Below are 55,936 nucleotides of genomic sequence, written 5' to 3' on the forward strand. Positions count from 1 at the left end.
CCCGTTTTGGTGGCAGGAAGAGGTTGCTTCCCTTTTGCCTCCTGGTGTCTGAATTGTTGCCTTGTGCTCAGATCACATTTTTTGAGGACGTGGCTGGTTCTCATGTTGGCAGTGGGATTTCAAGAAGTTTGGCTCTTAAAAAAAACCCAAACCTAAAACCCACCACTCTGAGCCCAGAGTGCGGCCCCCGGCTGCACTGGGGCAGGACAGAGCTCTCTGCTGCTGGTCTGCTGGTCCTTTCCCCTGTCCCCTTGAGACAGCCAGTAACAAAACCTCTGCAAAACCCTCTTTGGGACCTGGCTCCAGTCCCCCAGCAGCCTCTGGGGAAGGGGCAGGCAGCTGTGCTGGATGGAAGGAGCAGATTTATGGGTAAAATGAGCCTCGAGCAGGTCCAGGGCAGCCACTGGACCCGGGTTTGGCTTTAGAGGCAAAACCAGGGCACCTTTTTCGGCCGCTTTCAGCTGCGAGAGAGCGTAGGGACAGACCACCGCCCTCCCGTCCCCGCGGCCGAGCACCGCTCTGCTCTCCTTCTCCCCTCCAGGTACTACTTTCGGAATTGGCATGGGATGAACGACAAGGAACCGGCGGTTTATCGCAATGTGCCCCGACAGAGCGATTCCCCCGATGAGAAGCTGCAAGGAGGAGCCTTGCTCGACAAATCGTCCTTCGAGTATCTGTTTGAGCAGGTAACGAATCAGGCTGACAGGCTGGAGGCTCGGTCGCACCTGGAGTTGGGGAAACCTGGGTGATTTTCTTGATCCGGCTGGATTCGGCTCAGCCCTGTTGTCAAGATCTGTTTTTCTATCTGCGAGGGCTTTGTTTAGAGGACAAACACAGCTGTAGTTTTGCCCTCAGAAAGCTTTTGTCCTGCTTGAAGCCTCCCTGGGAGGCTGGGAGCCGAGCTGAGGGGGATCCCATTAACCTTTAAAATAAAAAAAGACAAGAAAAAGCACTCTGGAAGTCAGTGCAGGGTTTTTTTCCCCCCCTTTATTCAACTTTTTCTCTTTAATAGGGGAAATTTGAATTCATCAATGACATCGCGTCTTTGAAAGACCTCCAGACTGAACAGGAGATCCAGAGGTTCAAGAACGAAAGCTTGGGCATGGCCGTGCTTCACCTCTCGCACATCGCCATCAAAAAAGGCATCTCCCTTGAGGAAGTGGCCAGAAAATACAGGTGATTGCTTGGCTTCGCAGCCTCGGGGCTGGGGAGTTTCTGCTCTGGGGTTGTTTGAAGGGTTTCTTCTGGTTCCTCACCCTCTTTCCTCTCTGTCCTCCTCACCAGGAGTGAGTCTGGGGCTGTTTTAGGTGATGGAGAGATTGGCTGCGTGCTTTGCTGTAGGCACCCGTGAGGTCTTGCTGACCGGTTGTTCCTTCCCTCCACAGCTTCAAGGACTGCATCCCACGTTCCTTCTACCGCCAGATCCAGCAGAACAACTACCTGACCAAATTCCGCATGAAGAACGTCTTCAAGAAGTTTGTGCAGCGTTTCCAGCGACACACGGTCAGCACCGGCAAGCTGACAGTGCAGGACATCATGTACAAATACCTGGCTACCTTGGAGCACCTCGCACCTCGCTTTGGGAGCGAGCTCTTCCCTGTGCTCTCCTTGGAGACCTCCTCCGAGGGTGAAAAGGTGCAGCTGTACGTTAACGGGGGACATTCGCAGCTGGAGCACGGGCAGGCGCTGCTCCCCAAGGACCGACCTGTCACCCACGAAGTCCTCGTCACCGGCACAACCGGGATCCAGTGGCGGCCCATGCCTGTAGAGGTAGGTTGGTGCTCGCATTCCCCGCCACCGGGTGGGAAGAGCCGTTTCCATCCAAGTCCCATCCCACACTGGCTCCTTTTCCTTAGCTCGTGCTCCTGGGCTTTTCCTCAGGCTCTCCGGGCACCCCAAGTTCCTTTTTCAGTTTGTCCCAGTTTGGCCAGTAGCCACCGCGACCTAGTGGTGCCATTTCCCAGCAGCAGGAAGGGTTGGAACTGATGCCCTTCTGTCTCCGCCTCTGCAGAGCATTGAGAACTTCTCCCATCGTGGGTATTTTGGGAGGAAGAGCAGAAACAAAGAGCTGGAGCCCAAGGGGCCAACTCAGCCAGCAGAGCGGAGCGAGCCAAAATGGGTCCATTTCTGTGATTTCCGGGAGATCACACACATTGTCGTCAAGGACTGTAGGGTCAGCATCAACCGGCAGGACAACAAGTGCCTGGTGAGTGGGACTTGTTCTCTCCCAGCTGCCCCCGCTGACCGTCTCGACGTATGTGGGAATCCGTAGTTGCGCTTCAGAGACTGGGAGGAGGCAGCACTGGAAAGAACAAGGATCTTTTCCAGGGTTAATGCCAACAAGCGAGAGTTTTACGCTCTCCTCCTTGGGCTGGCAGAGGGATAGGTGGATTTTGGGCTGCTCACCCTCTAGCTCGGTGGCTTCTCACGCTCGGTTCCCCTCCCTTTTCCCAGGAAGTGGTTCTGCCATCCCCTGAGAGCGCGCTTTCCTTGGTTTCACTGGTGGATGGTTATTTCCGACTCACGGCTGACTCCAGCCACTACCTGTGTCACGAAGTGGCACCGCCGCGACTCGTGATGAGCATCTTGAACGGCATCCACGGGCCCATGCAGTAAGTGGCCTCTTCCTGACGGAGGGCCTGGGGATATGAAGGAGGATGTGCCGTGTCCTTGGGGCTTATCCGAAGCTGTTCCCCTTTCTCCTTGCTGCCAGGGAGGAGTTTGTTTTTGCCAAGCTACGACGGGAGGAGCAGGAAGAAGGGCTCTACATCATCCGCTGGAGTGTCCTTGACTTCAACAGGATGATTCTCTCCGTGGTGAAAAGGGGCCACCAGCAGGTAAGATGCAATTCCCAGTGCAGCATTCCCGGGAATGGCGAGGTCCGGGAGGTGCTCGTCTCATTAGGAACGAGCTGGGCTGCGCCCGGTCTGAGCTGCTAGCTTTCTGGGTGACGGGCAGCTGTGACGCCTGTCCTGACGCTGTCTTTCCTAGGCTCCTGGGGTGCAGGGAGCCCTCAAGTACAGGCAATTCCGGATCCAAAAAAAAGGAAACTCCTTTGTGCTGGAAGGGTGGGACCGGGAGTTTTCCACTTTGCGGGAGCTCTTGGATGTACTCAAGGGCTGCACGCTCAAATCTGGCGATGAAAGCTTCACGGTGAAGAGATGCTGTCCGCCCAAACCAGGAGGTATGAGGATGGATGATCTTCCCTCCGTTGGACTCGAGGAAAAAGGGCATCCAGTAGTTTCAGGGGCTTTAGCGTATGTCTGTTCCCTCCTCTTGCAGAGATCTCGGACCTGCTGATCACGCGGAAGGTGAAGGATAGCACGAAGCAGATCCTTAACCTGACCCAGCTCAGCTTCCACCAGATCCGCAAGAACGAGATCACTCAGGTTGTGCTCTGCCCTCCTGGGCAGCGGGGTTTACGGGAGGCTGCGGGTAAATACGTTGGCCGGAGGAAGCTGCTTCTCTGATCGGGGGGATGCTACCCCTGGTGCAAAGAGGAGAGAGAGGTGGAGCAGTTTGGTTTGGCGCTTTATTCCTTCCCTCTTCAATGAGAGGGGGAGGAGAGCTGTTCAGAGGCAGCATGGTTCGGGCAGGAGGCAATTTCTTACCCGCCATCCACAGCGGTGTGCGGAGGTGACACGGAGGGAAGCGGGGAGAGTCAGCTCGCACGTGCGAGGCTGAAAATCCCCCCCCCTCCCCATGCACGCTGCCTGGAGGTCTGACACCCGTGTGCCTTCTCCATCTGCCTGCAGCGAGCCCACCTGGGGCAGGGCACCCGCACAAACATCTACGATGGGGTGCTGAACATCTGCGGGACCACCGGGGCCGACGACGAAGCCGAGTATTTCTCCACCGAGCAGAATAACAACAGCCGGGAGATGCACGTGGTCCTCAAAGTCCTGGATCCCAGCCACAGAGACATCGCCCTGGTGAGCCCCCACCCGGGCTGGGGAAGGGGAGCTGGGACAGGGGGAAAAATGGCTCTAAGCCACTCTCGAGATGCTCCGAGAGACCCGCCGCCTTCGTGACGCTCTCTCTCCTCTCCCCGCAGGCGTTTTTTGAGACAGCCAGCCTGATGAGCCAAGTGTCGCACGTCCACTTGGCTTTCGTGCACGGAGTCTGCGTGCGAGGTTCCGAGAGTAAGCGTGGGGCTCTCCCCCAACCCTTTGCCGCAGCCGGCCTCGCCTTGTGCCGGTGCCTTTCCCTTGGCCGCTGCCAGCCGGGCCGATCGGCTCCTGTGCGGTGCCAAGGGCTGGGCTGAGGAAAATATCTTCGTCTTCCGCAGATATCATGGTGGAGGAGTTTGTGGAACATGGACCTCTGGATGTGCTGCTGCGGAAAGAGAAAGGCCGGGTCACCGTGGGCTGGAAAATCACCGTGGCCAAGCAGTTGGCCAGTGCCTTGAGCTACCTGGTAATGGGGCTGGGAGCTGGGGTTTTTCCGGCAGGGAACCGTGCCGGAGATCACCTCCGAGCACCTTTTGCTCCAGCTGCGCCCCTGGGTCTTGCCGGCAGCGTGGCAGGGAGGATCTGCCACGCTTTCCTCTGCCCTCCAAGCAGATAAACAGATTTTTAGCATTAACATGCCCTGCCTGCACCTCACAAAACCTGTCCTCGCTCTCTCTTTCCTGGAGGTGAGCGGCTGAGGTAGCGCACGTGAACTTCAAATGCTGAATCCCGGTTCTCGTGGCTTCGTTTTGGGGCCATGTGAGCCGAGAAGAGCCGCTGATGAGGACGCTGCCTTCTCTGCTCGCTGGGCTTCTGGCCAGCAGCTTAGGAAAGCTCACTAGCTGCTTGTGAGGGCATGCACCCCAGCGCTGGGTAATCCTCGCGTTCCTTTTATTCCCCCCCCGGGTTTAGCTTTGTGCAAAGGGATAATGAGACAGGGAGGTGACACAGGTAATTAGAGCCAGGAGCCCTGCCTTTTTATTTTCTTGTGTCATCCATAGACTTGACCTTGTTCTGAGGCATCGGCGGGAGTTTCTCACAAGATTCCGTATCCCCTCGTTTTCACAGGAGGACAAAAACCTGGTGCACGGCAACGTGTGCGCAAAAAACATCCTGCTGGCCAGGAAGGGGCTGGAAGATGGATCCGTGCCTTTCGTGAAGCTCAGTGACCCCGGAGTCAGCTTTACGGTGCTCTCTCGAGAAGGTATACGCTCATCCCATGCTCGAACTGAGCGGGGCTGGACCTGGGCTCGTTCTGAGCCAAAAATCCAGGTGCTTTTTTTCCCCTCCTGCAGCCCAGGTAGCTAATAAATAGTGTGGATTGCGCCTGAGCTGTTTTGACAAGGTCTTGCCTGCCTATCAGACCTTAATTTTTGCGATATATGGCATTTTGAATGTGTGGATGTGCAAATTCTGTGACGGTGGCTGGTTTTGGCCTCAAAGCTGCTGTTGGAGACAATCCCATCACAGCTCCTCGATGGCTGGGATCCTGCAGGGAGCTCCCCCCCCCAGCGTGTTCATGGGGTCTTTCCAGCTGTATTCTCAGCAACGCCTCACTTTGCCTTCCCTCTCCCAAAGAGCGCGTGGACCGGATCCCCTGGATCGCCCCGGAATGTGTCCGGGATGTGGGAAACCTCAGCACTGCGGCTGACAAATGGAGCTTTGGCACCACGTTGCTGGAAATCTGCTTTGACGCCGATGTCCCACTCAAGGAGCGCACTCCTTCGGAGGTGACTTGCCTTCTGCTCTCCCTCCATCCCCCATTCCAGGATGGATCCGGCCCCGTTTGAGACCTGTTTTTCTTTCCTCTCTCTTAGAAAGAACGTTTCTACGAGAAGAGGCATCGCCTGCCTGAGCCGTCCTGCAAGGAGCTGGCCACCCTCATCTGTCAGTGCCTGAACTACACCCCCGTCGAGCGGGCCGTCCTTCCGGACCATCCTGCGGGATCTCACCCAGCTCCAGCCGCACAGTGAGGCTCCACAGCCGGGGTCATGCTGGTTTCTCGGGGGTGTGGGGTGGGGGGGTGGTGTTTACGGCCCCGTTGTTCCCTCCGCACCCTGAATCGGTCGGGGCCTCGGCAGTGGCGGGGTGGGGGTGGCTGCGGAGACTCTTTTGTCCTGGATGAGGGGGGAAAGGGGAAAAAAAGGGCAAAAAAGAAAGAAAAAGGTTAAAAAGGGGCAAAAAAGTTAAAAAAAAATGTTTAAAAGAAGGTCGAAAAAGGAAAAAGAGGGGGGGAAGGGGAAAATAAAAGGCAAAGATAGGCAGAAAGGGGAAAAAAAGGAAAAAGAAAAGGCCAAAAAAGGCAAAGAGGGAAACAGAAAGAAGTAAAAAAAGGGGAAAAAAAAAAAAGGAAAAAAAGGGAAGAGGAGGGGGAAAAGGTAAAAAAGGGAAAAGAAAAGGCACAAAAAGGGGAAAAAAGGGAAAAGAAAAGGCACTCTTCGGGGCGCAGGGGTTGGGAGAGAAAACGTGCAAAGCATCTCTGCGGCAGGGCGACCTCCGCTCTCCCCTCAACACCCTTTCATTTCCAGACCTCGTAGACGTCACCTCGGTGAACCCCGACTTCCCGGTGTCGGACCCCACCGTCTTTCAGAAGCGTTACCTGAAAAAGATTCGGGAGCTGGGGGAGGTAAGTGGCATCTCGACACCCACCACCCCCCTCTGGAATTCTGCTGCCAGCTCTGGGGTGCTCAGCAGAGGAAGGAGAGGGACCCGCGGGAGCGGGTCCGGAGGAGCCCACGGAGCTGATCCGAGGGCTGGAAGAGTTGGGGGCGTTCAGCCCGGAGGGGAGAAGGCTCCGGGGAGACCTTCTTGCACCTCGCGGCGCTGCCCGGAAAGACGGGGACAGACTCTTTCGGCGGGCCGGCAGCGCTGGGACAAGGGGGAAGGGTTTTCGGCTAAAAGAGGGGCGATTCGGCCCGGCTCTAGGGAGGAAATTCTTCCCGCCGAGGGGGGTGAGGCCCTGGCAGAGGCTGCCCAGAGAGGGGGCCGATGCCCCGTCCGTCCCTGGGACCCTTCGGGGCCGGGCTGGCCGGGGCTCTGAGCACCCTGATCTCGGTGAAGACGGCCCCGCTCGTGGCGGGGGGGGTTGGACGGGCTGAGCTCCAAGCGTCCCTTCCCACCCAAACCGTCCCGGGATTCCACGATCTCCTGCCCCGGCTCTAAGGGCTCTGCAGGGTCTGAGGTGGGATTGCACGTCCGAAGAAGAGCAACGAAGCTGGTGAAGGGTCTGGAGGACAAGAGAAGGGGCTGAGGGAACCGGGGTGCTTTAGCCTGGAGGAAAGGAGGCCGAGGGGAGACCTCCTCGCTCTCTACAGCTACCTGAAAGGAGGTTGTGGCGAGGTGGGGGTCGGGCTCTTCTCCCAAGCGACGGGACGAGAGGAAACAGCCTCAAGTTGCGCCCGGGGAGGTTTAGGTGGGATATTGGGGACAATTCCTTCACCCAAAGGGTTGTCAAGCACTGGAACAGGCTGCCCAGGGAAGGGGTTGAGTCACCATCCCTGGAGGGATTTAAAAGACGCGTAGACGTGGCACTTGGGGACACGGTTAGTGGAGGAGTTGGCAGTGCCAGGGTAACGATGGCACTCGATCATCTTAAGGGTCTTTTCCAACCTAAACGATTCTATGATTCTAAATCCCCGAAGGAACTGATACGATATATCCCCAACAGACCACGGAGCTGATAACGATACCGAGGGCGACTTAAGACCTTTTGGGTGGGTCGGGGAGCGCGGAGGGGCTCGGAGCTGGTCAGGAGGACGTTTCCCTCGTAGCAGGTTATCACGGTGCCTTGCGCTGCTGCGTGATTCATATGCTCCGGTCACCTCTGGGTGAACCAGCCTCTTTCCGGCCTGATTTCCAAAGAATCTGCATTTGGATGAGGGTCAAAAGTCTTTATATTTTAAATCTGTTTTCACTGAGGACTTCCCCTCTGTCTGAGAAGTTTATTGACCCCTGTAGAGGGCTTCCAAAGAGGCTGTTCTTGGTGTGGGGAAGCTGGGAAAGCTTCTCCTGGCAGGATCTCAAATTCTGTGCTTGCTCCTTGCCAGGGTCACTTTGGCAAGGTGAGCCTGTATTGCTATGACCCCACGAACGACGGGACGGGGGAAATGGTGGCCGTCAAATCACTCAAATCCGGCTGCAGCCAGCAGCTGCTGACCAGTTGGAAGAGGGAAATCGAGATCCTCAAGACGCTTTATCATGAAAACATCGTCAAGTACAAGGGTTGCTGCAGCGAGCAGGGTAAGGTGACCGGGGGGATGCGTGGTGACTTCGGTGGCAGCCGCGGGGCGGTCGCTGTCTCTCTCCCCGTCCGAGTTTTTCCCTCGGTGTCATAGTTGAATGCCAACGGCGGAGCCCAAGCTTGCATTGTCCAACCCCCGGTGCCGGCACAGAGACGCTCAAAACCCAATTCCTCAAGTTTTTTGGTGGCTGGTAGTGGGGGGGGATCCCCTTCCTGGCAGAGGGCTGGGGTTTGGGATGTCTCTGGGTTGTTCCCCTCTCCCCGTGAGGTTCACACGCTGCCTTCCTCCTCCTCCTCCTCCTCCAGGAGAGAAGATCGTGCAGCTGATCATGGAGTATGTGCCGCTCGGCAGCCTGCGCGACTACTTGCCCAAGCACAACGTCAGCCTGGCCCACATCCTGCTCTTCGCCCAGCAGATATGCGAGGTAAAGCCTAAACCTTCCCGGCTTCTCTTGGGGGCACCTCTGCTTCCCAAAATGGCTCTGACCCCCCTAAAGTGGCTCTGACCCCCCTCTTTTCCCTTCTCCAGGGCATGGCCTGTCTGCACTCCGGGCTCTGACCCCCCCAAAATGGCTCTGACTCCCCTCTTTTCCCCCTTCTCCAGGGCATGGCCTATCTGCACTCCCTCCACTACATCCACAGGGACCTCGCCGCTCGCAACGTGCTGCTGGAGAATGAAAACGTGGTGAAAATCGGGGATTTCGGTTTAGCCAAAGCCATCCCCGAGGGCCACGAGTATTACCGCGTCTGCGAGGACGGGGACAGCCCCGTCTTTTGGTGAGCGCGGCTCCCCTCACCGTGGGGGGGTGGTGGTTTGGGGCGAGCGGAGGACGGCGTCAGGATTGGGTACGGTGAGCAGAGGCGCGTGCCGAGCTGTGCCGGCGCTCACCGGCGGCCTTGACCGCGCAGGTACGCCGTGGAGTGCCTCAAGGAGTGTAAGTTTTACTACGCGTCCGACGTCTGGTCCTTCGGGGTGACTCTCTACGAGCTCCTGACCCGCTGCGACTCCAGCCAGAGCCCTCCCGTGGTGAGTCCCGCGATGCCGGCTTTACCGCAGCGGCGCTTGCCGAGCCGGTGGTTGAGGTTGACTTTTTCCCTCTTTCCCCACAGAAATTCATCGAGATGATCGGGGCGACGCAGGGGCAGATGACGGTGCTGCGGCTGATCGAGCTGCTGGACAGGGGGAAGAGGCTGCCGAGTCCCAAGGACTGTCCTTGCGAGGTGAGGCTCTGCGTCCCGCTGGCTGTCCGTCCGTCTGTCCATCCACTCTGCTGGGCTGCGCCGGCCCCTGGGGAAGGGGGAAAATGGGGAAGGGAAGGGGAAAAAGTAGGGAGGGGAAAAGTGGGGGAGGGAAGGGGAAAATGGGGAAGGAGGAAAATGAGGAAGGGGAGAAGATGGGGAAGGGGAAGGGGAGAAGATGGGGAAGGGGAAGGGGAGAAGATGGGGAAGGGGAAGGGGAGAAGATGGGGAAGGGGAAGGGGAGAAGATGGGGAAGGGGAAGGGGAGAAGATGGGGAAGGGGAAGGGGAGAAGATGGGGAAGGGGAAGGGGAGAAGATGGGGAAAGGGAAAAGTGGGGAAGGGGAAGGAGGAAAAAGATGGGGAAGGGGAAAAGATTGGAGAAGGAGGAAAACAGGGGAGGGGAAAAGGTGGGGAAGGAGGAAAATGGGGAAGGGGAAAGATGGGGAAGGAGGAACATGGGTAAAGATGGGAAAGCCTTCATACTGCTGCGGGGAAGAGGAGGGACAGGTGAAGTCGGGGGGCCCGAGCACCGTGGGCAGAATTCTGGAAGTGGAGTCCCCCCCTGCTTATTCCCCATGAAATCCTGGTGGCCGTGCTGCTTCTGGACATTTCCCTGTCTCCCTTCCCTCCCTCCCCTCCCCAGATTTACCGGCTGATGAAGAATTGCTGGGAAGCAGAGGCTTCCTTCCGCCCGGCCTTCCACAATCTCGTCCCCATCCTCAAGAACTTCCACGAGAAATACCGGGCTCAGGCTCCCTCTGTCTTCAGCCTCTGCTGAGCCGGATTGCTGCCGGGATTGGGGTGGGGGGGACACCCCCAAAACGCCATGACCGGATGCCGACGCCACTTTCTGGTTTTCCCGACGGCTTTTTGGCACGGGATGAGGAAACGTCGGCCTGTTGAGGTGAGCGTCTGGCAGAGCAGCACCTGGGGTGGGGGGGGGATCCCCCCTTCTCCGTGGGACACCCCCCAGCCACGCCGTGTCCATCCCGCTCCGGATCCCCGGCCATCCTGTGCCTATCCTCGCTGCGCGGCACGGCACGCTGCGGCACGCCTCTCCCGCCGAACACTGTGAATGAGACTGTGGGGAAGGCGGCGGGGGGGCAGATTTACAGCCTTACACCCCCCCCCCTCCTCGCTCCCTCCTCTTCCTCGGGGAGCTGCCAAAACCCGGCTGGGGGCGCACCTTTGGGGAGCGTGGGGTGCTGGATCTCCTTCCTGCTGCCGTTTGGGGCGCCCCCCCGCCCCCAAAGGACGGGGGTTCAGCAAAAGAGCTTGGCACTTTATTGGGGTTTGGGGTCTCTGCTGTGTTTCTGCCCCCCCTGCCCCGAGTGGGAGTTGGGGGGGGGGGAGGTCCCACCTCACCCTGTTCCCCCCCCTCGCCTTGCCCCGGCTCTCACCCCAGGACTGTTATTGGGGTGCTGGAGGAGGGGAGGCTGGAGGAAGAAGGGGCTGGGTGCCCCCCCAAAACTGTCTGCAGCGGGGGGGGGCGTTTCCCCCCCTCTTCCCTGTTATTTATTGCCTGCTGTCTGACCCCCCCAGGGAGCGGGGCAGGGGGGGATGGGGGGGGCCCTCCTTGCCCCCTGCAGGGGTCATCTCCCAATAAAGGATGTAACATTCCCCCCCCCCTCCTCTCTGGCCTGGTGGGGGGGAGCGGGGCTGTGGGGACCCCCCCTTGGAATGGGGGGGGGGGGGGTCCTGTGCTGGGAGGGTGTTGCTGTGGGGCTGGGGTCCCTATAGGCTACAGGGGGTGTGTCATGAGTCCCTATAGGGGCTGGGGAGGGGTCAGGGGTCTCTATAGAGTGAGGGGGGGGTGGTCAGGGACCCCTATGGGGGGGTGGGGGGGGTCTCAGGGTCCCTATAGAGTGGGGGGGGTAGGGCAGGGCTCCCTATAGGGTAGTGGTGGGGGGTGTCTTGGGGTCCCTATAGGGGCTGGGTGGAGGGTCAGGGGTCCCTATAGAGTCAGAGGGGGGTGTCTCAGGGTCCCTACAGGGTGGGGGGGGTCAGGGGCCCCCTATAGGGTGGGGTGGGGTCTCTCGGGGTCCCTATAGGGTGGGTTGGGGGGTGTCTCGGGGGTCCCTATAGAGTGTGTGGGGGGTCAGGGGTCCCTATAGAGTGAGGGGGGGGTGTCTCAGGGTCCCTATAGGGTGTGGGGGGGTCAGGGACCCCTATAGGGTGGGTCGGGGGGTGTCTCGGGGTCCCCATGGGCCTGGGGGGGGGGTGAGGGGTCCCTACAGAGGGAGGGGGGGCCCCAAGGGTCGGTTCGGTGAGGGGCGTGGCCCCCGAGAGGCAGCCAGTAGAGTGCGGTAACCGCAGGGCTCGTCCGCTTGTGTCCAATCCGGAGGCGGAGTGCTAATAAGGGGCGTCCCCGCCCAATCGGGAGCGGCGGTGCTGCCGGCTTGTTTGTTTCGCCCTGCCCAATAAGCGCCCGGGATGCTCCCGCGTGGGCGCGGCGGCGGGCGAACCAATGACGCGGCGGCGTATTGACGCCGTTCTACCCGCCCGCCCGCCCGCCTCTCGATGGTCCCAGGAGGCGGCGGGTGCCCAAAATGGCGGCGGCGGCGCTTTCGCTGTCGGGCGCCGTAACGTCCCCGAGCCCGGAGCTCCCGGGACCGGCACCGGGCCTGGGCCGGGCCCCCGAGGAGGAGCTGCCGGTGCTGGATCCGGCCGAGGTGCGGAGCCGCCTGGAGCGCAGCGCCCGCCAGTTCCGGAACCGGCGGAAGGTGCTGATCCGCGGGCTGCCGCCCGACGTCAGCAACCAGGTACCGGCCGCCGGGGCTGAGGCTGAGCCCCGGTACCGGCGATAACGGGCAGCACCGGGCGGGGGCAGCCGGGCCGGGCCTGGGATGAGGCGGAGGGGAGGGGAGGGGGGGTCCCAAACTGCGCCGGCTCCTGCCCCCCCCAAATCTTCCTGCCCCCAAACTACTTCCTTCCCCCCCCAAATCCTTCCTCCTTCCCCCGCAATCCTTCTTCTTCCTCCCCCCCCAAATCCTTCTTCCTTCCCTCTGCCAAATCCTCTTTCCTCCTCCTTTCCCCCCCCCCAAATCCTTCCTCCTCCTCCTCCTCCTCCTTTTCCCCCCCCCAAATGCTTCCTCCTCCTCCTCCTTTCCCCCCCCCCCCAAATGCTTCCTCCTCCTCCTCCTCCTTTCCCCCTCCCCAAATGCTTCCTCCTTTTCCCCCCTCCCAATTTTTCTCTCCTCTCCAAAATTCTCTATCCCCCCCCCCCCCAAACCCTTTCTGCCTTATCACTTTAAGAGCTCCTGGGGGGGTCACAGACACCCCCATCACCCCCCAAACCCAGCTCTGAGGAAGAGCCGGTGCCGCTTAATGAACCCCAACTACCCCCCCCCCCCAAAGGACCCCCCCCCCGCCACTGCAGCCCCCCTCCCCCTGCTCTTTTTTTTTGGTCTTTTTTCGGTTTTGTTTTCTTTTTTTTGTTGTTTGTTTTGGTTTTTAATTTCCCTTTCCCCTTCCCGGTAAATCTGAGTTAATTATCGCCCAGGGGGGGTGTGTCGGGGAGGCCGAAGGTCTGGAAAATCATTTCGGGGAGGGCAAAGTCTTGACCTGGCGGCAACGCACTGATGTCCCCCGGCGTGACCTTAAGGGGTAAAACACCCTGGGGGGGGTGCCAAATTGGGGGGGGGGACAACAGCGGGGCCGAAGGGGCGGTTTTAGTGCCTGGTCCCCGGCGTCTTCGCTTTTGAATTGAGCCCCTTCCCTTTCCGCTTCCTCCTCTGAGCTCGAGGAGAGGGGAAATATTTGGGGGTGCTGCATGGGGTAGGAATTAGGGGAGAAGCCAGCGCTTTTCCCTAAAACCTGACTCCCGTTTTTATTTTTTTCTTAAAAATTATTATTCTTATTGAAAATCCCGCTGTTTATCCAGGAAGTCCACGATCTGCTGAGCGACTACGAGCTGAAATACTGCTTTGTGGACAAATACAAAGGGACTGGTGAGTAAGCTGCTCTCGCAGCGCCAGCGTCTCCGACGCCGAATCCATCACCACGGCCGGCCTCGGGTCCCCGCCTCCTCCTTCCCGGTGCTTTTCCGCTGCCGGGTGGTCCGTCCCCGACGCCTTGTTCTGCATTGCTTCTCCACCTGTCCCCCCCCTTCTCCGACTGGTCTCGGCCATGCTCACTGGACTCCTTTTTATGCGGCGATTAGCTATCGGCAGGCAGAAAATTAACGGCTGTGGGGTTTAGAATCAATCCAGCTCCTCCTGGGGGGCTGCGCCTGCCGGCATTATCCCCCTCAAAAAACAACTAGTTCTTGGTGATGGAGAAATTTGTGGGAGCTGCGTGAGGGTGCTCCTCCGGCCGGGGGGATTGGTGAGGGTGGCTGGGACCCAGCGGCACTGTCCCTGTCCCCGGCGTCTCCCCGGAGCTCGGGGACGGAGCCGCCTCGCACGAGGCTTCACCGAGGACAGTGTGAGTTCACCAGCCGGCGCTTGCCGAGACCTTCCCTCCGACTCCCCGCCTCGCCGGGGCTTTGGGCACTAACGGCAGCCGGGGGGGTGTGAATTTTACCCCTGAGCGCTCGGGATTTAACCCTGTGCCTCGCCAGCACCCCGCCCTGTGCCGCGGCTTCGCGTTTTGGTGTGAAACAGGCGCCGCGGCTTCGCGTTTTGGTGTGAAACAGGCGCCGCGTAGCCTCACCCTTCCTTCCCGGCTCTGCTCCCGCAGCGTTTGTCACCTTGCTCAACGGGGAACAGGCAGAATCAGCCATCAAAAAATTCCACCTGAGCAAACTCCGGGAGAAGGAGATTTCGGTGCAGCTGCAGCCCACCGATGCCCTCCTGTGTATCGCCAACCTCCCCCAGCTCTACACCCAACAACAATTCGAGGAGCTGGTCCGACCTTTCGGCAACCTGGAACGGTGTTTCCTGGTCTACAGCGAGAAAACGGGACACTCCAAAGGTTATGGATTTGTGGAATATATGAAAAAGGATTCGGCCGCCAGAGCCAAGTCGGATCTGCTGGGGAAACAGCTGGGCACGCGGACTCTCTACGTCCACTGGACGGACGTCAACCAGTTGACGTTAGACCTTCTCCATTCCAAGTGCTTGTGTGTCGACAAGCTGCCCCACAACTACGCCGACCTTGAGGAGCTGCGGCAGGTCTTCTCCGCTGCCTGCGCCCCGGCTTTTTGCCAGGTGAGGGGGGGGGGGATTTTGGGGGGCACTGGGAGCGCTTTTCCTGGGGTGCGGCATTCTTTGAGCTCACGGGGAGGTCGACGGCCCGAAGAAAGCGGCACCCCCGGGGTGCAGCAACCTCGTATTGGCGCCTGAGGATCTGCCGGCTCTCGCCGGTGCTCCTGTTGTGCTCACCGTTTTTTTGGCATCCCTCTCTTCTCCTAGCTGGCCTACGGTCAGGACGGGCAGCTGAAAGGCTTCGCGGTCCTGGAGTACGAGTCAGCGGAGATGGCAGAGATGGTTCAGCAGGCTACAGATGGTTTGCTGCTCGCCGGGAATCACGTCCGAGTCTCCTTCTGTGCTCCTGGCCCTCCCGGCCGCAGCATGTTGGCCGCCCTGATAGCTGCGCAGGCGACGGTGAGGCTTGCGTGCGCGCTGCTTTCTCCTCCTCCTCTTCCCCTCGCAGCTTGCCGTCACCGTGACAGGTGCTGCCGGTGTTCCCAAGGTTGGGTATCCCGCCTGGAGCAGGCTGTCGTGGAGCAGCCGGCATATTTCCCATCGGATCCCCTACAGAGTGGCCGTCTGTTGCCTGTAGCTCCTGCTTCTGGGCATTTCGGGCATGCCGGTGCTCCCAGGCTCCGGTCACACGGCACAAATTCCCCCGTTGCTCTCTTGTTCCTGTGCGCGGCTGCAAAATTCAGAGCAGGAACACTGCTTGTCGCCAAAATCCAGCGGCTGCTCGGTGTGGAAAGTTTTGCCGGGCAGGTGCCGCACCGGTAGGATAGCAGACGGCGTAGCTGCCGACAGCAATGGCAAACTGTGCGGCTGCCGCTATGCCTTGGCTTTCGTCGGCTGTAGAGATGGGTTGGTTGTTTTTTCCCTGCCCTACAACAAGGCTTTTGGGAACCGGGATCTTGCTGGGAACCGGGATCTTGCTGGTTTGGGGAGCGTAAGGGCAAATTCAGGGTGGCCCGTCATGGGGGAAGCCTCAAAGCCGGTTATCTCACTTTTAACATGGCTGTTTTTTGGTTTTATTAAGGCGTTAAATCGTGGGAAAGGGCTCCTCCCCGAGCCGAATATCCTCCAAATTCTCAACAGCCTGGGAAATCCTGCTTCCCTCCAGCTGTTGCTCAACCCCCTGCTCCACGGGGCGGTCGGAGGAAAACAAGGTAAGGCCGAACGCAGAGGAGAGGCCGGGACAGGGTGGGGTTTGTCCTCCCTGTGGCAGGCGATTCCTTCGGCTTCTCTTCCTTCCAGGAATCCTCGGCGCCGCGCCCTCCGTGCCGCTGGTGACCAACCCGGCCCTCTCCACGGCTCTCCTCCAACTCGCGCTGCAGAACCAAACCCAAGCGCAGCAGGTACGCAGGAATTGCGCCGACGACGCCTTCCCTTTGTGCCGCGGATGCCGATGTCGCTGTTGCGCCGGAGCCCTTGTGCTCCTGCTCGCCTCTTTTCCGCGAGAAACAAATCTGCTCTTAGATCAGGGTCCTGCCGGGGCCGCCGCGGATGGGCAGGGGTCTCCCAAACCCGACGGTGGGCTCGTGCTGCTGCCATTTTGCATGGCTGCCTTGCCTCGTACCTCCGCTCCAGCTCGTGCATCTCCGCGTCTCCTGAAACTCTCGTTGCCGCTCGAGGAGTAAAGAGAGAGGAGCAAATTGAGGATTAAAGCTCCCTGCCGCTCTTCTCGCTCTCCCTGTGCCTCTCGAACCACCCCATGCTTGGGTTTTTTCCTCTTTTTGAGTGTTTTTCTGTCTTTTCTGGTCTTTTTTGCTGTGCTTTCTGCCCCAGAAGGCATTGCTTGGGAACTCCCTGTTACTGCAGAACCAGGTCTGGACACGGCTGCTGCAGAACAAGGAGAACCAAACCCTCTTCCATGTGAGCGGTAGGAGGCAGCCGGCGCGGGTGACGTGCTGTGTGTGTGGTGGTGCCGAGCCGCAGCGCCGGGACCCCCCCCCGGCGCCTTCCCCGCGTCCTCCTTCCCGTCCTTAAGGCCAGGCAATGACCGCGACGAGGGGTCTGGCGGTGACACCGGTCACCCCAGTGACTCCGGTAACGTTGGAGCTGCTCTCCTCGTGCGGAGAAATGCGTCGTTGCTCTGACTCGGAGCCTGGAGGGCTCGGCCTCCGTGAGCAGCTCCCCTCCAGGCCTCCGGCGAGTTGGCTCATCGGCTCTCTGCCTCTGTGCCGCGTTTGTTGAGCCGGTCCCCGTGCCGAGCTCGGGCTCGCTGAGGCGGGGTGAGAAAAGGGGAGCCCCCATCCCTCCTGGGCTCCTCTTCAATTTACCGGCTCAGCAAACGATTTCTGCGCAGGGCCGGGTGGGTTGGCTCCTTCGTTCCGGCATAAATGGACCAGTTTGAACAAAAATGGGTGCTGAACCGTAGTAGGGAGTGTCTCCCCAATGTTATTTCTGGTATTTGCTGCTTAAGGAGCTGTGAAATTGCAGCCAGCTTGCTCTCAGTGCCTGTGGCGTGTTTCTCTCCATGCCTGTGCCGAGCTTTTAGCCGACGGCCACGATCCCGGGGGCCCTCGCGCCGCCTCCGCTCCCCTCCATCCCACTAGCGCCAGGGTTTCTGCCGCCTCCGGAGCCACGGATCTGCCACAGATGGGCCGGTTTCGCTCGGCATTAACCTCCCGCTGTCCTTCGCAGAAGCCGGGGATCCTGGGCGACTCGCCGCTGAGCTCCTTGCCCCACCACGGTGCCCTGGGTTTGGCCAACGCGCCGGCGCAGCCCCCCAGCCAGCTCTTGGGAGAGCTCTCCTCAGGTAACAGCCGGCGTCGCGGCACACCGCCAACCGGGGCATCGCTTTCCGGTGGAAAAGGGACCCCTGCGGAGCTCGCCGTGCTTCGAGGCGCAGCGCCAGTCTCAGGGCATGTCCCCCTGCTCTGTTTTTTAGGGGAGGGGAAGCCACACGGGAGACCCCCCCCACCTCCGGGCAGGTTGGGAGGAGTGGAGGGTGCCGGGGTTGGGTTTTTCTGGTGGGAGACGGATGCTGGGGCGAGGCAGCTTGCGTGGAGCGGGGAGAAGGGCTGAAACCAAGCCGGGGGGCGGGGGGCGGCTGGATGCCGGTGCCATCCCTCTCCTTCTGTCTCCCCAGGTGGCCCCTTGCCCGGTGACATGGCACAGGGACATGTAAAATCACCAATTTTGCCTTCTGGAAACGTACCCCTGGCTTCTTTCCTGGGACCGGTGGGAGTAGATCGGGAAAATTCGGTGTTGGGGACGCAGGTGCCTCAGCTCACCCCTCCCGCCGTCACCCCCCCAGCTCTTCAGGGTCTCACCACCTCCATTTTGGGATCCGTCATCAGCGGTCTCCAGAAACCAAAGCAGAGCGAGAACGGACCTCCCGCCTCCGGGGTAAGGTCCCCTTGCTCCGGAACGAGCCCGTCCCACCTCGGGGGGCTCCGTGCCGACACCAAACAACCCTCCCAACGTTGTTTTGGGGGCTGGTTTCTGTGCCGGAGCTCCCCCCCTGAGCCCTCCAAGTGCTTTTCCCACAGGTCTCGCTCCTGGGGGAGCCCCCCAAAGATTTCAAGATTCCTCTCAACCCCTACCTGAACCTGCACAGCCTCTTGCCGGCAAACAGCCTGGGAGGTGAGCGTCCTCCGCTCCCCTTTTTCCCCCACCCTGCTTGGGGAACGGAGAAGGAAAATTCCCCCCCCACCCCCCTCCAGGAAGGAACGGGTGATTTGGGGTGGATTTCTTTCCCCCCAACAACAACTCTCTGCCTTTTCAGGTGCCGCCAACAAAGGGTTTAATCTGAAAGCCGGTGTTTTGGGGAGCGTCTCCAATCCCCGGATCTCCCAGCCCTCCCTGGCCGACCCGCTCCTACCCTCGCCCGGGCTGGCTGCAGACGGCTACGCCTTCGATTACCAGCCGGTGGGTTTTTTGGGGGGGGTTTAGAAGGGTTTTGGGGGGGTTTAGAAGGGATTTTTGGGGGGGGTTTACAAGGGGGTTTTTTAGGGGGGTTTACAAGGGTTGTTTTGGGGGTTTAGAAGGGTTTTTTGCAGCAGTTAGAAGGGTTTTTGCAGGGGTTAGAAAGGTTTGGGGGGGGTTAGAAGGTGTTTTTGGGGGCGTAGAAGGTTTTTTGGGGGGGTTTAGAAGATTTTGGGTGGGGGGTAGAAGGTTTTGGGGGGCTTTAGAAGGGTTTTTTGGGGGGGGGGAAGAGGTGGGACAGTCCCTTTAACCCGTCATCTTTCCGGGGAAGGATTTGGGCTCCCGGATTTACCCCCAGACGAGAGACCACGCTGGACCCATCCTGGGGGGCTTTGGGCACAGCAGACACAAGGTAAAAAAAAAAAAAAAAAAAGCTCCCCCAGCACCTGGGGGTGGGGGGCCCATCCTGTTTTGGGGGTCCCCCCACCCTGTTTTGGGTGTCCCCGATTGTCAGCCATAGCCCTTCCCCTTCCAGCTCTCCTCGTCCCCGGGGTTCGAGCGAGGGGGTTTGGGCCCCCCCCTGCCCCCCTTTTACTCAGGATCCCCCAGTTCCTACTTCACCAGTGGCCTTCAAGCTGGGCTCAAGCAGAGTCACCTCAACAAGGTGAGTCCGTCCCCCCCCCCCCCCTCACATCCCCAGGGATTGGGGACCCCCCCCCCTTAATTCCTGTCCCCCCACACCCCCCCCCCAGGCAGTCGGGATGCCTCCAACGGGCTCCGCAGACGCCGTCCTCGCCTTGGGACCCCCCCAGTCACTCGCACACCTCCCAGTCAAAGGTAAGAAACACCCTCCCGCGCCCCCCCAAACCCTCCCGCGCCCCCCCCAAACCCCACATTGACCCCCCCCTCTTTTTTTTGTGTCTCTTTCAGACCCCCGTGGGTGGCCAGAAACGAGCCTTCTCCCACCTCCTGCCCTCCCCGGAGCCCAGCCCCGAGGGCTGCTACGTGGGGCAACACTCCCAGGGCCTGGGGGGCCATTACGCCGACTCCTACCTGAAGCGGAAGAGGATATTTTAGCCCCCCCCCAAATCCTTTCCTCCCCCCCACCTGTAAATCTTGTACAAATGTGGGTTTTTTTGGTTTTTTGTTGGGTTTTTTTTTTTTTATGTTTAGTCCTTTTTTGATTATTTTTGGAGGGTTTTAAAGTGATATGAAAGACTTGACCCCGGCTCACCGGAGGATGAGGCGGGGGGGGGGGGGGGGATCGTATTGCAGACCCCCCCCCTGCCCCAGTGCCATGAGGGGGTCCCTGAGAGCCAACCCCCCTTTCCTGTGCCCCCCCCCGAGCAGTAACTGGGAGTCGCGTGTCCCCCTGTGTTATGTCGTGTCCCCCCCTCCCCAAAAACACGCGCTCCCTGCCTTAACCCGCTGCTTGGGGTGAGGAACTGGGGGGGGGTCCCCATTCCTGGGTGTGGGGGGGGGGACACATGGTGCCGGCCCCCCCAGCCCCATGCTCCCCTCCTGGGGGGGGTCCGGGCTGAGCTGGGCACCTCGCCTCCCCCCCCCCCCGCCCCTGTTTCCTCAACATTTCACTCGGGGGGAGGGGGTGGGGGGGTGTTGTGTGGGGTTTTTTTTTTTCTAAAGACTGGAGCTGCCGCGATTTTACACTTTTTTGGGGGTAAAAGTTGCCTTTTTACTTTAATGCTCGTTTTTATTGCCTTTTTTTTAAAAAAAAAACAACAAAAGGTTCCTCCTTTCCTGGCTGGGGGGGGGTTGCCTTCCCCCCCGGGTTTGGTGGGGACACAGCCCCCCAAGCAGGCGCTTTTGGGGGGGTCCCTGCCCTCCTTTTTCTTCCCTCCCTCTTTTTTGGGGGGGTTTCCTGGGTTTTGAGTTGTTGCCCTGTTTCTACTGTCGATGCTGTCTGGTTTGCTGTACGGGGGGTGGGGGGGGGGTGTCTGTGTCGTGTGTTTCCCCCCCCGCTGGACCCTCCCCCTTCCCAAAGTAAAGCTATATTTATATCGCCTTTCCCCTCCCTGTTTTTTATTATGTTCGTTGTGACATCATTATCCCTAATGAGGCTGCCCCCCTCCCTTAATTGGGGGGGGAATTCTCCCTCCCCTTTTCCTGTTCCCCCCCCCAACTCGTCCCCATCTTTCCCCCCCTCAACTATGGCCAAGCAAAGTGTGTGTGTGGGGCTGCCTGGGTGTCATGTCCCCCCCCCCGCAATGCAGGGGGTCCCCCTCTTCGGGGCTGATGTGCTCCCCCCAATTTGGGGGGGGTTCCCTGTGCCCCTCTTCATGCAAGGAGGCCCCCCCCATTATAGGGGTCCCCTGGGTCCCCCCCTCCTCCTGCCTGGAGACACCCCTCCCCGTGCAAGGGCCCCCCCCCCCCAATGCTCGGGGGCCCCTGTACCCCCCCCCCGGGAGGTTTAATGGGGCGGTTTAATTACCGGGGGGGGGGGGGGGGGCGGGCACTGGGACCAGCGCGGCTCCCTCCTGTCCCCGCCCAGGGTGGCGGCGGTCACGTGGCACGGGTCACGTGTAGCCCGTCATGGCGGCCTCCATGGCGGCGGCGGCGGCGAACCGCGGCTCCGTGACGCGGCGGCTGCTACGGGGAGCGGCGCGGAGCTTGAGCGGAGGCGGCGGCGGCGGCCGGGCCGCGGCGGAGGAGCCGGAGGCCGCCGTGTGGGTACCGGGGCGGTCCAGGGACGGCGATGCCGCTCCCGGGGTCCCCGGTGCCGGTGTCCCGGTCCTGACTGCTGCCGGTGGCGTGTCCCCCCTCCCCAGGGTGAACGTCGTCTTCGTGGACCGGGCTGGGCGTCACGTCCCGGTACGGGGCCGCGTCGGGGACAACGTGCTGCACCTGGCGCAGCGGCACGGGCTGGAGCTGGAGGGTCGGTACCGGCACCGGGGGGCGGCACCGGCACCGGGACCGGGACCGGGGGGGGATGAGGGGGTGTCCCGGTGCTGAACGGGGGGGTCCCGCAGGCGCCTGCGAGGCCTCGCTGGCCTGTTCTACCTGCCACGTCTATGTCAGCGCTCCCCACCTCGACCGGCTCCCGGCCCCCGACGAGCGGTAACGGCCCCCCCCCGCCCCCCCCCCCCCGCCGTGCGACCCTCCATGTCCCCGTGTCCGTCCCCCCCCCCGGATCCCCGCTGTTCTCTGGGGACCCCCCCAACCCCGCCGCAGCCTCTGGGGAACCCCAGAAGACCTGTGATGCCCCCCCCGGGGAATCCTTGCCCCCCCACCCCCCCCACTCAGGACCCAGCAGGACCCACTCAGGACCCGCCGGGGACCCCTAACCCCCCTCCCTGGACCCCAACAGACCCCCCCCGGACTCCCCAGGGACCCCAGACCCTCCCCAGACCCCCCTCCTTAGTATCTAGCAGCCCCCCCAGGGACCACAGCCCCCCGCCCCAGTCAACCCCTGACATGTCACCTGGACCCCAAGAGACCCCTGACCCCCCCCCAAGGACCATAGCCCCCCCAGAGAATCCCTGACCCCCCCCCAGACCCCAACATCCCCACCACAGACCCCTGAACCCCCCCAGGGACCCCACCGTGCCCCCAGAGAACCCCTGACACCCCCCCAGCACCCCAACATCCCCACCACAAACCCCTGTTCCCCCCCCCCAGGGACCACCACTCCCCCAGAGAACCCCTGACCCCCCCCAGACCCCAACATCCCCACCACAGACCTCTGACCCCCCCCCAGACCCCCCCACTATCCCAACACCACCCTATGACCGTAACCACCTCCTCAGCCCCCCAACGCTCCCCACCGTGGCCCCCGTGAGCCCCCACTCCCCCTCCCCACGGCCCCGGGGGACCCCCCCACAGCCTCCCTCCCCCTTCCCCGTGTCTGTGTGTGTCCCCCCCCCAGGGAAGACGACCTGCTGGACCAGGCCCCGCTGCTGCAGGAGAATTCCCGCCTGGGCTGCCAGATCCTGCTGACGCCGGAGCTGGAGGGGGCTCACTTCATCCTCCCCAAGGTCACCCGCAACTTCTACGTGGACGGCCACGTCCCCAAACCCCACTGACAGCGGAGGGGGGGGGAACCCCCCCCAGCAGGATGACACACCCCCCCAGCAGGATGAATCTACCCCCCAAAGCAGGGCACAGCCCGCCTTCGGGCGGTGAAGACCCCCCCACATACACACACACCCCCCCCAAAGCAGGAGGAGACGCTGCGGGACAGCAGAGCTGGGGGGGGGGGACGACACACCGATCCCGGGGTGGGGGCGACACCGGGCTCTGCCCTGCGTGCCCCCCCACGCCACCCCCCCCACTCTGGGGGCTCTGGATTTGGGATAACGAGCGTTGCGGTTTGTTAATAATAAATCTCGTCTGAGCGGTGCTCAGGGTCCCTTTGTGGGGGGGGGGGGTCAGGGCCCCCCACCCCCCCCGAGTGGGGACGGGTCGAGGTGTGGGGTTTGGGGGGGACCCTTTGGGATCAGCCCCTCAGCTGGGTCCTGGGGGGGGGCAGCTCTGAGCAGGACTTGGGGGGGGTTTGGGGGAGGCTCAGCATGTGGGGCACAACCCCCCCCCCCAGTGCTGCCCCATCCTGGGGGGGCTCTGTACCCCATAAGGGGGTCCTGCTCCACCCTGCGGGGTCCTGCCCCATTCTGGGGGCTCAGTGTTCTGGGGAGGGGCATTGTGCCCCACCCTGGGGGTCCCCGTCCTGGGGGGGGGGGGGGTCCCTGCCCCATCTGGGGTCCTGCCCCCCCCCGGGGGTCACTGTCCTGTCCTGGGGGGGGGGTCTCTTCCCCATCCTGGGGGGTCCTTTGCCCCACATGGCATCGTGCCCCGCTCTATGGGGGGGGTCCCAGTCCCGCCTGCGGGGTCCCTCCCCGCTGCCCCGACCCCCCCCCCCCGCTGCCCCCGCCCCCGCGCAGCTGGAGCCGGTTTAGGGCCGGGACCGGGGCCGGTGATGATGATGATGGTGGCGGTGGTGGTGATGGTGATGGTGATGGCGGAGCAGCTCTTCCTGGAGGGGCAGCCCCCGGATTTCTCGCTGCTCCAGCGGCTGCTCTGCCTCGAGTCCGAGCCCTGCCGGCCCCTCCTGCCGCCCCCCAGCCCCGGGGGGGGCGCGACCGGTGGCCCCCGTGCCCGCAGGTGGGAACCGGGGCTGATCCCACCGGGGGGGAACCGGGAGAACCGGGGGGGACCGGGGCTGATCCCACGCAGGGGGGAACTGGGAGAACCGGGGGGAACTGGGGCTGATCCCACCGCGGGGGGGAACTGGGAGAAGCGGGGGGAACTGGGAGAACTGGGGCTGATCCCACCAGGGGGAACTGGGGACACCAGGGCTGATCCCACCGCAGGGGGGAACTGGGAGAACCGGGGGGAACTGGGAGAACTGGGGCTGATCCCACCAGGGGGAACTGGGGACACCAGGGCTGATCCCACCGCAGGGGGGAACTGGGAGAACCGGGGGGAACTGGGAGAACTGGGGCTGATCCCACCGCAGGGGGGAACTGGGAGAACCGGGGGGAACTGGGAGAACTGGGGCTGATCCCACCAGGGGGAACTGGGGACACCAGAGGTGATCCCACTGTGGGGGGGGGAACCGGGGCTGATCCCACCGCAGGGGGGAGCTGGGAGAACCGGGGGGGACCGGGGCTGATCCCACGCAGGGGGGAACTGGGAGAACCGGGGGGAACTGGGAGAACTGGGGCTGATCCCACCAGGGGGAACTGGGGACACCAGGGCTCATCCCACCGCAGGGGGGAACTGGGAGAACCGGGGGGAACTGGGAGAACTGGGGCTGATCCCACCAGGGGGAACTGGGGACACCAGGGCTGATCCCACTGTGGGGGGGGAACCGGGGCTGATCCCACCGCAGGGGGGAGCTGGGAGAACCGGGGGGGAACTGGGAGAAGCAGGGTTGATCCCACTGGGGGGAACTGGGGACACCAGGGGTGATCCCACTGTGGGGGGGGAACCGGGGCTGATCCCACTGCAGGGGGGGACTGGGAGAACCGGGGGGAACTGGGAGAAGCAGGGTTGATCCCACTGGGGGGGGAACCGGGGGCACCAGGGGGGAACGGGGGCTGATCCCACTGCAGGGGGGGGACTGGGAGAACCAGGGGGAACTGGGAGAAGCAGGGTTGATCCCACTGCGGGGGGAACCGGGGGCACCAGGGGGTGATTGCCACCGGGGGGGGTAACCGGGAAAACCGGGGATGATCCCACCGGGGGGGAAGTGGGAGCACCAGGGGGGAACTGGGGGTGATCCCACCGCGGGGGGGGGAACTGGGGGCACCAGCGCTGGGGATGGCTCAGCCCGGGGGGAGCAGGGTGGCCCCGTGCAGCCCCTTGGGGTGGTGGTGGGGTGTCCCCCCATCCCACCCTCCAGTGTCCTAACGGTGGCCCCCCGGGCAGGAACGGGGTCCCGGAGCCCCCCCCGGGGCTCTGGAGCCCCCCGGCCCCCCCCGGGGAGGGTCTCACCTTCCTGCAGGAGACCGCGCTGCTGCTGGCCCCCCCTGAGCCCCCCCTGACACCTCCTGCCGCCCCCCCGGAGCACCCCGGGCTCCCCCCGGACCCCGCCGGCAGCCCCGATGCCCTCAGCCTCATCAGCCTCCAGTGCCGGCACCTGGCCGGTGGCACCGGTAACGGCACCGGTAATGGCAGTGGTACCAGTAACAGCACCGGTAATGGCACCGGTAACGGCAGTGGTACCAGTAACGGCACCGGTAACGGCAGTGGTACCAGTAACGGCACCGGTAATGGCACCAGCACCGGTAACGGCACCGGCAGCGGGCGGCGGCGCAAGCAGGCAGCCCCCCAGCGCGGTGCCGAGCCCCGGGACCCCTCTTTCCGCGGGGTGACCCTCCGCATGCGCCTGGGCCTCCCCGTCGTCGGCACCGCCGAGGGCTGCCGCCTCCTCATCACCGCCCGCGGCAGCAGGTACCGGGCCCCGGCCTCGCCGTCCGTCTGTCCGGATGCACCCGTGGGCACCCCCAGACTTTTGGCTGCACCGTCCGTCTGTCCGGGTGAAACCCCTGGACCTTGGGCTGCACCGTCCGTCTGTCCGGATGCATCCCTGGGCTGCGCTGTCTGTCTGTCCGTCTGCACCTCCGGGCATCCCTGGAACTTGGGCTGCATTGGCCGGCTGTCCGGCTGCACCGTCTGTCTGTCCGGCTGCACCTTCTCTCCCCGCATCCCCTTTCCCACCAGGCCAGACACCCCGTCCCCCCTCCCTGGCCATGGCCCCCGGGGACCCGGCAGCCCCCGAGGGGGGGGTCCCCATTCCTTGGGGGGGGGTATCCCCATTCCAGGGGTGTCCCCGCGCTCCCGCTGACCCCCCTTTCCCGCAGGGATCCCAGCCGGAGCCGGGGACGCAGCCCCCCCGCCAGGCCCCCCGGAGCGGGCAGCAGCTCAGAGGACGATGCTCCCCCCACCCCGGGTAAGACGGGGGGGGGGGGGGGATTTGGGGGTGTCTCCACCCCCCACACCCCAACACCGCTGGGATTTGGGGGTGCAGCCGCGTGTCCCCCACAGGGAGCAAGCGCTGTGCCTCCTGCAAGACACGCCGGACCCCGCTCTGGCGGGCAGCCGAAAACGGGACCCCCCTCTGCAACGCCTGCGGCATCAGGTAGGGGACAGGGACACCCCCCCAGTGACACCCCGACTCTGCCGGGGGGACACCCCCCCCCCAGAACCCCGGCACCGGCTTCACCGCAGGGATTTCTCCCAGGTACAAGAAATACCGGGTGCGGTGCCGACGGTGCTGGAACGTCCCCGGGAAGAGCGGGACCCCCCGTCCCCAGTGTCCCCACTGCGGGGAGCGGTGTCACCCGGCCGGCGGCGGGAGGAGGTGACGGCGAGGACCCCGGCAGCGGCGAGGGGACGGCGGTGACGGCGGTGGCGGCAGCGGAGAGCTGGGGGTGGTGGTGGCTGGGGGGTGTCGGGGTCCTGGCCGGTCCCTTGGGAGCAATTAAACGTCCTGGTGCTGATGGCAGCTTGGCGTGTCCCGGTGTCACCTGCTCCGGGGGGGCCCAGGGTGACAGTTGCGGGGTTGGGGGGGGGGACACGACTTTTGGGGAGCCGGTGCTTGGCTGGGTCTGGATGCCGTCACCGGTGGTTTGGTGGCCCCGGCAGGGAGCTGTGGGGACGAGGATGGGGGGTCCTGGGTGAGGGCTGGGGGCGTGGGATGGGGTTTGGGGACAACGAGGTGGTGGATGGGGTGGGGGTCCTTGGCACTGGCTGGGGACAGTGAGGTGGTGGCCAGGCTGGGGGGGGGTCCCCATCTCCAGCTGTGGGCTGGGGACATGGGACAGGGCTTGGGGACAGGGAAGCGGGGTCCAGGCTTGGGGAGAGCAGGCAGGGAGGGCGGCCGTACGGGCAGGAAAGCGGGCAGGAAGGCGAGGGATTTCCAGGGCAGCTCCAGGATTTTCCAGTGGGATCCAGAGCTGAGGCTGGGCTGAGCCCCGGCCCCCACCGGGCCCCCCCATGGGTGGCAGGGGGACGGGCTCGGGGACACCCCTGCCGGGCTCCTTATTTCTGAGGTGCGGGAGAGGACGGACCCCCCCAGGAGCCCGGACACCAGGGAGCCTTAATGCCGCCCCCCGCCCTGCAGCTGGAGTCACCATCTTCCTCCCTCCCATTAAAATGGAATTATTTATTGGGTGTTGCTTTATCCGCCGGGGAAGAGCCGAGCCAGCGGCCGAGGCCCCCCCCGAGCATGCCGCCCCTGAGTTACGGCTGTGCCGCCCTTGGCACAGCACTGAAATGGTTAAAAAACACCCCCCGAAAAACCCCAACCCCACCCCAAATTGCCCCCAAAACCCCGTTGTGGCCGGGGCGGAGGGTACACGGGGAACCCCCAAACCTCCATCCCACCCGGGACGGGGATGTTCCCGGTTACGGCTGGGTGAGCTGGATGCCGTAAATCTCGCCGCGGTCGTGCCGTTGCCGGTGCAGGCAGGCGGCTTCGGAGGAGCCCTCGGCATCCCGCACGTTGTATTCCCCCTTCTTACACGCCGTCGACTTCAGGTAATAACCGCCGGCAGCCGCCAAACCCACCGCGGTGACGGCACCCAAGGAGCCCAGCGAGGCCACCAGCGCCAGCCGGCTCTCTGCAAGGCGGGAAGGTGCCGGTGACGCCGCGGCGGTGATGGAGAGGTCTGTTCCCCCCTCCCCTTTACCAATTCACCCCATCTCACCGTCCACCCGCACCATCACGCTGCCGGCTCGCCGGCCGTGCCTGTTGGTCGCGGTGCAGGTATAAAGCCCCCGGTTGGCAGCGGCGGCGCCGGCTACGGCTACCGAGCGGTTATCGGCGGCGAAGCGGAGGTTGTTGGCGGGCGGCAGTGCCCACCCGTAGGTGGGGGTGGGCAGCCCCTCGGCGCGGCACTCCACGCTGAAGCTGGCGCCGCGCGAGACGTTGGCGGAGGGCAGCACGCGCAGGCTCACCGCCACGGGGCTGTCTGCACCGGGGTGGCAGTGTCCGTCAGCCAAACACACCGCCCTGCATTTAAAAACAACCGAAACCCCCTTTTTCCGCCCCAAAAAGCCGCTCCCCGCACTCACACTCGACGGCGACGGTGACGTTGCGGAGGGCAGAGCCGTGGGCGTTGGTGGCCCGGCACTGGTAGGTGCCGGCGTGGGCACGGGTGACGTTGGGGCTCGCCGGGGGGGGGTCCTGGCCGTCCCCCCAGCTTGGCGCAGGCGACGCGGGGCGGGGGGTTCCCGCTGGCGGCACAGGCCAGCTCTGCCGGCGTCCCCTCCACCCAGAGCCGCTGCGCCGGGCAGCCCGTCTCGCCGATGCTCGGCTCGTCTGCAAACCGGGAGGGACACGGCGGGAGGCGGGGGGCTGGGGACCCGCAATGGGGCGCGGGGACCAACCGCCCACCCCCTGCTCCCCACCCTGCACCGGTGAGACCGGCCCGAAGGCAGCCGGGCTCCCCACCGGGCTGGCACGGACACGGCATCCCCGGCACGGACACGGCATCCCAGCCGTGGCATCCCCAGCGTGGTCATGGCATCCCTGGCATGGCCACGCCGTGCCCAGCACAGGTACGGCATCCCCAGCTGTGGCATCCCTGGCACAGCTATGGCATCCCCGGCACGGACACGGCATCCCCGGCACCACCAGATCCTCGTCCTCTCCCCGGCACTCACACTCGACGGTGACGACGACGCTGCGGACGGCCGAGCCGTGCTTGTTGGTGGCTCGGCAGACGTAGCGGCCGGCATCGGCCCGACTGACGGCCCGGCTCCCCCGGGCGCGGGTGGCACCGCCGTCACGGGCGCAGCGGGTGCTGGGCGGGGGGTCCCCGTCGGCGCGGCACGCGAGCTCCCGCCGCTCCCCCTCCACCCAGGTGCGGTGTGCCGGGCAGCCCCTCTCCGTCAGGGTGGGCTCGTCTTGGGGGAGAAAAGAGGGGTCCTGGTTAGCACGGTCGCTGCCGGCGCAGCCGCGGCGGGAGATGCCGGCGCGACTCACACTCCACACGGACGGTGACCAGCCGGCTCCGTGTCCCCAGGCTGTTGGTGGCATTGCAGAGGTAGGTGCCGGCTCGCGAACGGGTGACCAACTCCAGCTCCCCGGTGCTGACGGCGACGCCGTTCCTGCCGCAGACGACGGTGGGCACGGGGTTGCCGGCGGCACGGCAGGACAGCACCTCCCGTGTCCCCCGCAGCCACGTGCGGTTGCTGGGGCAGTCGCTCGCCGCCATTTCGGGCATGTCTGGAAAAGATGGAGGGATGCGCCGGGCATGCCGGGAGCAGCCCGTGCCGGCTGCCACGGGCACAACCGGGACCCTCCGGTGCGGCGCTCACAGAGCACGGCGAGCCGGGTGTCCGCGTCCTTTGTCACCGCGCCGTCGCCGATGGCCAGGCTGGCCCGGCACCCGAATTGCCGCCCGTCATCCTCCCGCCGGGCCACCAACCGCAGCTCCAGCTGGGACTGCGGCCCCTCGGCCAGGACCCCCCCGTCGGCATCACGGAGCTGCAGCCGGACGGCGGGGGGTTCGGCGACGCCGGCACGGCACACCACCATCACCTCGCTGCCCGCCGGCGCCGACGCTGGGCTCAGCTCCAGGACGGGTGCTGGGAAGCCTGCGGGAAGGTGCCGTGGGTTCAACGGGATTTTGGGATGGGGTCCGGTTATCGCCCCGCCGTGCCTGGCACCTTACGGTAGACGTGGAGCTGCCTCCGTGCCATCCGTGCCGCCGTTGCCACCGCCGCGGTGCAGGTCAGCTCCTGCCACCCCGGGGTGCCGGGTGAGAGCGCGGTGACGGCGGTCAGCACATCCCCGGCCGCTGCCACGGAGAAGTTTAGGCTCTGCTCTGCCAGGGCGATGGTGAAGCGGACATCTCCGGCGGGGAAGGCACCGGCGATCCGGCAGCTGGCGTTGGCGGTGGTGCCGGCTTCAACGTGGGCAGGAGCCCAGAGCTGGGGGGGCTCGGGGAGAGCTGCAGGGATGCGGTGTCACCAGGGCCGTGCCTCGTCCCCAGCTGCACCCCAGTGCCGGGTAGAGGATCCCAGCGGCCGGACCCTCCCCGGGCTCCGGTGCGGATGCGGAGCTGCCAGGAGGGCAGTGGCGAAGTCCCCGTGCCAGGGTGGGACCGGGCATCCCGGCACAGCCCCGTCCACTGGACAAGGCTAGGGAGGGATTCGGCACGGCGCGGTGGGCATCGCGAACGGGATTAGAGTCACGGTGCTCAGCAGAGAGTCTGGGATGGGAACGGGGACTGGGATGGGAACAGGATTGGGATGGGAATGGGGATGGGACTGGGATGGAAATGGAATTGAAACTGGCATGGGAATGGGAACGGGGATGGGGTCAGAATTAGGATGGGAATGGGGATAGGGATGGGGACAAGAATGGAATAGAGAAGGGACTGGGATGGAAATGGAGATGAGACTGGGATGGGAATGGGGATAGCATGGGGATGGGGACAGGACTGGGATGGAAATGGAATTGAAACTGGGATGGGAATGGGAACAGGACAGGGGATGGGTTTAGGAATGGGGATGGGGACTGGAGACAAGAATGGAATGGAGACGGGACCGGGATGGAAATGGAGATGAGACTGGGATGGGAATGGGGATAGCATGGGGATGGGGACAGGACTGGGATGGAAATGGAATTGAAACTGGGATGGGAATGGGAACAGGACTGGGGATGGGGATAGGATTGGGGTGGGAATGGGGACAGCACAGGGATGGGGACTGGAGAAAAGAATGGAATGGAGACGGGACCGGGATGGAAATGGAGATGAGACTGGGATGGGGACAGGATTGGGATGGCGGTCAGATGGGGGCTGGGATGAGCTGGGATGGGGATGGGGACAGGGTGGTGCCGAGCTGCTCCCTGGCTCCCTCCCCCCGGACAGGAGCATCCGCACCAACGCCGGAGCCCGGCCGCGCGGCGGGGACTTACCGAACACCGACAGCTTGACGGGGACGGCGGCGCGGGCGAAGAGGGGCCCGTGGGGCCGCAGGGACAGCTCGGCGTGGCAGGTGACGTCCTGCCCGTGGTCCCCGGGGCTGGCGGTCAGCAGGTGACTGACGGCCACGCTGGCGCTGCCCTCGGCGGCACCGAAACTTTCCGTCCGCAGAGTTTCGGCACCTCGGCGCAACGTCACCGTCAGGTTCCCCACCGGAGCCACCTCCACCACCCGGCACGTCAGGTTACGGCTGTCACCCACCGCCATGGCCGGCACCGGCTCCAGCACCACCCGCTCCGGCAACCCTGGGAGGTGGCAACCGCCGAACCGTCGACCGTGGCCCCCCACTCCGCTCGGCCCCCCGACCCCCGGCACTCACGGTAGACGAGGATGCTGGTGCTGGCGTTGACTTGGGTGTCACCGCAGCGCCCGTAGCACGTGGCGGTGCCGGGGCTCCACTGGGAGACGTTGAGGAGCCGAAAGCTTTGCCAGCGGCGCCCGCCGGCCCCCGCGTCCACAGTCAGGGGGGTCTCCAGCCCCAGCGTGGCGTTGCCCCCCGGGCAGGCGCTGCGGCTGCAGTTGATGGCCACCGAGCCCCCGAAGGGCACCACGGCCACCCGTGGCCAGGCCCCCACCGTGAACGTGCCCCGGGCGGCCCCTGCGAGAGCCCCCACCGCGGGCAGCCCCCGCCGGCTTAGCCCTGGCACCCCTCCGGCTGGAGACCCCCCCCCCGATCCCGGTGAGCCCTGTGCCGAGGCGCACCCCCCCACCATGCTCCCAGGAGGGGACCCAGGCAGGTGGGCTCCTGGGGGTCCCCCTGTCCCCCCCCCCCCTTGGGTCCTTCGGGTCCATCCCACCCCCCCCCCTAGAAATAAGGGACCCAGGTGGCCGGGCCCCCCAGTGTCCACCCCCCCCCAGTCCCCCCAGCATTAAGGGTCCCTGCTGTTGGGGTTCCCCCCCCCCCTTCCCACTCTCCATCCTGCTGGATCCCAGGTGTCAGGGCTCTCTGGGGGTCCAGCCTGCCCCCCCCCATAATTAAGAGTCCCTGTGGTCTGGGCTCCCCAGGGCTCACCCCCCCCCCCCAAATTAAGGGACCCAGGCATCAGGCCTCCTCGGGGTTCACCCCCCCTCCCCATAATTACAGGTCCCTGGTGTCTGGGGGGTTGCCAGGAATGCCCCCCCCCTCTATAATTAAGGGTCCTTGGTGTCTGGGGTCCCAGGAGACCACCCCCCCCTTCCCAGCACGATGGGTCCCAGGTCCCCGGGGTGCCCCCCCCGCATCCCAGAGGGACCCAGGCGTCCTCCCCCCCCCCCCGACCCCCTCCCTACCTGCGAGCGCCAGGATGAGGGGGGGCAGCAGCCGCGCGGCCGGGCAGGGGGGTCCCATCGGGTCCCGGCTCCGCTGGGGGGGCAAGATACGGGGAGGAAGAGGAGGCTGGGGATGAAGAGGAGGATGGAGATGAAGGGGAGGATGGGGATGAAAAGGAGGATGGGGATGAAGGGGAGGATGAGGAGGATGGGGAGGATTGGGATGAAGAGGAGGATGGGGAGGATGGGGAGGATGGGGATGAAGAGGAGGATGAGGAGGATGGGGATGAAGGCAGCTCCTCCGCTGCCGCGCACGGAGGCGAGGACGGCGCCGGTACCGCGGGGCTGCTCCTCCCCCCGCCCCCGGCTGAGCCCTCCCGAGGCTCCGGCCTCCCCCGCCCGGTGCTCGGCGCTGCACAGGACCCCCCCCGTGCCCGGATCGGGACCCCCCCCCCCCTTGCCCCATCCTGCCCAGACACCACCACCCCCCCCAAACTCTGCAGCCCGGAGCCAGCACCCCTGTGCCGCGGGTTTAAGCACCGATCCTGCGTGGGTGCAGCGACAGACGGGGACCAGCTGTGTCCCCCCCCCCAAGCACGGGGTGTCACCCACGCACCCACGGGGGGGGGGAACGACAGGGTGGGGGACGGGCACGGGCTGTCAGCGCGGCTGGGGGGGTTGGGGCAACCTGTAGCCGCTCGTGGGGTGCATGGCGTGTGCATGGCGTGTGCGTGGCGTGTGCGTGGCGTGTGCATGGCGGCGTGGGCGGCACATGTGTGTGCAGGCGGGCGTTGCGTACGCATGCAGGGGTGTGTGTCGTGTCCAAGCAGGCATGCGTTGCGTGTGCGGGCCGGTGGGCGTACCGCATGCATGCAGGCGTGCGCTGCGTGTGTGTCGTGCATTGCGTGTGCGTATCACGTGTATGCCAGTGTATTGTGTGCACGCAGGCATGCATTGTGTGTGCATGCAGATACATGTATCGTGCACGCAGGCATGCATTGCATGTGCGTGCTGGGGTGTATCATGTACGTGCCGGTGCGTGTATGCAGGCGTGCATTGTGTGTGCATGCAGATACACGTATCGTGCACGCAGGCATGCATTGCATGCGCACGCAGATACATGTACCACGTGCACGCAGGCATGCATTGCATGCGTGTGCCGGTGAGTGTGTATATTGCGTGCACGCAGGCGTGCATTGCATGTGCATGCAGATGACTGTATCGTGCACGCAGCCACGCACCGTTCGTGCCCGTGTGTGTGTCGTGCGTGCATCACATGTGCATGTAGGTGTATCGTGCATTGCGCGTTCACGCCGGCGTGTATCACGCGTGTGCATCGTGGGCGTGCAGGCGTGCACACCAACATCGTCCCCCCCCCTCCGAGCACACGCCAAAGCCGCCGCCATGGCAGGTGCCCCCTTCACCCCCCATCCCCGGCCCGGTCCCCTCGCCGTGCCGGCGGCGCGGGCGAGGCGTGATTCCTGCCTTACCTCGGCCTACGTGCCGCGGCGACGCGCCGCCTGCCCACGCCGCCTCTTCGCCTGCACCGGCACCGGCAGCCGAAGCAGGCCTCGCCGTGCCGTGCCGTGCCGTGGCATGGCGTGCCGTGGCATGGCGTGCCGTGGGCCGGTGTCATGCCGGGGCGTGAGCGACGGTGCCAGCGAGCGACAGGCGCTGCCGCGCTCCCGCTCCCGCCGCGCTCGCTCGGCGGCAGGCTCCGGTTGGGGACGGATGCTCGGGTACCGAATCCGGGGGCGGCAGCCCACCCCCCCCCCCCCCCAGGGCCCCGCTCTGGCCCCCCCCAAAGCGTCCCCCAGCCCCAGCTTTGTCCCTAGAGCCCCTCCCCTGCTTTGGCTCCCATCCACCCCCCCCCCCAGCCCTTATTCCCGGCTCCAGCCCCCCCCCGTACCCCCCAATTCCCTGCCCGTACCCCTATTCCCCCCCTGCCTGTACCCCAATCCCCTGCCTGTACCCCCATCCTGCCCCCCCCAGCAGGGCTGGCAGCCCCCGGGGGTCACCGAGGAGATTGGGGGGGACGTGTCACCCCCCCCGGCATCCCCCCGGCAGCACCGCGGGTGTCGCCAGGATGACACTTAATTGCTCCCAAGGGGCCAGCCAGGACCCAGACAACCCCCATTACAGCCCAGTATAGACCAGTACAGCCCAATACACCCCAGTACAGCTTCGTACAGCCCAGTGCAGACCAGTACAGCTTCATATAGCCCAGTACAGCCCAATGCAGCTTAGTATAGCCCAATACGGTCCAGTACAGCGTAGTATAGCCCAGTACAGCCCACTCCCCTTGTGTCACTTGTGACGCAGACCTGTTCCCTGAGCCCACAAGGACGATTCAGCCATTAAGAGACATTTTTGCCCCCGCCGGCAGGGGAGCCTGAGGCCAGGGTGATGGGCACAGCAGGGAGGTCTCCATCTTTGGGGGCCACCGAGCCCCCCCCCCAATCCTTGCAGCAGGTACAACCTGGGGCTGCAACCACCACGTCCCCCCCTCCTCGCACCACTGCCAACGGGGCTGGATACGTCCCTTGGACCCCGGGAGGGGGTTGGCTTCACGCAGGGTGGGGGGACATGGCTCTTGGGGTCGGGGGGGGCTATGGCAGAGGCCCCACATCATTGGGGGGGGGCATCCTCCGGCCTCAAGCACGGCGGTTCCATCTCCAGCCGCCTCTGCCGCAGCCGGTAGTGCCGGATTTTCTTCTTGTGGTGGTAGATGCCGTAGATCGCCGCCAACCCCACCATGTACCGGGAGCACCACGGCAGGGTCGTGATCTGCCGGAGAGCGGGGACAGCGACTGCACCATCCCCAGGACCCCCGCGACCACCGGAACCTCCAAAATCACCGGGATCCCCAAGACCCCCGAGATGTGCATCCGGGAGGTGGGTCGGGATGCAGGTGGGATGAGCTGGGACGCATGGGATGTCCCCAGCCAGGTCACGGTGCAGGGGGACAAGCCAGGACCCTGGCACGGCTCTACCGCACAAAGCCAGGAGCAGCCCGGCAAGGGACCAGGCAGCGAGGCCGTGCCGGGGCTTTGCCATGCCAGGGTTTTGCCGCGCCGGGGAGCGGGAAGCTGCGGGGATGGGAGTGGAAGCCAGAGCCCATCACCCTGAGATCAGAGGCACATCGTCCCCCATCCCTTGCCGTGACGGCCGCTCTCCATCCTTCCTCTCTGCCCCGGCAGCGCCCCACCATCATCACCATCACCAGTGCCGGATGCCAGTGAGCGAATAACGGCAGAAGAAAAGAAGTGGGTTTGGGTACCACGGCGCATGCTCGGCCCAACCGTGACCACGGAGGTCCAAGAAACACCCCGGCGTTTGGTTATCCCCATCCCCAGCCAAAACCCCAGCAGGCTGTGGTGCTGCTGCCAACAGCGTTTATTGGTGCACCATGTCGTGACAGCATCTTCCAGCCTCTCCGGTGGCTGCAACTCGCTCCATTCCAGCTCCTCGCCCTCCCGCCAGCAATGGTGGCAACGCGGCCCCGGCACCGAAATCCTGGGATTCAGCCCGGACGCTCCCCACGGGGCACCAAGATGCCTGGCCCCGCTGTCACCGGCTTCGGGTCTCCCAAGGGATAAAGTTCAGAGAAAAATGGAGCATCTCCATGATGTTATGTTCCTGTGGCAACAGTGGCGGCCGGCGCCGTCTCACCGTAGTGTCCACCATCCCACTGCGGCTCCCACCCTGTCCCCGATGTCACCGTCACATCACTCGGAGGGAGCCGGCAGCCACGGCGCTCAGCCCTTGCCGGGGCGCTTGCCCACGGGCAGGGGAGTGGGACGGGCAGGGGGCTGCCGGCCCCTCCGCCGCCTCTGCCCGGCTACGGTTGAGCCTCCTGCGCCGAACCGTTGAGCGCGGCCGTCTCCTCTGAGCATCCCGCTGTCCGCCGCTGCTCCATCTCCAGCTGCTTCTGCCGCTCCTGCAGCCGGTACTCCCGGATTTTCTTCTTGTGGTAGTAAATGCGGTAGCCCATCCCGCCGGCGATCAGGGCGGCCAGCACCACCGCTGGCAGCAGCACCAGGAGCACCACGTCGGGGTCACGGTCTGTCGGAGAGCAAGGATGGGTGGTCAGCGATGCTGAGCCCGCACTGTCCCCCTGGGACCCCCCAAAACCCCCGTCCCCACTCACAGTCCACCCACACGGTGACGTTCCGGACGGCTGTACCCAGCGGGTTGGTGGCCCGGCACTGGTAGATGCCGGCGTGGGCGCGGGTGACCGGCTGCGGCACCCCGGTGGGGAAGGGCTCGCTGTTCTTGGTGCACTCCAGGCTGGGCGAGGGCTTGCCCCGTGCCGAGCAGCGCAGGGTCTCATCCTGCCCCTCCGTCCAGTTCTGGCTGGGGGGGCAGCTCCCGTCGTCCATCCACGGTCCGCCTGGAGGTGAGAGCAGGAGAACCTCATTTCTCCCCGGCACGAGCCCTGCCGTTGCCGCCACCCCGGGCCAGGGCTGCCAGGGTCCCCACGGCAGCCGGGGGTCCTGCAGCCTGGTACGGGACCCCAAGTCTTGCACCGAGGCTGTGGGGCTTTGCATGGAAGGTGAGAAGTTTTACACCAGGGAGAAGGAGCTTTGCACCAGGGCACGGCGACAGAAGGGTTTTGCACCAGATCCAAGGGGTTTTGCATGGGGGCAGAAGGGTTTTGCACGGGATCGAGGGGCTTTGCACGGGATAGAAGGGGTTTGCACGGGATCGAGGGGCTTGCACGGGGCAGAAGGGTTTTTGCACAGGGGCAGAAGGGGTTTGCACCAGGGCTGGGGGGTTTTTGATGAGGACAGATGGGGTTTGCACAGGGCCGAGGGGCTTTGCGCCAGAGCAGAAGGATTTTGCCCGGGGTGGAAGAGCTTTGTGTGGGGGCAGAAGGGGTTTGCACCAGGGCTGGGGGGTTTTGCAAAGGCTCAGCAGGGTGTTGCACCGGCGCCGGCACAGCTCCCGCTGCCCCACTCACACGTGACGTGCAGCGTGGCCGTGGCCGAGCTCTTCTGCAGAGTCTCGTTGCCCACGCCGAGCTGCGCGTCGCAGACGAACTCGGCCCCGTCGTCGTCTTCACTGACCATCAGCTGCCAGACCGAGGGACCCTCCGTCCAGGGCTGCGGGGCCCAGCGGCCCCCGCGGAGCTGCAGCTTCAGCCCCGGGGGCCAGCTGGGTGCCGAGGAGCACTCGATGGCCACCGGCTCGTTGCAGGAGGCGTTGGGCTTGCTGATGACCAGGTGAGGCTGGGGGAAGTCTGCGGTGGGGAGGGAGATGGCACCCAACCTCTTGGCTCATCCCAAAGGGGATCCCGCCCGAGCTGTGCCAGATCCGGGACCCAGCTCATCCCGACGTCTCGCCCCCACCCCACCGAGACCGGTTGCGGCCCCAGCTCCATCCCAGTTTGCCCCATCCCACCGCCCCCCCGAGGAGTGGGGGGCTCCCCAGGTGCAGCGCATCCCTACCCCCTTCCCGCATCCCCCCGTCCCTGGTCCCCGTCCACCGGGAAAGCCCCGTGGGAAGGACGCGAGCGGCCTCTTACCGTAAGCCAGCACCCTAAAAGTCGCCATCTTCCTTTCTCCAAAGCAGGAGAAGTAGCAGAAAATGTCGGAGAGGGGCTCGGTGATGTTGTAGAGCCGGATGCTCAGCCAGCCCGGCCCCCGGCCCACCCACTCCTTGCTGAGGGAGGTCTCCAGCCCCCCGGGTGCCCCGGCCTCGGGGCAGCTGCTGGAGCAGTTCAGCAGCACCGTCCCACCGTAGCCCACCTCCGAGGAGGTCCCCTCCACCGTCACCTCGAAGGAGTTGGTGGGTGGTCCTGGAAAGGGACGGCGGGGTGCAGGTGGGATGAGCTGGGACACACGGGATGAGCTGGGAGACATGGGATGTCCCAGGGGAGGTGGGTCGGCGTGCAGGTGGGATGAGCTGGGATGCACGGGATGAGCTGGGAAGGCGGGTTGGGATGCAGGTGGGATGAGCTGGGATGCATGGGAAGGTGGGTCAGGGTGAAGGTGGAATGAGCAGGGACACAAGGGATGAGCTGGGACATATGGGATGTCCCAGGGGACATGGGTTGGGATGCAGGTGGGATGAGCTGGGATGCATGGGATGAGCTGGGAAGGCAGGTTGGGATGAGCTGGGATGCATGGGAAGGTGTGTCGGGGGGAAGGTGGAATGAGCACGGACACACGGGATGAGCTGGGAAGGTGGGTTGGGGTGAAGGTGGAATGAGCAGTGACACATGGAGTGAGCTGGGACATATGGGATGTCCCAGGGGAGGTTGGTCAGGATGCAGGTGGGATGAGCTGGGATGAGCTGGGAAGGTGGGTCAGGGTGAAGGTGGGATGAGCTGGGACACAGGATGAGCTAGGAAGGTGGGTCGGGATGCAGGTGGGATGAGCTGGGATGCATGGGATGAGCTGGGACGCGTGGGACGTCCCCAGCCAGGTTGGGGTGCAGGGGAATGATCCAGGACCCAGGGATGGCACTCACCGCACAAAGCCAGGAGCAGCCCGGCAAGGGACCAGGCAGCGAGGCCGCGCCGGGGCTTTGCCGCGCCGGGGAGCGGGGAGCCGCGAGGACGGGAGCGGAAGCCAGAGCCCATCACCCTGGCACAGGGCGCTGGGGGGAGGACGCGGCTCAGAGGCACATCGTCCCCCATCCCTTGCCGTGACGGCCGCTCTCCATCCTTCCTCTCTGCCCCGGCAGCGCCCCAGCTCCGTCCCAGCCCCACCATCATCACCAGCACGATGCCGGATGCCAGTGAGCGAATAACGGCAGAAGAAAGGAAGTGGGTTCGGGTACCACGGCGCATGCTCGGCACAACCGTGGCCACGGAGGTCCCAGAAACACCCCGGTGTTTGGTTATCCCCATCCCCAGCCAAAACCCCAGCGGACTGCGGCGCTGCTGTCAACAGTGTTTATTGGTGCACCATGTCGTGACAGCGTCTTCCAGCCTCTCCGATGGCTGCATCTCCCTCCGCTCCACCTCCTCGCCCTCCCGCCAGTATTGGTGCCAACGCGGCCCCGGCACCAAAATCCTGGGATTCAGCCCGGCTTCTCCCCACGGGGCACCAAGACGCCCGGCCCCGCTGTCACCGGCTTCAGGTCTCCCAAGGGATAAAGTTCGGAGAGAAAAGGAGCGTCTCCACGATGGGGGGCAAGAAGCGCCTCGCCCCACCGACATCCCAAGTGTGTGCCAGCCTGGCGCATCCCCATCTCAGAGCTGTCACCTTCCTGTGGCAACAGTGGCGGCCGGCGCCGTCTCACCGTAGTGTCCACCATCCCACTGCGGCTCCCACCCTGTCCCCGATGTCACCGTCACATCACTCGGAGGGAGCCGGCAGCCACGGCGCTCAGCCCTTGCCGGGGCGCTTGCCCACGGGCAGGGGAGTGGGACGGGCAGGGGGCTGCCGGCCCCTCCGCCGCCTCTGCCCGGCTACGGTTGAGCCTCCTGCGCCGAACCGTTGAGCGCGGCCGTCTCCTCTGAGCATCCCGCTGTCCGCCGCTGCTCCATCTCCAGCTGCTTCTGCCGCTCCTGCAGCCGGTACTCCCGGATTTTCTTCTTGTGGTAGTAAATGCGGTAGCCCATCCCGCCGGCGATCAGGGCGGCCAGCACCACCGCTGGCAGCAGCACCAGGAGCACCACGTCGGGGTCACGGTCTGCCGGAGAGCAAGGATGGGTGGTCAGCGATGCTGAGCCCGCACTGTCCCCCTGGGACCCCCCAGGACCCCCGTCCCCACTCACAGTCCACCCACACGGTGACGTTCCGGACGGCTGTACCCAGCGGGTTGGTGGCCCGGCACTGGTAGATGCCGGCGTGGGCGCGGGTGACCGGCTGCGGCACCCCGGTGGGGAAGGGCTCGCCGTTCTTGGTGCACTCCAGGCTGGGCGAGGGCTTGCCCCGTGCCGAGCAGCGCAGGGTCTCATCCTGCCCCTCCGTCCAGTTCTGGCTGGGGGGGCAGCTCCCATCATCCATCCGGGGTCCAGCTGAGGAGAGAGCCAGGATAGGGACAAGAAATTAATTCCCATCTGGAAATTTCCCCTTCAGCATTCCGGGATGGAGCCCGGCGGCGCCACTCTCACCGTTGACGGTGAGCCGGATGGGTGTGCTCGTCTTCGGGGCTTTGTCACGGACAGGTAGCTTGGCATCACAGCTCAGCTCCATCCCATCGTCTTCCTCCTGCGTCATGAGGTTGAAGAGCAGCGGGGACGGTCCCCACCCTGCCAACTCACGGTTGCCGGCACGGATCCGCAGCCGGAGTTCGGCAGAGTGGCCGCGCGGCAAAGCGCAGCCCACCGTCACCGCCGTGCCGGCTGCCGGGCTGGTGGTGCTGACGTTCAGCTGCGGCGAAGGGAAACCTGCGGGTGATGGAGACAACGCCGGGGTGGTCCGGTGACGCCGTGGCGTGAAACCGCTCCCCCCTTCCCGGCACAACGCGCCGGGGCCATGCTGCTGGCGGGCCTTTGCCGGCACCAGTGCCGCTGGCACTCACGGTAGACGTGGACGGTCGCCTCCTTCCACCGCTCTCTGCCTCCCACCGTCACGGTGCAAACCAGCCTAAAGTTCCCCGGCTGGCTGTGGGACACCTCGGCGGTGGCCTGGTGCCCATCCGGGCTGGTGGAGAGCGGCAGGGTACGGTTGGCGAGCTCCAGCTTGAACTCTGCCTCTGGGAAGACGCGGTCAACGGTGCAGCTGGTGTTCACCATCTCGCCGGTCTCCAGGTAGATGTCAGGCTCCAGCCTGAGATCCTCAGGGAATTCTGCCACCAGAGAAAAACGCCCCGGGATGAGCCAGTTGCCACAACCACGGCGGAGCAAACGCCGGTAAGATGCCGGTGCCGACTTACCGTACACGTTCAACGTCTGCGGCTCTGAGGTGGTGGAGAAGCGCGGGCCGTAGGGTGCCAGGTTGAGCAGTGCCTGGCAGGTGATGTTCTGCCCGTTGTCCTGGCGCTGTGCCGTCAGCAAGTGGGTCACCCGCACCGCCACCGGCTCGTCTTGGCTGTGCTGCTCGAAGGTTTCGGCGTGCAGCACCTCACCGCCCCGCCACAGGATCACCGTCAGGTTCTGGATCGGCGCGACGTCGGACACGTTGCATGCCAGCTCTTGGCTTTTACCCACCACCAGCTGCGGTATTGACTCCAGCGCCGCTGGCTTTGGCACACCTGGGGGAAAGATGCAGCGTGACGGGGATGATCCCGGTGTACCGGCGTGGGCAGGGACCCCCTCTCCCCATGGTGCCTTACGGTAGGCGGTGAGGTTGATGGGCACCGTCATCCTCTTCTGGTTGCAAACGTAGTAGCAGAGGATGCTGGATTTCCACACGGTGACGTTGAGCAGCTCCACCACCGTCTCCCCCGGCCCCGTCGTCACCAACCGCTTCAGAATTGACGTCTCTACGTTGCCGGATGCTTTGGGATCCTGGCACGTCGTCTTCAACTTCAACCGGACCGATCCGCCGTGTTCCACCACCAGCACCGCCGGCTCGACCGACAACTCGAAGGAAGCTCCCAGCTGCCCTGCCGGGAGAACCCACGGGGTTGGGGGGGGGGGTCAGCAGTCGAGGGGACCCCCGGGCTCGTCCCCATCCCTGGCACGGTGAGGGGAAGGTCGAGGGGACCTCCAGACTCGTCCCCATCCCCGGCACGGCAGGAGGGAAGCCAGCCAGCTGCGGCGGGCAGGGAGAAGCTGCAGCACCGCTGAGCTTCTCCTTCGGCTGCGGGAAGTGGCCGGCTTTGCCGGGGGGGCAGGATCCGTCCCCACCATCCAGCTGGAAGCCTTCAGCCGCTAACCCGGTGACCGGGGCAGGGGACACCGAGACCCGCATCCGTCCCTCAGGAACGGTGGCAGCTGTTGCCAGCCGGTGCCTCGTACACCCCCCAGTCCCCTCCCACGCCACGAGCCGGTACTTTTCCAGCAAAGCATCCGTTGCGGAGCCCACTGGGCTGCAGAGGAAGCCCCCCGGGGTGAGTCAGCACCAGCACCCTCGGGTGGGGGATTCCCCAGGAGCAGCTGTAAGAGTTTCCCACCCTCCGGTCGGGGAAGGGAGGAAAAGTCCTGCCCTTTCCCGGAATAACCACTGGCAGGAAGAGAATAAAAAAAAAAAAAAATCCCGCCGCAATCCAGGGATTTCGCAAGGACAAACAAGACCTTGCTCCCCAGGCTCTCCCATAGGATGCAGCATGGAGGCGACGGCCAAGGGGAAAGGGGGGGCTGGGACGGATTCGGGACCCCCATCCCGGTCACCCCACCGGCCCCCGGTGCCAGGCGGCGCCCGACGCCGGCACGGCGGCAGCGCGCTTGCACTCGCGATGGTGCGTCAACGGGGACACACGTCCCGTCCCCGCCGTGACACGTTCATGTGACACGCTCGTGGTGATAAGGTCACGTTGACGTGCTTGTGCTCGCACCAGCACGCTCGCCGCAACGCCGGCGACACGCTCGCGGTAACATCGCTCACACCCGCGCGCTTGTGCTGACACGCTCGCGCCGGCCTCGCCCCGGGGGGGGGGGGTTCACTGGGTCCCCACCACCCTCGCTGGGTGCCAGCCCCAGCCCGGTGTCCCCTCACCTGCGATGACACCCAGGGTGCACAGAGCCAGCGGCAGCGCCGCAGGGTGCATGGTGCGGCAGGGCGCTGGGGTGGGCGCTGGTACCGGCACCGGGTGGGCTCAGTCCTCCGGGAGCGCCGGGATGGGTCAGGCTTCTCCAGGAACACCGGGAGGCGTCGGGAACGCCGCGATGGATCCGGTCAGGCTCTGCGGGACCACTTGGTTCGGGGTCCCCGGGATGGATCCGATGGGGCTCTCCGGGAGCACCGGGAAAGGTCGCTTCAGGCTTCCTGGGATGGGTCCAGTTGGGCTCTCCGGGACCAGTTGGTTTGGGCTCTCCGGGAGCACTGGGAAAGATCGGTTCAGGCTTCCTGGGATGGGTCCGGTCGGGCTCTCCGGGACCAGTTGGTTTGGGCTCTCCGGGACCACCGGGAAAGATCGGTTCAGGCTTCCTGGGATGGGTCCGGTCGGGCTCTCCGGGATCGGTCAGTTCAGGCGCTCCGGGAGCACCGGGATGGCTCCGATCGGCGTCTCCGGGACCGGTTGGTTCAGGCTCCCCGGGACGGATCCAGTCGGGCTCTCGGCACGCACCGGGAAGGGTGGGTTGGGCTCTCCGGGAGCACCGGGAACGGTCGGTTCGGGCTCTCCGGGAGCAGCAGGACGGCTCTGTCCGTCCCGCCCGGGGCGGTGCTTTATGAGCCCGGCTCCAGCCCGGCCCCTCCCGGCCCCCGGGGGAATTCCGGGGCGGCGGGGACTTCGGCGGCGGGGATCCCCCGGGGGAGCGGCCACCGCCGGAGGGGAGGGCTGCCGGGGGGGGGTCCTGCCCCACTGCCCCGGTCGGGGGCAGTTCTCCCGCCCCACTGCCCTCCTGCCCCATTACAAACCAGTTCTCCCGCCCCACTGCCCCATTCTGGGGCAGTTCTCCCGCCCCACTGCCCCATTACAAACCAGTTCTCCTGCCCTCCTGCCCCATTCTGGGGCATTTCTCCCGCTCCACTGCCCTCCTGCCCCATTACAAATCAGTTCTCCCACCCCACTGCCCCATTACAAACCAGTTCTCCTGCCCTCCTGCCCCATTCTGGGGCAGTTCTCCCACCCCACTGCCCTCCTGCCCCATTACAAATCAGTTCTCCTGCCCTCCTGCCCCATTCTGGGGCAGTTCTCCCACCCCACTGCCCTCCTGCCCCATTACAAATCAGTTCTCCTGCCCCACTGCCCTCCTGCCCCATTACAAATCAGTTCTCCCACCCCACTGCCCTCCTGCCCCATTACGGGGCAGTTCTCCCGCCCCACTGTCCCATTACGGGGCAGTTCTTCTGCCCCACAGCCCCATTACGGGGCAGTTCTCCTGCCCCACAGCCCCACTGCCCCATTCTGGGGCAGTTCTCCCGCCCCACTGCCCTCCTGCCCCATTACAAATCAGTTCTCCCACCCCACTGCCCTCCTGCCCCATTCTGGGGCAGTTCTCCCACCCCACTGCCCTCCTGCCCCATTACGGGGCAGTTCTCCCACCCCACTGTCCCATTACGGGGCAGTTCTCCTGCCCCACAGCCCCACTGCCGCATTATGGGTCAATTCTCCTGCCCCACTGCCCCATTATGGGGCAGTTCTCCCACCCCACAGCCCCACTGCCCCATTTCGGGTCAGTTCTCCCACCCCACAGCCCCACCGCCCCATTACGGGGCAGTTCTCCCACCCCACTGTCCCATTACGGGGCAGTTCTCCTGCCCCACAGCCCCACTGCCCCATTATGGGTCAATTCTCCTGCCCCATTACGGGTCAGTTCTCCCACCCCACTGCCCCATTACGGGGCAGTTCTCCTGCCCTGTTGCCCTCCTGCCCCAGCCCACTCGGCCCCACAGGTCTCACTCCAGCCCACGGTGCCGCAAGCATCCCCACGGTTGAGCCCCAGTGCCACGCCAGCTGCTACAGGGTCAGGGCTGGGTACCACCAGCTGAGAGAGGAGGCAGCCGGGGGGGGTCCCATCCTGCACCCCCAACCCATGCGAGCTCAGCATTATGCATCCAAACCGTGATTTCCCATCACCCCGGCACATAACCTCGCTGTCGCCTGGCCGTGGGTGGGTTAAGACGTCGCCAGCTGCTGCAGTGTCAGCCTGGTGACCTCATCCCAAACGCATGGGGAAGGGGACTTGAGCTCCCCAAAACACCCAGCTTCCTCTTTTCTATTGTTTTTTTTTGACTCGAGGGAATTTTTTCCACTGATGGAAACTGAAGGGCTGCGGGGACGGGCAGCAGACGGACCCCGGAGATGCCAGCGCGGCCCCTCGGTCTCTGCCAACTGGGAAGGAGAGCCGGGGTGCCGGCAGTTTGGCTTGGCAGCCCTCCACCCCAACCTCTTAGCAAGACGTTGGCCGCTGGCTTCCCACTGTTTTCTCTTCCCGATGCAGACGGACAAAGGGTCCGGAGGGCGCCGGAGGCTCCGGTTGCAACACCAAGCCCCAGCACCCTCCCTCTCGCAGTCGGCACGCCGCCGCCACCCCGGCTCCGGCACTGCCGAGAGAAGAAAGTCTGGTGCGGCTTCTCATGGCCGCGGGGTTTCGCTTCTGCACCCGGCAGTGAACCCACGCACCTCAATGGGTGCAAGGTTCCTCCCCGAGAGCCGCCACCGAAACACCGCAACCCGGTGTCTACGTCACCACCGCAGCCGGCGACGGCTCTCACGGTGTCCCCCAGCCTCGTCCCCGTGCCGATGGCCGTGCCGCCACCATCCCCAGTTGGCTCGTCCCTGTCCCCGGGGCTGGTTTAGAAGCCGCCGAGCCGGCAGCACCGGGAACGCCGGGCAGAACCCGCTGCCCTTGAGCCTCGGTCCGGCTCCCGGCAGGAATCCCTTATCTCGCTGGCGACCTTCCCCAGGCCCGGCACTCGCCGGCATTCGGAGGCCGCGGTGTTCACCGGCGTGGGCAAAGGGTGTTTCCTGGCCCCATGCTGGCTCAGCAGCCGGGCGGGGGGACGGGGACATGGGGGACGGGGACATGGGGGACACAGAGGTGGATTGGCGGGGATGTGGGGGACGGGATGGATGGGGAGGGACCAGGGACACGGGGACAGATTGACAGGGACCTGAGGGACAAGGACACCGGGGCGGATTGGCAGGGATGGAGACCGGGGCGGGGGGGGGGGACAGGAGATGGATTAGGAAAGACACAGGGGACGGGGACACAGGGGACGGGGACACAGGGGACGGGGACACAGGGATGGATGGGCAGGAGCTGGGGATATGGGAATAGATTGGCAGGGATCTAGGGGATAGGGACACAGGGGTGGATGGGGGGACAGGGGGGACAGGGACATGGGGGACACGGGATGGGTGAGGAGGGTGGTGGGGGAAAAGCACATGGGGGACAGGAGATGGATTAGCAGGGACATGGGGGACAGGGACACGGGGTCAGGAGGTGGATTGGGGGAGCAGGGACACAGGGATGGATTGGCAGGGACCTGAGGGATACGGGTGACGGGATGGATGGGGAGGGACGTGGGGGACGGGGTCATGGGGGGACAGAGGGGCAGGGGTGGGGGGACGGGGCCGCGGCGCTGATGCCGCCGGTGGCGGAAGCGGCGCGGCCACAGGGATGGGGGACGATCCTCCCCCAGCCACCATCACCAAGCCGGTGGGACGCAGACCCTGGTGCAGGATCCGGCCCCGGCGCAGGATCTGTCCCCTCCCGTGCAGGACACGGCCCCCGTGCAGGATCCGGCCCCTCGGAGCAGGACACGGCCGTGGCCAGGATCCAGCCCCTGGACAGAACATGGTCCCTCTGGACAGGATATGACCCCCCAATGTGGGACACGGCCCCTGTGCAGGATACGGCCCCCGGTGCAGGACAGGGCCACGTGCCAGCATCCCCACCACGGCCACCGAGGCAGCTCCCGGCAGGAACGGACACTCGAGGCGTTTCCTGCCTCGTCCGGCTGCCGCGGGGCCGGCCGGGGGCTGCCCCGGCGTCCCCCCACCCTGCCAGCACGTGGCGGGGCCACGGGGGCCCTCGGCTCCCGGCCACGTCGTACGCCAGGCACCGGCCTTTCCGTCCAGCCGCGCCGCGGCTCTGCCCGTCCCCGGTTCCCTGTGCCAGGGGACAGATCCTGCCCTGCCCCTGCGCCGGTGCCCAGCAGCCCGACCCGGGAGCAGCAGCAGTGCCAGCCAGCCCCTGGCACGCTCGCTGTGAGCTCCAAGCCCCACTGCACACTCGCTCCAAGCCCCATTGCACGCTTGCTGTGAGCACCAAGCCCCACTGCACGCTCGCCGTGAGCTCCAAGCCTCATTGCACGCTCGCCGGTAGCAGCAAGCCCCACTGCACGCTCGCTGGGAGCTCCAAACCCCGTTGCACACTCACCCTGAGCAGCAAGCCCCATTGTACGCTTGTTGCGAGCACCAAGCCCCGTTGCACGCTCGCTGGGAGCTCCAAACCCCGTTGCACGCTCACCCTGAGCAGCAAGCCCCATTGCACGCTTGCTGTGAGCACCAAGCCCCATTGCACACTCACCGTGAGCACCAAGCCCCATTGCACACTCACCGTGAGCACCAAGCCCCACTGCATGCTCGCCGTGAGCTCCAAGCCCCACTGCACGCTTGCTCCAAGCCCCATTGCACGCTTGCCATGAGCGCCAAACCCCATTGCACACTCGCTGTGAGCACCAAGCCCCATTGCACACTCGCTGTGAGCTCCAAGCCCCATTGCACACTCGCCGTGAGCACCAAGCCCCATTGCACGCTCGCCGTGAGCACCAAGCCCCATTGCACGCTCGCCGTGAGCTCCAAACCCTGTCGCACACTCACCCTGAGCTCCAAACCCTGTCGCGCACTCGCCCTTAGCAGCAAGCCCCATTGCACACTCGCCGTGAGCAGCAAGCCCCGCTGCACGCTTGCCAGGAGCTCCAAGCCCCGTTGCACGTTCACTGCGAGCCCCAAGCCCCGTTGCACGCTCGCCGTGAGCAGCAAGCCCCGTTGCACGCTCGCTGGGAGCCCCAAGCCCCGTTGCATGCTCGCCAGCACCTGACCTCGAAGGGAAGGCAGGGGCTGGCAGGATCCCAACGGCCGCCCCAGCGCGCCCCACGTGTCGCTCTGCCCTCCCGCTAACGAGGGCGGCTCATTAACGCTCAGCCACGTGAGTGCCAGGAAACGGCTCCGCTCCGGCCATGCCCAGACGTGCCCCAGGATTTTCCCCTCGGAGCCAATGCAGTGCCAGGCGCCGGGAGCGATGCCCAGAGCCGGCGCCTCACCCTCCCTTCCCACTCACCACCCTCGCCGAAGATCGGAGCCGGCAAAGCGGGAAAAGGTGGGAAAAAATACACGGAGACGTGGAGGAAATTTGCTCTTTGCTCCCACGTACGGCTCGGCAAGGCAGGACTAGCTGGGCTAGCTAGGCATCGGCTTCCAGCCTTGGGTGCGATAAAGCCACCAGGAGACGGCGACGACGGCCAGTACGGTGACCACGGCCAAGGTCACGACCACGGGGACCAGGGGGCTGCGGGAGGATCCTACGGGGAGAGGACGGGGTTGAGCCGGGATTGGCATCGCTGGGAGATGCCACCTCCACCCCCTTCTTCATCGCTTACGCCCGCGCCGTGCCAACCCCTCACCGCGGCACCCGGCCCCGGTGCGGGACCGGGTGCCACCGGGTGCCACCGCAGGCACCCCTCACCTCGGAAGACGAGGTCGACGCTGGCAGCGCCGGCACCGTAGCGGTTCTCGGCCAGGCAGCGGTAGGTGCCGTTGTGAACCCGTTGGGCAGCCGGGATGGTGATGGTGGTGCCGCCATCCCACAGCTCCCAGCTGGTGTCGGTGGGCATCTCCCAGCGGAGCTGCGGCGGGGGGTTCCCCTCCGCCCGGCACATCACCGTGAGGTTGTCACCGGTGGTGAAGACGGTCCGCGGTGCCCACACCTGGACATCGTGGGGGGCAGCTGGAGGAGGAGGGGGGGGTGGCAGGGAATCGGCACCCAGAGCCCGGCTGGGTGCCCCTTCTCCTCCCCACCCCCATGCCAGAGACCACCCTGACCACGGGGCACCCACGGTTCACGCCGCGGCACCGGCATTTCCAACCACGAGGGGTTTTTACGCACCCCCCCCCCCATGTCCCTGTCCCCAAACTCACCCCAGACCCACAGCGTAACCGCGGCGCTGGCGTTGACCGTACGGCGCCCGAGCCGTAACACGGCCTCGCACATCACCTCCCGGCCGTGCTGCTCCGGCTGCGCCGTGAAACTCAACCCCACGGAGGGACCTCGGTGGGTGCTGGGGGGGAGCCCCCCACCCCACAGCGTCAGGTGGAGATTTGGGGGGTCGGGGGGGGAGACCTGGGCGGACGCGTTGCAGGTGACGCGCGCCTCTTTGCCGGCCACCGTGTCACCCTCCAGGTAAATTTGGGGGGGTGAGAACCCTGTGGGGAAGGACAAGGAGTGGGTGGAGGTGACCGGGAGCGTGCCGGGACCCCCGTCCCCCCCCATGCCGCGGTCCTTACGGTAAGCGTGGAGGGTGGTCTTGGCGATATCCCGCTGCTCCCCGAAAACGCCGAAGCACTGGAGCTCCAAGCTCCAGCTGGTGACATTGGGGATGCTGAGGGACACCCAGCCGGGTCCCCGCGTCCCCATCTTGGTGGTGGAGACCTCCCAGCTCAGCCGGCTGTAGTTACGGCAAGAACTGGTGCAATTGAGGAGGAGAGAGCTGCCGAACTCCACCGTCGGTTCCTCAGGGTAGATGGACACCCGGCAAGGACCGGGGTGCCCTGGGAGAGGGCACCCTGTTACGGGAGGACCCGGTTGGGGTCCCAGCCCTGGGTGCGACCCCCCCAAAGAGGCACGGGCAGGGGATCCGGCACCTGGTAGCCATGTCCTGCCCGGAATGTGGCCAAATAAACAGCTGCTTCCGCGCTGGCACCCCCCCGCAGCGCCTGTGGTGCCATGCCCAGGCCCACCGTACCCCCAAACCAGCACCGTGGTGGGGGGCCAGCACCGGGGACCCCCCTCGGGATCCCCTAAATCACCCTCAGCCTCTTCCACCGCCTCGCTGGCAGGAAGCCCCACGCACCGGAACCCAGCCGCAACGCTGGCGGGGTCCCAGCATCCCCGTTTTTCCCCTTTGCCAAGCCCGGGAAGGGCAGGGGGGGGGACACACACCCCAACTCACCCCCCGGCACGAGGAGACAGAGTAAGGCCATCGCCCCCCAGGTCCGGCAGGGATCCATCATCCGGCACCAGTAAGCGCGGCGCTGCTGGCAGGCAGCAAGGGAAGCGTCGGTTCTTACCCCATTTCCTCCCTTTCCTCTGCAACTGGCCCCCGCCTTCTCACACCAGAGCCCTGGATGCCGGCGGGGGGGGGGGCAGCGAAGCAGCAGGGCCCACCCTCCTCCTCCTCCTGCCTCTCCAGTGACACCCAGAAACCCCAAATGCCGTCCCAGGATAAGACCCAGAGAGACAAACTCCCACCGAAACACTCGCCAGCTCCGGCAAACGATCCCGGCATGGAGCGGGGGGGGGACAGCTCTGCCCCTTGGCGGGGGGGGGGCAGCGTGCTGGGCTTGCTGCTGGGGGGGACACAGATCCCTCTGCCACGGTGGCCCTGAAAATCCCGGCCACCCACAGACGCTGAACCCACACAGCACCCCAAAGTCCTGCAAATATGGGGGGGCCATAAAGGGACTGCAAATATGGGGGGGGGGCTGCAAAGGGACTGCAAATATGGCGGGGGGGCCACAGAGGGACTGCAAATATGGCAGGGGGGCTGCAAAGGGACTGCAAATATGGGGGGGTGCACAAAGAGACTGCAAATATTGGGGGGGGGGGGGTTCCAAAGGGAGGTGGAAGCAAACCGCAACCCCCCCCAGGACAAAGAAAAGCAACAGCCTTGAGAAACCTCGCTTTAATGGCCACGGCAGCGCGTGGTGCTCCCCCAAAAACCCTTTCCAAAGAGATGGGGGGTGGATCCTGCCTGGGGGGGGGAGCTGGATCCTGCTTGGGGGGGTGGTCTCACCCTGCCCGGGGAGGGGGGGGCTAGGGGAAGTCGCTGTAGGGCATGGAGAAGGGGTAGAGCGCCGAGTAACGGGTGTCGTGCCACAGCAGCTTCTCCTCCAGGAAGGTGACGGTGTCCAACGTGAGCACCAGCGTCTCGTGCTTCAGCATGCTGTGCACGTTGAGACCTGCGGAAGCACAAGAAGCGGGGGCTTGGGGGGGGTCCCCAAAAGGTTTGGGGGATCCCTGACAGGTTTGGGGGGGGTCCCTGGGGACAGCAGGCACGGTCACCGCGGAAGCTCTCACCTAACGCGGGGATCAGGTTGATGGTTTTCAAACCGGCTGCCGCAGTTCCGATGTTCTCCGGCATCTTGTTGCTGGAAGGAAGTGGGTGAAATGACGGGGGGACGACGACACCCCCCGCCCCCCCCAGAACCCCTGGCAGCGTGCAGGCAGCCCTGCCCGTCCCTGGGGCTCCCCACGTGCCCGTGCTGCCTGCACTCACACGTCGACGATGAGGACGGAGCGGCCCCAGTGCCGGTACCGTGCCAGGTCCACCAGATACTGGGGATCGGCGGTGGGTATCTCCAGGCTGTCGACGATGTGAAGGTCATCCTGTGAGGTGGGGGGGGGACACATGTTGCTAGTGAAGGGGGGGGGGTGTCACTGCGTCCCCAATCCCCCCGGGAGCCCCCCCAAAACACAGAGGACCTCGTACCTGCATCAGCTTCACCGTCAGTGCCACCTTCAGCCCCAGCACCCGCACCTTCATGGGCAGCATGTAGTAGTAGCTGGTGGGACCCCGCGGCCCGTGGGCGATGCCCCCTGTGAGGGGTCCCGGCTCAGTGACCCCCCCCGAGCCAGGCCGTGGCCCCCCCACCCCATCTGGGGGTCTCCTCCGACCCGCGGCCACTCACCCCCGCGCCACAGGGGCGAGCGGATGCTGCCGTGCCGGGCTCGACCCGATCCTTTCTGCCGCCACGGCTTCCTGCCGCCCCCCCGCACCTCCGCCCGCGTCTTCACCTTGGCGTAGCTCTGCAGGGTGGGGGACACACACACACACACACGGGGACAATCGGGGATGGGCCCCTCGTGACACCCCCGTCCCCCTCCCCACGCAGGGAAAGGGACCCAGGAGTCCTGGTCCCAACTGCCGCCTCTGCGGCAAGGCGACAGGCTGCCGCCCTGTGACCCCCCCCCACACCTCCCTCTGTCCCCCCGGACCCTCCTCAACCTCCTCCTTCCTCTTCAGACCACCCTCTGCCCCCCCCCCAGACTTGCCCTTCCCCTCCCCAGCCCCTCACTCACGCCCCCAGCCCTCCCCTTCCCTCCCTAAAACCTCCCTCTCCATCTCCAGACCTCCCCTTCCCCTCCCTGACCCCCCACCCCTCCCCAGCCTCCCCTTCTCCTCCCAACCCTCCCCTTGCCCCCCCAACCTCCTCTCTCCCTCCTAGACCTCCCCTTCCCCTCCCCAGACCACCTTCTCCTCCCAAAAACCTCCCTCTCCATCTCCAGAGCCCCCTCCAGACCTCCCCTTCCCCTCCCTGACCCCCCTCTCCCCCCAGCCCTCATTCTGCCCCCCAAAAACCTCCCCCCGCCCCCCCAAAACCCCCTCCCCATACTCACGATCCTCTTGAAATTTTTCTGCCACATGGCCACCATGTGCAGGATGTCAAGCCTGCAGGAGACGGGGGGGACGGACATTCAGACCCCAACCCGGGGACCCCCACATCCCCAAGGGCTCCCCCCAACTCCCTGGCGGCCCCCCACCTCGTCCCCCAGCCCCACCTGGGCCTGACGGCGAAGACGTCGGGGTGAAGATCGGTCAGGCCCCGGCGTTCGTCATCGTGATGCCGCAGCGACTCCACCCAGGCCTGCACGGGGGAGCGGTGGGGGGGGACGGGGACGCTGCAGGCCCGCAGGACCGGGGACCGCGGCAGCGCTGGCAGCAGCAGCTTCTCTGGGGTGGGGGGGGGACACACAACACACATGAGGACAAGCAGGGACCGTGGTAGCTCCACCTGGAACCTCGGGCTGGGGGCAAGGGGGAGGCCCCAGACACCCCAAGACCAGGGACATCTGGCCCCGGGTTGTCCCCGCACCCTCAGGGTGGTCCTGCAGCCTCGACCCCATGGCCACCCGGTCCCTGATGTCCTCAGGATGGTCCCAGCCCCGCGGCCACCCGTCCCTGATGTCCCCAGGACGGCCCTGAGCCTGTGGACACCCTGTCCCTAATGTCCCCACAGCCCTGCCCCCCCAGAAACGTGTCCCTGCTGCCCAGACCCTTGTCATCCCTGTCCCTGATGTCCCCAGCCCCACGGACACCCTGTCCCTGATGTCCCCAGGGAGTCCCCGCAGCCCTGGCCCCACAGAAACCTGTCCCCATTGACCCGACCCCGCTCACCTCCACTCCCAATGTCCCCAGGATGTCCCCAACCCCACGGACACCCTGTCCCCACTGTCCCCAACCCCACGGACACCCTGTCCCCAACCCCACGGACACCCTGTCCCCACTGTCCCCAACCCCACAGACACCCTGTCCCCAACATCCCCAGGATGTCCCCACAGCCCTGACCCCGCAGAAACCTGTCCCCATTGACCCGACCCCGTTCACCTCCACTCCCAATGTCCCCAGGGTGTCCCCAACCCCACGGACACTCTGTCCCCACTGTCCCCAACCCCACAGACACCCTGTCCCCAACCCCACGGACACCCTGTCCCCACTGTCCCCAACCCCACAGACACCCTGTCCCCAACATCCCCAGGATGTCCCCACAGTCCTGACCCCACAGAAACCTGTCCCCATTGACCTGACCCCGCTCACCTCCACTCCCGCTGTCCCCAGGATGTCCCCAACCCCACAGACACGCTCTCCCCACTGTCCCCAGCATGTCCCCAACATCCCCAGGATGTCCCCACAGCCCTGACCCCACAGAAACCTGTCCCCATTGACCCAACCCCACTCACCTCCACTCCCGCTGTCCCCAGGATGTCCCCAACCCCACGGACACCCTGTCCCCACTGTCCCCAACCCCACAGACACCCTGTCCCTGATGTCCCCAACCCCACAGACACCCTCTCCCCACTGTCCCCAACATCCCCAGGATGTCCCCACAGCCCTGACCCCGCAGAAACCTGTCCCCATTGACCCGACCCCACTCACCTCCACTCCCAATGTCCCCAGGATGTCCCCAACCCCACGGACACCCTGTCCCCACTGTCCCCAACCCCACGGACACCCTGTCCCCAACCCCACGGACAACCCTGTCCCCACTGTCCCCAACCCCACGGACACCCTGTCCCCAACACCCCCAAGATGTCCCCACAGCCCTGACCCCACAAAAACCCGTCCCCGTTGTCCTGACCCCGCTCATCCCCATCCCCGATGTCCCCAGGCCGGTCCCGGCCCCACGGCCACCCGTCCCCGGTGTCCTGACCCAGGCCATCCCCGTCCCCCACGATGTCCCCAAGAGGGCCCCGGCCCCACAGACACCCCCGTCCACGTTACCCACCGCCCCGATCGCCCCGCTGTCCACGCAGACTCACCCCTGCGGGGCTCGGGGATCGCGGGGGGCCCGGTGGGCCCGGACGAGACCTGCGGGGGGGCAACCGTGAGCCTCCCACCTCCGCTCCCCACGCCCCCCCCCCCACGCGGCCGCGACCCCCCGGTCCCCGGTCCTCACCCCCGCGGCCCCAGCCCGTCCCCGGGCCCAGGCCCGGACGGCGGCGGCGACAAGGCCGGACCCCCCCGTACGGATCATGGCGGCAGCGTGCGGCCGGCCGGCCGGCGCGCCGCGATGATGTCATCGGGGAGCGCGGCGCCACTTCCGGCGGCGAGCGGAAGTGGGCGTGGAGGGCGGGAGAGGAGGAAGAAGAGGAGGAGGAAGAGGAAGGGGAGGAGGAAGAGGAGAGCGGGGAAGGGAGGGGAGGGAGCGGGGCCTGGCCTCTCCCCCCAGTGCCTCCCCGCCCCGGTACAGCCCACCCAGTCACCCCCCACCCCAGTGCCCCCCATTATCCCCCCCAGTCACCCCCCACCCCATTATCCCCCCCACCCAGTCACCCCCACCCTAGTGCCCCCCCCTTATCCCCCCACCCAGTCACTCCCACCCCAGTCACCCCCGTTAACCCCCCCCGTTATCCCCCCCGAGTCATCCCTCACCCAGTCACCCCCACCCCAGTACCCCCGTTATCCCCCCCAGTACCCCCCCCAGTCACTCCCACCCCAGTGCCTCCCCGTTATCCCCCCATTACTCCCCCAGTAACCCCCCCACCCAGTCACCCCCAGCCCAATGCCCCCGCTGCTATCCCCCTCCCTTGTCGCCCCCCCCAATACTCCCCCCCCCCCCCCATTACCCACCCCAGTGCCCACCACCTCTCCCAGTCCGACCCTGCCATGGGGGGGGTTGTCCCGCTGGGCAGAGCCCCCATGGGCTGGGGGGGGCTCAGGGCCGGGCTGCGGCTGAGCCGGTGTTGGGGTGTCGGGGGGGGGTCCCCCCACTAGGGCTGGCATCAGCCTCCAGCCCCAAACCCTCACCGGCCCCGGGCAGGGCCTCACGCCGGAGCCCAGCCGGTGCCGCCACGCTCACCGCGGCGTTCTTGGGGGGACATGACTGGGCTGGGGGCGACAGCACCCACCGACCCCTCCCCGGAGAGCCGCAGTGAGTGCCAGCACCAGTGCTGCTTCCCAGTGCCATTTCCTGGCACCACTGCCGCTTCCCGGCACCGGTGCTGCTTCCCGGTACTGCTTCCCAGTGCCATTTCCCGGCAGCACTGCCCCTTCCTGGTGCTGCTTCCTGCTGCCGCTTCCCAGTGCCACTTCCCAGCACTGGTGCCGCTTCCCGGTACCACTTGCCAGTGCCACTTCCTGGCACCAGTGCCGCTTCCCGGTACCATTTCATGGCACCACTGCCCCTTCCCGATGCTACTTCCCAGCACCACTGCCCCTTCCCGGTGCCTCTTCCCAGTGCCCCTTCCCAGTCCCACTTCCTGGCACCGGTGCCGATTCCCACTGCCCCTTCCCAGTGCCACTTCCCGGCACCGGTGCCGCTTCCCGGTGCCACTTGCCAGTGCCACTTCCCGGTCCCACTTCCTGGCACCGGTGCCGATTCCCAGTGCCACTTCCCAGTGCCACTTCCCAGCACCAGTGCCGCTTCCTGGTGCCACTTGCCAGTGCCACTTCCCGGTCCCACTTCCTGGCACCGGTGCCGATTCCCAGTGCCACTTCCCAGTGCCATTTTATGGCACCACTGCCCCTTCCCAGTGCCACTTCCCGGCACCGGTGCCGCTTCCCGGTGCCGCT

General features: G+C 65.2%; 9 protein-coding genes across 14 annotated transcripts; 4 read left to right on the plus strand and 5 right to left on the minus strand.

Moving 5' to 3' along the window:
• Positions 1-244: 244 nt before the first annotated feature.
• TYK2 (tyrosine kinase 2) lies at positions 245-10,979 on the plus strand. The gene is given in 22 exon segments (XM_052800151.1): positions 245-686; positions 1,013-1,176; positions 1,386-1,770; positions 2,012-2,206; positions 2,455-2,612; positions 2,714-2,837; positions 2,992-3,184; positions 3,283-3,389; positions 3,756-3,932; positions 4,055-4,142; positions 4,289-4,416; positions 5,019-5,154; positions 5,529-5,680; positions 5,768-5,869; positions 5,871-5,919; positions 6,479-6,576; positions 7,997-8,189; positions 8,497-8,615; positions 8,795-8,967; positions 9,100-9,217; positions 9,301-9,411; positions 10,074-10,979. Coding segments are annotated over 22 exon segments (3,225 nt in total). The 5' UTR covers positions 245-566; the 3' UTR covers positions 10,209-10,979.
• A 755-nt stretch (positions 10,980-11,734) lies between these two features.
• On the plus strand, positions 11,735-19,677 carry RAVER1 (ribonucleoprotein, PTB binding 1). Of its 3 annotated transcripts, none has more exons than XM_052800156.1 (14): positions 11,735-12,192; positions 13,314-13,380; positions 14,111-14,580; positions 14,785-14,976; positions 15,599-15,728; positions 15,817-15,917; positions 17,206-17,320; positions 17,654-17,913; positions 18,057-18,150; positions 18,293-18,435; positions 18,764-18,844; positions 18,968-19,096; positions 19,185-19,262; positions 19,363-19,509. In XM_052800156.1, the coding sequence occupies exons 1-14, from the start codon at positions 11,980-11,982 to the stop codon at positions 19,507-19,509; spliced, it is 2,220 nt and encodes a 739-aa protein (XP_052656116.1). In that variant the 5' UTR covers positions 11,735-11,979. The 3 variants fall into 3 exon arrangements, with proteins under 3 accessions (XP_052656116.1, XP_052656113.1, XP_052656115.1); XM_052800153.1 differs by having other exon boundaries at positions 11,736-12,192; positions 18,953-19,096; positions 19,185-19,269; positions 19,363-19,677; XM_052800155.1 differs by having other exon boundaries at positions 11,741-12,192; positions 19,185-19,269; positions 19,363-19,676.
• A 1,276-nt stretch (positions 19,678-20,953) lies between these two features.
• Positions 20,954-22,788, plus strand: FDX2 (ferredoxin 2). Its single transcript, XM_052800165.1, has 4 exons — positions 20,954-21,116; positions 21,219-21,325; positions 21,420-21,507; positions 22,316-22,788. Exons 1-4 carry the CDS (start codon positions 20,983-20,985, stop codon positions 22,470-22,472), a joined length of 486 nt encoding a protein of 161 aa, XP_052656125.1. The 5' UTR covers positions 20,954-20,982; the 3' UTR covers positions 22,473-22,788.
• Positions 22,789-25,598: 2,810 nt separating this feature from the next.
• LOC128147532 (basic proline-rich protein-like) lies at positions 25,599-26,307 on the plus strand. 2 transcript variants are annotated; one of them, XM_052800168.1, is made up of 3 exons: positions 25,599-25,840; positions 25,919-26,029; positions 26,132-26,307. In XM_052800168.1, exons 1-3 carry the CDS (start codon positions 25,823-25,825, stop codon positions 26,291-26,293), a joined length of 291 nt encoding a protein of 96 aa, XP_052656128.1. In that variant the 5' UTR covers positions 25,599-25,822; the 3' UTR covers positions 26,294-26,307. The 2 variants fall into 2 exon arrangements, with proteins under 2 accessions (XP_052656128.1, XP_052656127.1); XM_052800167.1 differs by having other exon boundaries at positions 25,936-26,029.
• Positions 26,308-27,035: 728 nt separating this feature from the next.
• ICAM5 (intercellular adhesion molecule 5) lies at positions 27,036-33,729 on the minus strand. The gene is given in 12 exon segments (XM_052800152.1): positions 27,036-27,512; positions 27,600-27,863; positions 27,967-28,091; positions 28,093-28,213; positions 28,558-28,800; positions 28,880-29,122; positions 29,215-29,493; positions 29,571-29,849; positions 30,821-31,132; positions 31,207-31,485; positions 32,157-32,262; positions 33,626-33,729. Coding segments are annotated over 11 exon segments (2,418 nt in total). The 5' UTR covers positions 32,215-32,262; positions 33,626-33,729; the 3' UTR covers positions 27,036-27,297.
• A 1,811-nt stretch (positions 33,730-35,540) lies between these two features.
• LOC128147527 (intercellular adhesion molecule 5-like) lies at positions 35,541-38,991 on the minus strand. Its single transcript, XM_052800162.1, has 5 exons — positions 38,610-38,991; positions 37,663-37,935; positions 37,099-37,377; positions 36,286-36,528; positions 35,541-36,200 (listed from the first exon to the last, which is right to left on the minus strand). Exons 1-5 carry the CDS (start codon positions 38,989-38,991, stop codon positions 35,977-35,979), a joined length of 1,401 nt encoding a protein of 466 aa, XP_052656122.1. The 3' UTR covers positions 35,541-35,976.
• Positions 38,992-39,020: 29 nt separating this feature from the next.
• On the minus strand, positions 39,021-42,823 carry LOC128147524 (intercellular adhesion molecule 5-like). 2 transcript variants are annotated; one of them, XM_052800158.1, is made up of 7 exons: positions 42,692-42,823; positions 41,367-41,639; positions 40,968-41,285; positions 40,614-40,880; positions 40,204-40,479; positions 39,865-40,107; positions 39,021-39,779 (listed from the first exon to the last, which is right to left on the minus strand). In XM_052800158.1, the coding sequence occupies exons 1-7, from the start codon at positions 42,741-42,743 to the stop codon at positions 39,556-39,558; spliced, it is 1,653 nt and encodes a 550-aa protein (XP_052656118.1). In that variant the 5' UTR covers positions 42,744-42,823; the 3' UTR covers positions 39,021-39,555. The 2 variants fall into 2 exon arrangements, with proteins under 2 accessions (XP_052656118.1, XP_052656117.1); XM_052800157.1 differs by having other exon boundaries at positions 40,968-41,639.
• Positions 42,824-47,990: 5,167 nt separating this feature from the next.
• LOC128147526 (intercellular adhesion molecule 1-like) lies at positions 47,991-50,169 on the minus strand. Of its 2 annotated transcripts, none has more exons than XM_052800160.1 (5): positions 49,817-50,169; positions 49,152-49,430; positions 48,786-49,070; positions 48,334-48,594; positions 47,991-48,169 (listed from the first exon to the last, which is right to left on the minus strand). In XM_052800160.1, the coding sequence occupies exons 1-5, from the start codon at positions 49,875-49,877 to the stop codon at positions 48,048-48,050; spliced, it is 1,008 nt and encodes a 335-aa protein (XP_052656120.1). In that variant the 5' UTR covers positions 49,878-50,169; the 3' UTR covers positions 47,991-48,047. The 2 variants fall into 2 exon arrangements, with proteins under 2 accessions (XP_052656120.1, XP_052656121.1); XM_052800161.1 differs by having other exon boundaries at positions 49,152-49,415; positions 49,817-50,166.
• A 364-nt stretch (positions 50,170-50,533) lies between these two features.
• MRPL4 (mitochondrial ribosomal protein L4) lies at positions 50,534-54,469 on the minus strand. Its single transcript, XM_052800163.1, has 9 exons — positions 54,321-54,469; positions 54,184-54,232; positions 52,426-52,597; positions 52,264-52,315; positions 51,555-51,672; positions 51,356-51,462; positions 51,143-51,252; positions 50,944-51,014; positions 50,534-50,825 (listed from the first exon to the last, which is right to left on the minus strand). Exons 1-9 carry the CDS (start codon positions 54,396-54,398, stop codon positions 50,680-50,682), a joined length of 903 nt encoding a protein of 300 aa, XP_052656123.1. The 5' UTR covers positions 54,399-54,469; the 3' UTR covers positions 50,534-50,679.
• Between the last annotated feature and the right edge of the window lie 1,467 nt (positions 54,470-55,936).

Source organism: Harpia harpyja, chromosome 10, assembly GCF_026419915.1.
Source record: "Harpia harpyja isolate bHarHar1 chromosome 10, bHarHar1 primary haplotype, whole genome shotgun sequence".
Lineage (NCBI taxonomy): Eukaryota > Metazoa > Chordata > Aves > Accipitriformes > Accipitridae > Harpia > Harpia harpyja.

Excerpts from the sequence above, each read along its gene's own strand:
- RAVER1 (XM_052800153.1), top strand. The coding sequence starts at position 11,980 with ATGGCGGCGGCGGCGCTTTCGCTGTCGGGCGCCGTAACGTCCCCGAGC. Across the intron at positions 17,914-18,056 it reads ACGGACCTCCCGCCTCCGGG|GTCTCGCTCCTGGGGGAGCC; the intron begins GTAAGGTCCCCT and ends CTTTTCCCACAG. Across the intron at positions 18,845-18,952 it reads TTGGGCACAGCAGACACAAG|CCCTTCCCCTTCCAGCTCTC; the intron begins GTAAAAAAAAAA and ends TGTCAGCCATAG.
- FDX2 (XM_052800165.1), top strand. The coding sequence starts at position 20,983 with ATGGCGGCCTCCATGGCGGCGGCGGCGGCGAACCGCGGCTCCGTGACG. Across the intron at positions 21,117-21,218 it reads GAGGAGCCGGAGGCCGCCGT|GGTGAACGTCGTCTTCGTGG; the intron begins GTGGGTACCGGG and ends CCCCCTCCCCAG. Across the intron at positions 21,326-21,419 it reads GCACGGGCTGGAGCTGGAGG|GCGCCTGCGAGGCCTCGCTG; the intron begins GTCGGTACCGGC and ends GGGGTCCCGCAG.
- LOC128147532 (XM_052800167.1), top strand. The coding sequence starts at position 25,641 with ATGGCCCCCGGGGACCCGGCAGCCCCCGAGGGGGGGGTCCCCATTCCT. Across the intron at positions 25,841-25,935 it reads CGATGCTCCCCCCACCCCGG|GGAGCAAGCGCTGTGCCTCC; the intron begins GTAAGACGGGGG and ends TGTCCCCCACAG. Across the intron at positions 26,030-26,131 it reads TGCAACGCCTGCGGCATCAG|GTACAAGAAATACCGGGTGC; the intron begins GTAGGGGACAGG and ends GATTTCTCCCAG.
- LOC128147527 (XM_052800162.1), bottom strand. The coding sequence starts at position 38,991 with ATGGGGATAACCAAACACCGGGGTGTTTCTGGGACCTCCGTGGCCACG. Across the intron at positions 37,378-37,662 it reads TTTTAGGGTGCTGGCTTACG|ACTTCCCCCAGCCTCACCTG; the intron begins GTAAGAGGCCGC and ends TCCCCACCGCAG. Across the intron at positions 36,201-36,285 it reads CGTCACCGTGTGGGTGGACT|ACCGTGACCCCGACGTGGTG; the intron begins GTGAGTGGGGAC and ends GCTCTCCGACAG.
- LOC128147524 (XM_052800157.1), bottom strand. The coding sequence starts at position 42,743 with ATGCACCCTGCGGCGCTGCCGCTGGCTCTGTGCACCCTGGGTGTCATC. Across the intron at positions 41,640-42,691 it reads CACCCTGGGTGTCATCGCAG|GGCAGCTGGGAGCTTCCTTC; the intron begins GTGAGGGGACAC and ends TTCTCCCGGCAG. Across the intron at positions 39,780-39,864 it reads CGTCACCGTGTGGGTGGACT|ACCGTGACCCCGACGTGGTG; the intron begins GTGAGTGGGGAC and ends GCTCTCCGGCAG.
- LOC128147526 (XM_052800160.1), bottom strand. The coding sequence starts at position 49,877 with ATGATGGATCCCTGCCGGACCTGGGGGGCGATGGCCTTACTCTGTCTC. Across the intron at positions 49,431-49,816 it reads CTGTCTCCTCGTGCCGGGGG|GGTGCCCTCTCCCAGGGCAC; the intron begins GTGAGTTGGGGT and ends CTCCCGTAACAG. Across the intron at positions 48,595-48,785 it reads GGTTACGCTGTGGGTCTGGG|CTGCCCCCCACGATGTCCAG; the intron begins GTGAGTTTGGGG and ends CTCCTCCTCCAG.
- MRPL4 (XM_052800163.1), bottom strand. The coding sequence starts at position 54,398 with ATGATCCGTACGGGGGGGTCCGGCCTTGTCGCCGCCGCCGTCCGGGCC. Across the intron at positions 52,598-54,183 it reads GATCCCCGAGCCCCGCAGGG|AGAAGCTGCTGCTGCCAGCG; the intron begins GTGAGTCTGCGT and ends CCCCCACCCCAG. Across the intron at positions 51,463-51,554 it reads CTCGCCCCTGTGGCGCGGGG|GGGGCATCGCCCACGGGCCG; the intron begins GTGAGTGGCCGC and ends GACCCCTCACAG.